This window comes from Saccostrea cucullata, unplaced genomic scaffold (assembly GCF_032062105.1).
Source record: "Saccostrea cucullata isolate Sc308-1 unplaced genomic scaffold, CSIRO_AGI_Scuc_v1 ctg212, whole genome shotgun sequence".
Taxonomy (NCBI): Eukaryota; Metazoa; Mollusca; class Bivalvia; order Ostreida; family Ostreidae; genus Saccostrea; species Saccostrea cuccullata.
In genome coordinates, this window is record NW_026928197.1 from 57,342 (window position 1) to 118,289 (window position 60,948).

General features: G+C 32.0%; 5 protein-coding genes across 10 annotated transcripts in view; 3 read left to right on the forward strand and 2 right to left on the reverse strand.

Moving 5' to 3' along the window:
- The window catches only part of LOC134276738 (uncharacterized), a 5,238-nt gene extending 3,994 nt beyond the window's left edge, over nt 1-1,244 (forward strand). Inside the window, exons 3-4 of the mRNA XM_062759011.1 lie at nt 1-65; nt 982-1,244. The exon at nt 1-65 is cut by the window's left edge and continues 109 nt beyond it. Coding sequence (XP_062614995.1) covers nt 1-65; nt 982-1,244 — 328 coding nt within the window. The remainder of the gene's footprint in view (nt 66-981) is intronic.
- A 1,278-nt stretch (nt 1,245-2,522) lies between these two features.
- LOC134276727 (tetraspanin-18-like) lies at nt 2,523-7,942 on the reverse strand. The gene is made up of 8 exons (XM_062758998.1): nt 7,783-7,942; nt 7,512-7,581; nt 5,376-5,657; nt 4,764-4,838; nt 4,354-4,458; nt 4,033-4,212; nt 3,862-3,945; nt 2,523-3,753 (listed from the first exon to the last, which is right to left on the reverse strand). The coding sequence occupies exons 1-8, from the start codon at nt 7,827-7,829 to the stop codon at nt 3,610-3,612; spliced, it is 987 nt and encodes a 328-aa protein (XP_062614982.1). The 5' UTR covers nt 7,830-7,942; the 3' UTR covers nt 2,523-3,609.
- An 11,045-nt stretch (nt 7,943-18,987) lies between these two features.
- On the forward strand, nt 18,988-27,091 carry LOC134276744 (uncharacterized). 2 transcript variants are annotated; one of them, XM_062759020.1, is made up of 4 exons: nt 18,988-19,041; nt 19,779-20,177; nt 20,814-20,926; nt 24,121-27,091. In XM_062759020.1, exons 2-4 carry the CDS (start codon nt 19,779-19,781, stop codon nt 26,591-26,593), a joined length of 2,985 nt encoding a protein of 994 aa, XP_062615004.1. In that variant the 5' UTR covers nt 18,988-19,041; the 3' UTR covers nt 26,594-27,091. The 2 variants fall into 2 exon arrangements, with proteins under 2 accessions (XP_062615004.1, XP_062615003.1); XM_062759019.1 differs by lacking the exon at nt 18,988-19,041 and having other exon boundaries at nt 19,739-20,177.
- Nucleotides 26,607-46,342, reverse strand: LOC134276746 (tubulin polyglutamylase complex subunit 1-like). Of its 3 annotated transcripts, XM_062759027.1 has the most exons (11): nt 46,267-46,342; nt 41,939-42,029; nt 41,556-41,686; nt 40,324-40,368; nt 38,900-38,963; nt 38,544-38,659; nt 38,176-38,311; nt 37,304-37,339; nt 34,249-34,306; nt 32,326-32,406; nt 26,607-27,139 (listed from the first exon to the last, which is right to left on the reverse strand). In XM_062759027.1, exons 1-11 carry the CDS (start codon nt 46,331-46,333, stop codon nt 27,122-27,124), a joined length of 843 nt encoding a protein of 280 aa, XP_062615011.1. In that variant the 5' UTR covers nt 46,334-46,342; the 3' UTR covers nt 26,607-27,121. The 3 variants fall into 3 exon arrangements, with proteins under 3 accessions (XP_062615011.1, XP_062615009.1, XP_062615010.1); XM_062759025.1 differs by lacking the exon at nt 37,304-37,339; XM_062759026.1 differs by lacking the exons at nt 37,304-37,339; nt 40,324-40,368.
- LOC134276745 (poly [ADP-ribose] polymerase tankyrase-1-like) lies at nt 45,990-60,731 on the forward strand. 3 transcript variants are annotated; one of them, XM_062759022.1, is made up of 23 exons: nt 45,990-46,066; nt 48,463-48,552; nt 48,669-48,767; nt 48,963-49,061; nt 49,984-50,052; nt 50,305-50,391; nt 50,526-50,609; nt 51,018-51,107; nt 51,378-51,500; nt 52,507-52,524; nt 53,512-53,607; nt 53,867-53,977; nt 54,576-54,644; nt 54,798-54,887; nt 55,976-56,056; nt 56,377-56,487; nt 56,596-56,700; nt 57,129-57,233; nt 57,588-57,656; nt 58,533-58,574; nt 58,729-58,833; nt 59,313-59,429; nt 60,188-60,731. In XM_062759022.1, exons 1-23 carry the CDS (start codon nt 46,037-46,039, stop codon nt 60,425-60,427), a joined length of 2,130 nt encoding a protein of 709 aa, XP_062615006.1. In that variant the 5' UTR covers nt 45,990-46,036; the 3' UTR covers nt 60,428-60,731. The 3 variants fall into 3 exon arrangements, with proteins under 3 accessions (XP_062615006.1, XP_062615005.1, XP_062615007.1); XM_062759021.1 differs by lacking the exon at nt 45,990-46,066 and adding an exon at nt 47,008-47,108 and having other exon boundaries at nt 60,188-60,730; XM_062759023.1 differs by lacking the exons at nt 45,990-46,066; nt 52,507-52,524 and adding an exon at nt 47,054-47,108 and having other exon boundaries at nt 60,188-60,730.
- Nucleotides 60,732-60,948: the final 217 nt, after the last annotated feature.

Sequence of the window (60,948 nt, forward strand, 5' to 3'; positions counted from 1 at the left end):
TGGAAATTTACAACGAACTTGCTTCCCGAACAGAACGTGGTCAGGGGACCCCCCTTATTGTAAACGTAAGATTTTAATAATTTAGAGGAAAAATCTGACAAAATGCACGGTGTGTATTCATAAGGAGGACTTGTCATGTAACAAATTTTGATTTTTTTTTCTGGTGGCAGTAAATGTATGCAAACTTTACATAATTGAAAATTTTGTATTTACTGCCACACATAGTTAATTCAAAAGATACTGTATCATGTACTGTTCATTTTGCGTTGTCTACGGAGCAGAATAATATATCTATCTGTGACACATGCATATTGCCACTCGCAATAAATATCACAGGCAAGTGGTGACGTCTCAAAATGAGTGTTAAAGTCTTGAAAGTCCCTTAAACTAACAAACTACCAATCAAAACATTATATGTATACTGTTCTAAAGGTAGTGCAATTTATATGACAATACGTGATCGTCTTTATTTATTATTTTTCTTGCTACTTGAATCGACAGATCAATATATGTTAAAATTATTCTATTGAAAAAAAACTTTGGAGGGATGACAGTGACATAGCAAAAGTATTTTTTAGCTAAAATCAACTGTAGCAATTGCACTGCAGATTTTGAGAAGAATCGTTTCGTGTATTATCAAAAATGTAAGAAATTAACGTTGCGTCCCTAAGAATGTCATGTCCACAAATTTCATCTACGGTCCCTTATGTTATTCAATACTAAAATACACATATTGGAGGAAATGTCACTGTCGTCTGTTCTGATAACTTTCGTCAATCTTCCGGTCAACTGACCAGAAAGTGTTCGCTTGATAGAATGTCGGATGGCGAGGAACCTGTTTGCTTACGTCTTGTAAAACAATGTAGACACACGTCATTTGATCATTTAGAGTGATGTTATGTTCCTAAATTATTAGCGTTTTATTTGATTGATCATTAGTAATCAGATGATGTCGGAATAATTATTTAAACACTTAAACAGGCTGCAAGTGTTTGATTGACCAGAATCTCACCACTCCAAAAGATTTGACCAAAAGAATTGAACAATTAACAAAGGAGCTAAAGGTCCATTATAATTCAACGAATGCTTTTCATAGAAGGAAAACATGTGCTCCCGACAAGAGACATTCCTCCATCTGTCTTGGGTGGCTTTTCGGTTACTTTGTTATTGTCTCTATGACAATAACTTTAGTTATTACAGATTTGAAGCGACTATACAGGCATATTTGCTTTGGGGAAGACTGAAACATTCGAAAGGTATTGAATTACGATTGTGAGCATTGTTGTTATTATTATTTTGCTGCTTTTTGTGATTTTTTGAATTAACATCATTTATTTGGATATTTTAATTTTAGGTTTTAATATATATATCTGTTGTGAATGGAAAAAAAAGTATATATATATATATATATATATATATATATATATATATATATATATATATATATATATATATATATATATATATATATGTACAGGAATAAAACCTAGCATAGTCTTGTATTTAGTCTTTTAATTAGTATTTGTATTTAATATTTAGTTATATAGTGCCGTTATTCCATCTACTATTGTTAAAAAATCAAATGCATATATATATATATATATATATATATATATATATATATATATATATATATATATATATATATATATATATATATATATATATATATATATGAAGTTTAAAACGATGTTCCCTTTGTCATTATTTTAAGACATTCTTTCGCAAGGTTGGTATTTTAACAGTTCTATCTGATCTGGATACTTATAGTATTGTTTAAAGTAAAGTTTAGCAATAAAAGTTTGAACATTAGACTATTGTTTGTCTCTATATCAATTGCCATAATATCATTTTTATATGGTAACATGAGGAGCTCTCGTGTGAGATCACAGTCTACATTTGTAGTTGTCTCGTGCGACTTGACGTTTGAAGTCATATGAGGTGTATTTTTGAAGCTACAACTGCGCTCGCCCCAACGGTCACACCGTAAAACATACCGGTATTACTATTATTTATCCAGGTCCAATCAAGGGAGTACGGGGATTTACCCCGGGTTTTATTCCATACACCCTTCGGCCTCAGAGTGTATGAAATATGAATCGGGGTAAATCCCATGACTCCAGAACCATTACAAAGCATAGGGTAATATTTAAATAGTTCTTGTCAATTACTTAGGGTACCCAACATATATAACTGAAAAAAAAAAACAATTCAAAGCCTTATTTCAGTTGAAGTAAACTTGCAAGTATTTACTGTACTGTAGAAAAGTAAGATTTTAAAAAATATTATTACAGTATTATTTGATGAGCTCTTATTTTTTTGGATTATCAAAGAACTGGTTGTGTCTCAATATGAGTGAAAAATTCTCGAAAAGGCACGAGTCATCTCTCTTAGCCCTTTTTAAAACAATCAAAATGTAACTTCACGAAACTTATACTAAGTTTTAAAAGAATTAATATACTTGACAGTAGCTTATAAGTAAAACTATAGAAACAACAAACTGGATAAAAAATTAAAACACCTTGAATAACTCAGAATTTTATTTCAATAAACATTCAAACTGCAAAGTCTGCCATAGATTTTTTTTATACTTCAGACCAGAATGAAACATATGGAAATAACAAACATTATTCTGTGATTGAATATTTTCCATCTCTCTGATTGGCTGAGATCCAACTATCTGTACTCCTCAGATAGCTAAATCATTGTATTAACCTCAAAAAACAGCAATAACTTTATAATATTCAAGATCAAAAGTCCATAAAAAAATACAAATAGGAGCAGAGCAAATACGGACCTCCAATACATCAGAGGTGGGATCAGGTGCCATGAGCATCTTCTGCCGACCGGTCACAACCACCGTGTGCTCCTTGTCATGATCGGGTAATAAGGGGAAAAACCGTCGTCAATTCAGTGTATAAATAATGGACTATCAATAAGTATGAAAAACATCGAACAAAGAACTTGCAAAATGATGACTTTAAACGAGACTGTTGATATCCTCGTTTCATCGACGTGTTTGTCAAGGCAGCAACTGACATCTATCCCTATGCCAATTTCGACAATGCCCTTTCCTAACGAAGGACAAATTAAAACACACACACACACGCATTACTCCTCTCCAACTCCGTTGCGAGGGGGGATAATAAGTCTACTGACACGTAACTTGATGCCACAAGGATTTTTACAACCCTTGTGAGCCAGTGTCTTGTAAATTTCATGGTCGATATAATAATCTATCACTTTTTTGGCGCATGACGATTTGAGCACTCAGCAGACGAAGCTTACTCCTCTTAGCCACCCGACTCCACCTCAGGTGTTTCAAAAATTCAAGTATGTGTTTTTACCCAGTTCACGATAGGCTTGCAGCTATAGAGCTTAAAGAGAGAACTATCATAGGCCATCCTTCGCTTGTTATTCAATCCATGTTCATTGTATACACTTTCATGTATATCATTATTAAGATACCTTTTTTAAAAATTTAAAGATAAAACTGTTAATCCCACGCCATTTGATGATAATGGATATTTGACAGATTTAAAGTTGTGTTCGTGTTTTAAGTTATTTACAATATAGATGGTAATCTTCGGTTATTTTCACGATTGTCATTTAGGTGCTCTTTTTATCTGGTAAAGGGTCCGGTGATTTATGAGAGAGTATTATTTTCTCTTTTTTTAGTTTCCTTTCAGCAGCCACTCGGTTCTTTTTCTTCGCTTCCATAAATACAACCACGGCCAGAACGACCAGAACAAACTAAAATATTGGACAACATATGTCAGAATAATGCAGACAAAGTGACATTTGCAGACATGTTTGATGGAATCTGAAAATTCGGAACTTATTAAACTATAGATTATTTACCTGAATAGCAAATCCAATACAGTAAGCAAATGCAACGAAATCTTGACTTCCAAATGAAGTGTCCCAAACAATGTCAAAGCAGCCCTGTTTGTAAAAATGCACAGCATTACATGTTTTAAACGCGTTTACAAAAGGACTTCTTAAGAAACTGAAACAATCTTTAGAAATTACCGTTATAGCCGTATTTCCTGCTGAAGTTTGTGTTGCGCATGTCAGATTGTCAGATTTAGGTAAAGGATCACAGCACACAATCGGTGTTGCTAACGTGTATTCTGAAGTTGATGTGCTAACTTTGTTTGTCCAGTTTGAACGCTTGAAATCTTTGTAATCAATCAATCCACAACATTTATACTGCAAATTGAATTGTTTTGCAAAATACCCATTTTCCACTGTGATTATGTGTTAAGGATTTGTATGTAAAAATTAAATATGAATTATGAATAGGAAAAACAGACTTGATTTTCAATCTTCGGACAATAATGGTTAGTTTACCTTAATCATAACAAAATTCCATCCTAAGGTCTGAACATTTTCCCCCGTCAATCCCGTGTAGTCATTCAATGTTAACAAGACTATCTCTTTGATTGAGTCGATCACCTTCAAAAATTGATTCGAGGTTTATCAAATTTTATAAAATAAGCATCTGGTAATACATAAAATAACCGAACACTTAGTATGACTGTACTTTTCTAATATAATAAATCAAAATGATTCACTTTCAATGACACTTCATTCAGTGATAAAATGGAAATTTTGACCTTTTTAGTACTAATTTTAAAGGAAAGTCATATCAAATGAAAATAAGAAGCAATTATTGCACAATTTAAAGAAAATGTCTTTCATTCAAATGAATGTAAAATTAATCGTGTTTATTTTTTAAAACTATTTTTCATCAGCAATACCAATTTTTCATCGCTGTAGACGATTATGACCATTAAAAGTTCAACAACAAGCAGGAAACTGGTCAGGACAATGTACTGAAATGTAAACAATGCTATGCTTAGATTTAATTTACTACCTTTTTACAAAGTTTTGAATTACTTAAATGAGAATGTACATGGTTACAATGTACCCGTATTTCGCAATTTCTACAAACTTGCATCAAAGTATGAATCAATGGTACATTTATCCTTCGATATTTTTTTTTAATCCTGCCTCGCCTTTTCTATATACTAGTACATTTAATTGCGAGACATGTACATATTGTAATTAGTGAGGCTTACTGTAATAAGTAAGACAAGGTATTACTTTTGGGACAAAATCATACCAGTGGGACAAACTGTCATTAGAGAGACATACTCATACTACCTATCTACGATCTATAGTACATTGTAACGTACATTGGGACGTACATTATACTGTGAGCAAAGAGACACATTGTAACTTGAGACCTACTGTGAGTTGTAAGAACACTGTAACTTATGAGACACATAAATCGTAACTTGTAAGATATACTTTGAGTTGTAAGACACATTGTAACTTTTGAGACACACTGTGATTATGATTGGACATACTGTGATTAATGAGCACTTTGCTTTGCAGCACCCTCCACAACATCCAAACATAGCCACGATCAGAATCACTCCACAGGAAACCGTTAACATCAATCCAATGTCGTAAAAGGCGCCGGAAAGCGACAAACCAGAGTACTGGTTCTCCGTCCCAAGGCCTGTTGCCACTAGGGTGTCCTTAAGCTCCTTCATCACAGAACTGCTGTCAATCAGTTGGTCAATCACACCCACATCTGGCAGAATAATCATAACCACGCCCACTCCCATAAACACCAAGCATGTCGTCTGAAACGAAGAAGATTGATTGATTGATTGTATATTGTTTAACGTCCCTCTCGAGAATTTTTCACTCACATGGAGAAGCCACCATTTGCCGATGGAGAGCCGCAAATTTCGTCCAATACTCGGCACTGAGGGCCATTGAGCACGGAGAGATCTTTTTCGTGCCAGCACCTACTGCGACAATTTAAGGGACCTCGATTTATACGGTCTCATCCGAAGGATAGGTCTCCACGTCCCACAGTGGGATTCGAACCCGCGGAAACGAAGAAGAGATCAAATGAGTAAAATTATTGTTCCTATTTGGGAATTTTCTCTATTAATTTACATGAAAAGATGTTCAAATGCCAAACATCTTTCATCTTTCTTGTGTCAATTGTGTCCCAAATAAAGATCCAGTTCAGTTCTAGTGTTCAGAATATGGTAATGGTATTAATGCAAAATTGTTCGATAAATATCCTTGATGCTATTAGAATATTTCTAATGTCTTCTTCTTTCCTTATCCAGTCGATTGCTTTGACTCGTCCTGAGTCAAGAAATATTACATTTACTATTAAAAACCATGTAGACAGCTTATAAAGGCAATGTCGATTGTCCAATGCTTTAATGTTTATTATATGATTTCATATCGTATTTTGTTAAAATTAAAATATTTAAATTAGCTGTGTTTTTCTACTAAGCCAACCGTGAAATTGATTTGAAACCATTTTAGTGTAAACTCACGCGTAGAAATATACACGATGGACCTTCAGAAACGTTAATTAAAATGTGACGGTAAAAATCACCGGGAAATTCAAACATTGAATATATTTATTGGTGCCTTAAAACTTGTAAAATGTAAATATAAGGAATGTTTTTAAGTTTAGAGTGAATTATTCGTGTGTAAATCACACAGTCTTGCATGTAGCCATATACAGTTTTATTTCTTGAAGCGCTAACGCAAATCTGTGTGATTTACACACCAATAACTCACACAAGGATTTCAAAAATCCCTTATTTCTTGCATAGAAATGAGATTTAAAAGCATGTGAAAATGCCTAGCAGGCCCTACTCAGCTTATCTACATTGTAACCCCCTAATCAGAAATGCTGAAATATTCATAGTCTTTTGGTGAAATATATGGTGATAATGAACAGTATTTAACCTAAAAAAATTCTTTAAATAATACAAATCCTTTGGAGCAGAGCAATCACGGACCTCCAAAACATCAGAGGTTGGATCAGGTGCCATGGAGGAGTGAGCATCTCCTGCTGACCGGTCACACCCGCCGTGTGCTCCTTGTCATGATCAGGAAATAACGGAAAAATCCGTCGTCAATTCAGTGTGTAAATAATGCCCTAACAATAAGACTATGAAAAAACGTCAGTCAGCATTTAACTCAATGATAAATTGTATTTGCCGTCATTGCATCGACCATAGAACTTACGAAATGGTGACGTTAAACGAGACTGCTGATGTTCTTGTTTCATTAATTAGTTTTTCAATAACTTAAACTCGCTTTAGGAATTGTTCATACGTTCAGCATGCTCTTGCGTATCGAATCATCTGAGAGATATAAACCCCGTATGCAGGTGTTGAAGGTTTATTGCTGCATATGTAAGGGAGGTTGACGATTGAAACGTTAAGGTCATCGTGTTTATCATAAATCTTGTTTGTTAGATCCATTAATGTCTTTTCCAAGTAAAATATCCAAATATGAAAGAGATATCTGTGATATCTTTTCTTTCAAGCTCACCAGGATACATAGTATCAACATAAGAATTGAAATAATCATTGCATATCAAATAATATATTCATGCATATCAAATCACATATACGTTCTTTTGTATACACATGTATGTATTTAAAAAAACTACTTACGATAACTGTACCGTTTATAAGAGTAAGGAATAAACGTGTAAAACACGATAAATATCCCATCTTCAATGACCTGAAAGCACAAACATATAACTTAGTCGGTATTCTTCGAAATTATTACTTTTACTTGAACATGCTTTTCCATTAAGAAAGTTTCATCAACAAGATACACTTTAAAGGCTTGAGTAAAATCTCAAAAATATACACTTTAAAAAAATATTTTTATGTATTAACCGTAAAAGAAACTACTTATATGTTTATAATAAACACAAACCTGGGTTTTGTGTTCAGTCTGGTATCTTGAGCTTTTTTCAACAGCATATAAAACGATTGGGAAGAGCGCCAAGTTCAGATGGGTCATTCCTAAAGACAAGACAGAGTTTCTTTCAATTTGGACTTTTTAGAATTAAAAATAAATTTCAATTTCGACTACTCTAAAATATTTTAAGTATAAATTTAAAATTTTGGGGGCATAATTAATCAATTTCAGCAAAATACTGATGGCGAATCAATTCGTCTAATCATTACATGCAAAATGTATCGTTAAAATTGTAATATCAGGTATCCTTATTTATGCTCAAACAAATAAAAGAACCTGCTTAAACACAAAGAAATTCTACCTTATGCAAAATGAATTTAAATGGATTGACAATGGTATCTCTGATTTCAATGTTTAGATGGTCAGATGATATGAACTTTAACCAGAAGTCGTCAGTAGAAAACATGTCTTGTCCTTATACCCGTTTGTTTGTTGTTTTTACCAACACTGTATATAATGTGGTAGGATTTTGTTCTAGTAAAAATAACTAACAAAAAATTGAAACTTTACAAGCTTCCTACATTCACAAAATTTAATCAAACTAGTATCAGAACTTTTTTCTGCTTAAAACTGTACAAAAAGGCATCGCTCTTATATTTCCGAAGTGTTCTTTATGTGAAAAGTCTATTCTTTAGGTAACAAAATTTTCCACTCTTTTCTCTTACCCTTGAAGTTTGACCAACTTTTTAAAACCATTAACCTTTGTCATAACTTGTGATAAGCTTTAATATTCCTTGTGACAAAATATTCCTTTCGGGTACTATTATTTTTTTGTCCTCCTGATGTTGCCTTTGGAGTTTTAATGTCATTAGTTAATAATTTTACCTTACTTACTTACTTACTTACTCGTGCTGGTCAGCGTATAAGGCCGTCACCAGAGACTTCCATGTTGGCCTGTCTTATGTCCATACTTAGACCTGTACCCATATCCAGTTGTTGCTTTTTTTATTTCTTTTTCTACAGATCTCCATGTCTCTTTTGGTCCTCCTCTCTTTCGCTTGCCCCTTGGTGTCCATCTCAATGCAACCTTTGGGATATAGGTTGGGAGCATTCTGCATATATGTCCTATCCAGCTCAGATATGCCAAAATGCTTTAAAGTAAACTTTTTTCTAACTGATTCACAAAAATCAAGATAAATCAGATGAGCTTACAAATTGTATAATGATGATGTATGGTTAATGTTGTTAATCAGTTAATGGCAATTGTAACAAAAGGAATAATTTCATCTTGCTATCATACTTACACATACATGTATTTAGATAGACAAATTCATTGTTCAGAATAATATTGAATAAATTCCTTTTGTCCTCCACATATAATAGTAAAATAAAGGGCGTTTGCTAACAGCATGACAATGAATACATTTTTCATCCAATTAAAAAGATATTATTTCATTAAACCACAGCTTCTCGATCAGTACCACAAAAGATATTTCAAACATAGGTAGAGAATAAAAACATGTATGATTATAGTGTTTTTGTGAAGTAAAAAATGGAACATACTAGTAGGTTTCTGTAATGGACAATTCAGAAAAATCTATATTTGTTACCAACCGATGCTCCCGTACCCACGGTATTGTTGAGGCATTTACTTCAACCTGCATATCCAAATCTACATACATTGCAAGAGAAAACACTTTACACTTTCTTTTCTGTTAAGACTTATTTTGAGGTCCTATTATTCATACGAAAATAGAACCTAAAAGCAACCTGGAATATGTCAAATGCTATGCGGATGTCTAGATTTAGAACTGGTATTGCATTCCCTGAGGCTGAGGTCGCAGTAAACACCTATCATTTTACAGATATTAAATCAGTCGCAAGCAAAGCAAAGTTCCGAGAGCATCGAAATGATCGATAACAGCACTAATTCATAAATGCGAAATTTTAATATTTTACATCATTATTTATGGAGGATAGATAATGAAATGGTATTATTTGTGGTTGATACCTTAACTGAAGGTTATCTGTTTTGTTGATTTCTAAAACAAAATTTATTGAGACTGTAGATCGTGGGCTTTACTCATGTATACCAGTTTTATTTCGGATTTATTTATCGTCTGTTTTAAGCGGACATTCATGACTTATTGAAGACATTTACCTCTCCTCCTTGTCAAAAAAGGGAGACTTTATAATAAAATTATGGTTGTTTGATAAAATGTTTACTATGTTTAATTCATGCGTGTTATTATTGCGTCGTGGTTGCTAATTTGTGAGCATAATCTAAACCTGTATAAATTTTACTTAATTAATTAAACTTTAAAAAGTTAAAATGTATATGACAATAAGCAGACGTATATAAAAGCATGTGATCTCTTTATTTAATACATCCAGGCAATGCAAGTAATACTAAAATATGAAATAAAACAAAAATGCATTAGTTTAAAATGAATTTTATAAATGAATTTTATACTTAATCATTAGTGAATATCAAAATGGTTTTTCAAAAAAGATTAAGAAATTTCTCTTGTTGTCTTGGAAAGCACTGCATTTCATTTCAGTATCAATGTTGTGGCGTTTATGGATATGATAATTTAAAAGGAGCAAAGTATTGGAAGTCTAGTATTGTCGCCAAAGGAGATCTATACACCGATTGTGTGTTGTGATCAACTTCCTACTTCCGGAAATTTAACATGCGCAGAATATAGCATAGGAATATAAAAAAAACCCTAATGAGAGATAAAGAAACCAAATTATTCCATATTTGATGTCATTATATCCAATTTATATACAATTAAAAATATTTAACTTTAACAGCCATGCTTGATGACTTGTGGAACGTGTCTTTGGGAAGCCCCTCGATAACTGTTTTGGCCCTTGGAATGGGGTTGTTTTCACAAGTGAAATTTTTACAAATTTTATGCAAATTTGCAGTGATCAATGAAATAGAAGTATTTTTTAAAGTTTTTATCTTTTTTCATTCATATAATAAAACTCAAAAGTAGTATTTGTTTTCTTTTAAGACCAAATTTTGCACCAGAGAATGCAATACAAGCAATTATTTTTCAGCTTTCCCTCATTTTCGCTGCGTTTATTTTATCGAACAAAGACAAGAAAGAAAGAGTTGAACCACAACTTGACAAGTGGAACCAGAAGTGACAAATTGACTGATTACGAGTGATTAATAGAGCATCATATTATAAAAATGAATTTTATTATAATCTTATTTAGTTAGTAGTAATGTTAGTCTCTTGATTAATATCAACATTACTTGTTTAACTCATTATACTTCAAACAATTTTGTTGATAAAATACAACTTTTATTATTTCAATATTACTAAATTGTTGCTTGTATACACAAAAATAGTCTAAAATTTGATGAAATCTGCATGCGTATTCCCCAAAATTCAAATCATTATTTTATAATAGTCAAGACTTATGATATGGTATAATCAAAGGTAGTACATGTACACAGTACACTTCTAGAAATACAATATGTAACTTCCATTGTCACTTAAGCTTTTAAGAATTATCATGAAATTTCTTGACAAACTTTGGTTAAGTAGATTTAATTTATTTTACATCTTCATTTTATTACTCCTAAATGAAGGATATGGAGATATCGAACAGTATTCAATATCAAAGTCAATAACAGTACAAAATAGGAGCAGAGCAAACATGGACCTCTAAAACATCAAAGGTTGGATCAGGTGCCATGGAGGAGTGAGCATTCAGTGCTAACGGTCACACCCGCCGTGTGCTCTTTGACATCATGGGGAAATTACAGAAAAATCCGTCGTCAATTCGGTGTATAAATAATGGACGAACAATTAGAATGAAAAAAGTCAGCATTTGACTGAATGATAAATTGTATTTGCTGACAAGGTCATTGTATCGACCAAAGAGCGTACGAAATGATGACTTTAAACAAGACTGCTGATATTCTTGTTTCATCAACTTGTTTGTCTATATTTTACCTCGTTTTAGAAATTGCTCATACGTAGAGCATGTTCTTGCATATCGAATCAACTGAGATTTATAAACGCCATATGCAGGTGATGAAGGTATATTGCTGCATAAGTAAGGGAAGTTGACGATAGAAAAGTTAAAGTCATCACGTTTTTCACAAAACTTGGTTGTTAGATTACCATTAACGTCTTTTTCAAGTAAAATATCCAAGTATGCTTTTTCCGAGTGCCAGATGTCCCCGCTTTTCTCTGCTCTATTTTTTGCGGAATTAAAATACATTAATTTTGTGTTTCATGTATTTAATCAGTAATCATAATTTGATACAATTAAAAAATATTATTAAAAAAATAAGTTATGATGAAGGATAAAGTTAGAAAATCTATCAAATTTTGTTATACTGACAAATCATGAAATCACGATAAAAACTCCTGTATTCAGTACTTATGAAATAGAAATGCTGCATGAAATCATTAAATAATCTTTTTTGAGTCATGCATAAAAATGATATTTTTAAAGCTCTAATAATGGTTTTGACGTCGACTTGCATACGCCCTTTGTTTCCTAACGGAATATTATTGCAATCGTAAAACGATAATACTGTATACAGGTATGCAGTAAGTATGCTTGTTTTTCAATGCAGTTGTGTAAGGCGTACAGTGAGTTTCTATCTTTTATTATTTACGTTAATAATTTACTGATTTTTCATACTATATTCGAAAAAAGATAACTCCCAAATCAAAATATTTGTTAAATATTCACAGCTTCCCTTCTTCATACTAGTACATGTATTTATCTCCGATGGCCTTTTTACCATTTCATCCAAGAAAAAATAGAATCTAGATTTCTAAAAATATAACCCCAAAAACCAAAACAACAAATGAAAATAAAATCACCTCACAAAATTATTAGTCCCTATACTATAAGACCTGAATCATGCTGCATCTTTGCAGATCAGAATCATTAAAGAAGTGACATAAATCTTTGACTGTTGAGTTCTACAAGATATTGTATATTCATACATACACCTTGAGTTCACAGATAGTATTACACTCCCCTTACTAAATATGCAGCAGTACCCCCTCATCACCTGCAAACATGTACAGGGTTTATATCTCTCATCTCTCAGTTGATTCGATTCGCAAGAACATGCTCTACGTATGAGCAATATCAAAAACGAGGTTAGTTATTGACAAACACGTTGATGCAACAAGGATATCAATAGTCTCGTCTAAAGTGATAATTTCGTAGGACCTATGGTCGATAAAATTACCTTGTCAGCAAATACAATCTATCATTAAGTCAAATGCCGACTTACATTTTTTTTATAATTATTATTGGGCCATTATTTACACACTGTTTTGTTGACGGATTTTCCCGTTATTTTTCCGTCATCGTAAGGAACATGTGGTGGTGTGACCGGTTGGCAAAGGATGCTCACTCCTCCATGACGCCTGATCCCAACTCTGATGTTTAAGAGGTCTGTCTTTGTTCTGCTCCTCATTTGTAATTTTTAATGAATCTTAGAGCTTGAATACTGTTCGTTATTACCACATATTTCACTTAAAGTTCTATTTCAGTGGAAAGTCTTGAGAGTTAAGGAAAGAGGTGATAGAGATAAAAATATTATTGTGGTATTAGACTAGTGTGTTTCTTAAACCTATATTACAGTCCGACATTAATTATTTTGGAGATTTAGATTTCATGAAAATTCAGAATTACTTCCATGTGGCTTAGAAGTATATAGCACGTGACTAAGGTGATATATAAATCTATGTCAAGGTCGTTTACAACGTACAAATCTTGAAGGATATTATTACCATATACATTATTTTAATTTAAAGTTGTAGGAATATGATATGATGCGCATATGAGCCACACTTTTACCAGAAAATAAACCTATACATGTATTATACATTAGTATAATAATAATCATGTATAAATGTCGTTTTTTATATCTAATCGTGCCTCATGAAAAAAAAAATCTTAAATAAAATTAATGTTGTAGCGTGTTTGTACACAGAAAATATATCTCTTTTATGCAGAGGGAAAAATATAGCCACAGAATTATCAATGCAAATTACAAAATGATTTGTGGACAAGATACGTAGGTACATGTACATAAAGAAGCCAAAAGAAAAGGAAGAAAACATAAAAGTCAAACTAAGACAGGTGGTGCATAATTTTTCTATATAGTTATAGCTGCTTGTTTACTATAAAAATCAAATGACAGTTTCAATGTGATATTGCATTTTATTAAGAACTTTTCTTCCATAGGTAGTGTGTAACATTTGATTTTCCTTTAACTTTAGGAAACAAAGAGCGCAAGATTGCCTAATTTAGATTTTCAATAATATTATTTTCATATTATGCAGGAATAAGTGATCGAAACGTGTCAATTAGTAAATAAATTTGAAGTGATTGCAGAGGAAAATTGAAAAGAATCAAAAGTACTCCTCTATAACCACATTTTTGTCTCAAGACAATTAAAGATAAAACCCATCTATAAAATCGTTCATGAAAGAAGGGGTCTGCATCACAGGCACTTGTTTCGGAAATGAATTCTAATCCATAGTCTAATAATAACACAAGGGTGTTGTTATTAGTATTTTGGGTTAGAAGTTATTTCCGGAACAAGTGCCTGTGGTCTGCATGTATAGCATTAATTAAACAATTTTACTATTCATTAATTTATCATCAATGTTAAATAAACACGAAATGAAAAATCAATGCATAGTATTATAAACTAAATTTGTTTATGTTTTTATAGGGGAAAATTATGAGAAATAATAACGGTTTGTGAAAAAAAGGAGAAAAGAAGCCCTTTTTACAAAAAATTAAACAACACTCACTTTTGACAATCAATTCAATATTTAATTTTATCAATCATTATTATCAATTAACAATTAATTATTTCCATTCATATGTCGACAGGATATATCCAAGTGAACTGGAAATAAAAGACACTACAGAGTCTGGCACATCTGTTTTATATTTGAATATTTACAAGACAAAGTCGTTAATGGTAACTAAACAACAAAGTTTTATGATAAATGTGATGATTTCAATCGTCAACTTCCCTTGCAGCAATATTCTTCTTGCAGGGTTTACAATTCTCAGTTGATTCGACACAAAGGAGCGTGTTTTGTGTATATTTCTAAATCAAGGTAAGTTATTGATAAACACATGATGAATCAAGAATATCAGCAGTCTCTTTTTAAAGTCATTTTGTAAGTTCTAAGGTCGACACAATGACCTTTTCTACAAATACAACATATAAAGTCATTGATGTTTTCATACTAATCGTTGGGCCATTATTTACACGCTGAATTGTCTACGAATATTTCCATTATTTCCCGATCATGACTATGAGCATAAGGCTGATGTGACGGTCAGCAGGGGATAATCATTTCTCCATGACACCTGATCCCACCTCTGATGTTTTAGAGGTCCGTGTTTGCTCTGCTCCTTATTTGGTCGTAAATATTGATGTGCTCTTACTTGTTATAATTTATATAAAATGAAATACTTATGTATAAAAGAAATGTAGACTATGAATTACTCGAAAGAACACCCTGAAAATATAATATCTCAAAACTTTTCAATAATCAGAGAACTAAATACGTTTTCATGCTCAATACAACTATTCCTGACGACAAATTCAAGAATGGATATCATTGACAAATTTTACTTTCTCAATAAAATTGCTACGCATAAATTTTCTGTGAACCAGAGACTTGTCTTCAAAGGAGGTTAATTATCAAAGTCTAGATCAGTTGATTTAGATTTAGATCAGAAATAGAGAGAAATATTTCAAAGTCGAAATAAAAATCGTCATTTTCTCAACATGCTTTGTTTAAAGATGGAAAAAAAATAAATCAAAGTTTAAAACAGTTTCTGGAGTAAGGGGGTCTAAATATTCTACTTGAATGTGCACTTTGCAATACTTGTAGAAAAAGTGAAGAAAAAAAAATAAAAGACTGCCAAGGGACTCCGATAGGAGAAAATTTTAGTTTCAGAGAAAATCTCTAATTATATTGATAAGGAAATTAATTTTAAATATACAAGCTTTATTATCAGTCAAATAACAAGTTCCTATACGAAAAAAAGCAAGGAGGAGTTTGTGTCATCATTTAGTGAAATCCCATGACATAAATGCAAAGAAATTCTTGCCAGCTTTCTATATGCATTTCAATCATTCTCAACATTTGAGATATATATCTCAACGAACATAAACACCATTAGGCGATACAAAATCAGAATGACTGAATCATCTGCTTTGCAAGAGTATAAGTACTTTTAAAAGAAATAAAGCACGTTTTTAACTTATAATCTGTCGTGGAATTGGAAATAAAATGACATTTTTTTTTACGTTTTCTCTGTATCCTCGTAACTCCTTGAGAAAGAAAAAAAAACTTTGGTTTAAGTTAAATAATAATTTATGAAATATGATTTCTAGAGTAACAAGAGGCCCAGGGGCCACATCGCTCACCTGAGCAACTGGCTAGGTAAAAAGCAAAAATCAGTTCAGTATTGAAAAATTTAAATATAAAAAATACAAAATTTGGTTCAGGGGGGGGGGGGGTGAATTTGAACAAACTTAAATCTATACTTCCTAAGGATGATTTTGAATTGATATGACACATAAGGGCTTTGCTGTTTATAAGATAAAAATTATTATTGATAAAGCCTTTATATTCCTTTGTTATGATCCACTCTAATGGCTCCTCTTTTCTCCCAATTGTCACAATTTGAACAAGTTTAAATTTACACTACCTTTTGATGCTTTTATGTTGATGAACAATTATGGCTTTGTTGTTTTTGTGAAGAATTTTAACTATTTTTCCATGTATTCCTATATAAAACCTTGTTCACCCATTGTGGCCCCACTCTTCCCCCATGAGATAATGATTTGAACAAACTTGGATGCTTCCATATAATATCACGAATCATGGCTTTGCTGTTCTTGAGAAAAAGAATTGTAAAGATTTTTTTCTATGCAATACTATTTTGATCAGCCATTATGGCCCAACCCTTACCCCAGGGTCATGTTTTAGACAAACTTAAATCTACTTTACCAGAGGATGCTTCCAAATAACTATGACCAACCATGGCTTTGCTGTTCCTGAGAAGATTTTTCAAGTTTTCCTATGTATTCCCTTTTAAAATTTTGACCTCCCAATGTGCCCTAATCCTACCCTTGGGGTCATGATTTGAACAAACATAAATCAATATTAACAGAGGATGCTTCCATTTAATTATGACCAAACATGGCTTTGCTGTTCTTGAGAAAAAGATTTTTTTCATGTATTCCTATACTAAATTGTAATACCCCATTGTGGCTCCACCCTATCCCCGGGGGTCATGATTTGAATAACTTGAATCTTCACTGCGGGAGGATGTTTACACATGAATTTCTTCTTTCCTGGCCTAGTTCTTCCTGAGAAGAAGATTTTTAAAGATTTTTCCTATGCATTCCTGGTTAAACTATGATACCCCATTGTGGCCCCACCCCACCCCTGGGGTCATGCCTTACACAAACTTGAATCTTTACTACATGAGGATGCTGCCACACGATTTTCAGCTTTCCTGGCGCAGTGCTTCTTTAAAAGATTTTTAAAGATTTTTCCTAAGTATTCCTATGTTAAACTTTGATACCCCATTGTGGCCCCACACTACCCCCGGGAGTCATGATTTGAACAAACCTGAATCTACGCTACATGAGGAGTTTCAGCTTTCCTGGCCCAGTGCTTCTTGAGAAGAAGATTTTCAAAAGATGCCATTAATTTTTCATTAATTCACAATTATCTCCCCTTGGAGGAGGGCGTGGCCCTTCATTTGAACAAACTTGAATTCCCTTTATCCAAGAATGCTTTGTGCCAAGTTTGGTTGAAATTGGACCAGTGGTTCTTGAGAAGAAGATGAAAATGTGAAAAGTTTAAAACGACAACGCCAACGACGACAGACAAATTTTGATCAGAAAAGCTCACTTGAGCCTTCGGCTCAGGTGAGCTAAAAAAATAAGATTATGATTCGGGGAACTAAAGCAAAGCAATTTTAATTAAATTATTTTTTTGAGAAGTGTAATCTAAACTGTTTCAACACTCCCCTGAACTATCAATTTCTTCAATGCTTCAATTGAAAGCAGGCGCAGAGGTAGGAGGATCAAAGTTACCATTTGATCTTGGAAACAAAGGCTTAGATTCACACCTCCAGATACGTAGAAACTAAGTTTCAATAGCACAAGTTTGGCCATCTTCCCAAGTCAAGAGTTTCTGATCCGCTCCGCTCAATATTTATGTGGAGCGGATCAGAAACTCTTGACTTGGGAAGACGAAGTTTGGCAAGGTTTTTCTCTTCTTTTCCAAATGTTGATTCCTCTGTATCCCAATATGTTGACCTCTTCAACAGTTTTACCTCATCCACCAATATCAAACAATCATATGGACCTCCAAAAACATCAGAGGTTGGATCAGGTGCCATGGAGAAGTGAGCATTCCCTGCCAACAAATCACACCCGTCGTGTGCTCTTTGTATCGATCGAAAAAAAAATCCATAAACAATCAACTATGTAAATAATGGCCAGAAAAATAATACGAGAAACGTCCGTCAGCATTTGACAATGTATATACGTCGACTCGATATATTCCTTACTTTATATGTCAGGTTTTTTCCTTGAAAATGCTTAAAGTATATAAAGAATGATTAGTTGTTGTGACGTACGACTTTTTTTCATCATGTCTAAAGTTTTATTTCTGTTTTAATGAAACTCGCATTACCAGAAAAAATAAACACTAATTCACATGAGCATTTGATTGGTTGCTTTGACACTATTTTTTTTTTCATTTATAGGCATCTACTAGTTTTCTGTACATTACATTCTTTATATACGCCCCAGTGAAAATTTACACTCGTAAAAAAAGTCAATACTTAGGTTTTCATAAAAATATAAAATTTCCAACATATTTGAAAAAAAAATTCTGATAGAAATTAGAGATGATTTTATTTTCCATTAAAAAAATGAAAATACACTCAATTTGAACGACCTGTTTCATATAAAAATCTGACAAAAACGTTTATCTGGTAATAGCATGTTTATGTTAGACAGATTCTAAAATTAAAATCTAAAAAAAAATCAGAATAGAGAAAACGTGGTTTCAAGAGATGAATAAATTGTTGGCAATTGTGGATACATGCATTATGTTTTTAATGATTTATTCGCCTTAATTATAAATTCATATTCATGTCGTGTAATCTCGTCATGATTTCCACTTTGTATCTATTATACTACAGGGAAGCCATCAGAAGGTAGGAATAATTTTTCACTCCGAATTTTTTCTTTGTTTTGTTTTTATTTGTTTAAAACGATACGAATGTTATTACTAAAGGATAAACTTTAATTGTTCACAAAAAATTTCTAATACAGGAAATAATATTCAATACCTTAGTTTTATAAAGTACTATTATTTTTGACGCCATAATTAATGAAGAAACAATAAATAAGGAATGGATTTGGATACTAAATTTAATTTTTTTTTTAAAAATGTGAAATTGTTTGAAAATAATAATAAAAGTAGTACTTTCGAACACATATATAATTATTTGAACATATTTTTTCATCTTAAAAGAAATTGTATTCCAATTTTTGAAAAAAATAGGTAGAAACACACGACTTGCAATTCATCTAACAGATTCAAAGTACAAATCAAAATAAGTAATGTACATCGGTCATCCCTAAAACGAAGCCCAATGCTAGACAGAGCTGGCACCGGCAGCAGGCCATTAAGTTTGACAAATTAGTGCGTCAAAACTCCAAACAAAAAAATTCAAGAACACGCCGTGGTTTGTGAAATTTACATATAAGGTTACGAGGTATCGTCAAAATGATTGATTCGTTTGACGGCTCGTACTGGCGTTCATTGTCTTATTTTAGAAAGATATGATATAAAAATTGTTCGCGCTCAAAATTATTTTGAATGTTCTCACTTTTTATCGATGTTTAATTTAATTTAGAATTAACAAAATACATGTTTTGGTTACTTCAGATGAGGGCAACAATACCAATATTACTGGCCCTCTGTGCAATGGCACTGGGGAAAATAGAAAGGATGCCCATGCCTGCAAATATGTGCAAGACTTACAGAAACCTAGGTACGGAGTATAAAAAATCAGGAAACACTAAAACGCAGCATGAAATACAAGACCTAGGACTTAAACAATATCTTTGGGAAACCGACCGCACTCGTTCTTCCAAGAAGATTCCTGATGCCACTGTGAAATATATAGAAAGTTTGGATAGAGAGATTTACAATGCAGCCAGCCAGCAGGGCAGAAAAAAGAGACAAACCGGATGGTATCGCGGCGAACGGAAGGAGATCAGAATGCTTAGTGATGAAGAAAGGCGGGCAGTTTTTAATTGTTTTAACACACTTAAACAAACTAAGGCAAGTGTCCTTTAAAAATAGAAAAAAAAATTAATAAATCAAATATTTACCAAACTTCATTTCTTCTGATGATGCTGGCATTAAAAAACTATAGGGAGGACTTGCATAGATCATGCCCGATGTCCAAACCATTTATGTAAATTGACTTTACAATATTTTTTCTCTGTGATAACTCTTTGAAAATTGGGGGAGTTTATTTCTTGATAATTCTGCCGGAATGTAAATTAGGCTGGTCAATAGGTCAGCAGATAAGGATAGTGCAAAAAATCTCTGTGTCTGACGCTAAGGAGGCCAATGCATGTAAAGTTGCCTTTGTGTTTCTATTGAAATTGGCATGGAAGTCATCGTGTAATTTAAATCTATTAGTCTACATTTTTAATGTCTAAGTCTACAATTTTATTTCACAATGAAATAGAAATATAAGGAATCACTGTCTAGTTAGGAGAGTATGCCAGGGACATCAACAATAGTGGGAAACATGGGACAATTTTAGCATAACGGGCAAAGCCCGTTATGCTAAAATTGTCCCGGTGTTTCCACTAACCATTTACCGGATTCCTTAAATCAATGTTTAATCGTTGATGCCTTGCATACTATTTACTTAATTAAATTGAATCAAACAAAACTCTGTTTCAGACATTGGAACCTAATGTATACGATGCCTTAGCTAGTGTTCATCACGGTGCAGCTACCCCAGTGGCTCATTTCGGTTGTGGCTTCCTTGGGTTCCACAGAATTTATCTCCTTAGGTTTGTAAACTTACATTAGTTCCCATCCTATCCCCAGTCAATCTGAACCGTATCACATACATATTACGCTTGTTATATGAAATATAATACACACACTACCATTTTCACGGTATTATAAGGACCAACAAGTACATGTACTCCTGTTGCTGTCAATTGGACCTATGTACTGACTTATTTTTTTCTTCAAAATGTAATCTTATAATTTGAAATGCAACATTTTACAGTACTTGTGCGTAGAAAAGAGCAAATTTTCTTTTAACAAACGGCTTTCTTTTGTACAAATAAATGCATAAAAATTCAGCAATATTCATATTTTTCATATATATTAGGGATGGCAATTCGTAACCGGTTAATCGATTAATCGGTCGAAATGATGCTAATCGGTTAGAAAATCCGTAATCGGTTAGTCGGAAAAAACAAAATATATACCTGTATGTAAATTCGAACGCAGTTTCCGTAAAATTCCTTCTTTTTTAGAAAGGAAACCGCCTCATAGATGTTTACTTGTTTTTTGTTGTTGTTGTTTTTTTTTTTACACATCTTATGATTTAGAATATTTTGGAGTAATTATATCTCTCCAGATTGAGATCGCAGGGGTAATTAGTCAATTCGTAAAGCGATAATTACTGTTTTTAAAACACCTTCACGGCCAGGAACACGTTAAGTTCCAAGACAGTACCGTTGTCAGAAACCTTTAAAGTTAAGCACTAAAAATGGCTCGTTGTCATGAATTTACAGGTGAGGATATGACATCGGTGTCATTACTTACTAGCAATGTTTCATTTTTTAGGTTAAATAATTTTGTTATATAATCCCTTTGGTGTTGTATATATAGATATTAAACCCTGGTGAAATCAAACGTGGATTTCATTCATTTTCCTTCTGGGATGTTTTATTATTTTGTAAATAGAATATTATATGTATACCATTTGATGCAGTCAGTATCAAGACATGTTATTAGCCTTTACAGAAAAAAATAGAACAAATTAAAACTGAAAATTTTGATTTATTATAATTTATGTCCGTTGTCATACCAAGATACGAAAATCCGTCCGTTGTCATCGGTCCGTTGTCGCTACTTTACTGTACGTATACACTGTGAAGGAGGTCGATTATAGATTTTTTTTATGCTTTGATAAATTTCAAGCATGCTTTCAATAAATGGGTGAACTAGTTAGTCATAAGAAACTATAAAAAAAAATATATTAAAGATACTTCGAATATGTTAACATTTGAAATTTAACTTGGCGGTAGGCGGAAAAACCATATATATTCAAATATTATTTTATATTATTCTATTTTCATATGTTATATATGTATATTATATTAATTTTTGAGGAAATACATGTATTCAAAGATTTTATGCAAAAGTTAATTTAAGAGCTATATCTCAAAGTAAAAGATTCCAGTCATTGGTTCATATTTCTCTTCATTTTGAATAAATTTCTTTGTCTTTTCAAAAAATTCTTTTAGGAGTGAACATGCATTGTTTACCGTTTACATTTACTGTGTGCTCCTTTTCTTGAAAAATCCGTCGACAATTCAGTGTGTAAAAAATGGTCTAACAATTACTATGAAAAACGTCAGTCAGCATTTGACTCCATGATAAATTGTATTTGCTGACAAGATCATTGCTTCGACCAAGGAACTTTTGAAAATTTTAAAACAAGATTTCTGAAATTCTTGTTTCAGCAACTTGTTTGTCAATAATTTAATACGTATTAAAAATTTCTTTATTTTAAAGTACGTATATCCAGCGTTTCAGTTTTGTTTTACTGATAATATTTCAGGAATTCTTTATTTTTTTTTTTATACTTATGCACTCTAGAATGAGAATGAATTGACTAAAAAAACATCACAGAGTGGTTAGCACGTTGGCGTATATACATTTCTCGTAAGAATCCAAAAGATTCAAAATTTTCTGCAATATGCTTTCTCTTTCTTAAGAGTACATATACATTTGATCATTTTGGTTATCTTATAATTTCACTTCTAACAAAGTGAACTGGCATTAGTCAGACTGTTTCATTGATAAACTTATATGTTAAGAAAAAGACACCGGACTAGAAAAACTTAACATGTACTGACAACGGACGTTTTGCGTATAAATTGCGATTTCTTAAAGCCTGCTATCATGAATAGGCTGTCAGTTGCCTAACACATGTCAAATTAATTTTTTCTTCATATTTCAAAATAAAAGGAGCATTTTGATAAATTTTACGTAAGAAATATTAAATTTTCAGGCTGACGATTATGACTTCACACACGGGCATGTGATTGCCAACGCAAACTCCTCTTTTATTACTTCATTTTAACGGCTGAAATTCATACAACACCAATAGGGGTGTCAGTCCTGTTCCCTATTGCAATTTCAGACATTGGTTGAAATTATTTACCTTAAAAAATGAAACATTGTTCACGACCAGTCTTCTCAAGTAATGACACCGGACAGTTTTTGTCATAACCTTACCTGTATTTTCATGACAACGAGCCATTTTTAGTGCTTACTTTATATATATATATATATATATATATATATATATATATATATATATATATGATATATATATATATATATATATTTCTGTATTTTGCCGTGATCTATTAAATCATATTATTCGAAAGAACGTTGTAAATTGTAAATAAAGTGAGAGTTCTGAAATCGATTTGGTCATGGTGACAATGCAGAATTAACCCGTTTAATATCTGCATTGGAAAATTATCCCTGTCTAATTTCTCAAGTAAGATTCATGGTTTTCTTTTTTTTTTCTTGGTCTATTGAAATTAAAATAAAGTATATTCTTATGTACATAAAATTCCCCAATCAAAATAATAAACAGAATGTAACTTTTAAGTAACGTCTTTTTAGCCTTCTTGTGTGTATAAAAAGAAAATGTCAAAATGTATATATAAACGATTAACCGGTTAAAACGTTTTGCGGTTAAGATTAGCATATATATATATATATATATATATATATATATATATATATATATATATATATATATATATATATATATATATATATATATATATATATATATATATATATATATATATATATAAGAAATAATTTGAAATCATTTTCTGTAGATTTTATTGGAGTATTTCCATATCAGAAACCAAAGGAGAAGAAATAATTGGAATCGTTTTTCCCCCTTCATAATGAAGGTGCAATGTTGATTTATTTTCAGATTGGAGTTGGCGATGAGGCAATACTGTGGCCGTACGATAACTATCCCTTACTGGGCAACAACCCTCGACAACCCACTTCAAGATCCTGCTCAGTCTGTTTTATGGACTCCCGAGTTCTTTGGAAATGCTTACGGTTTCGTGGAGACAGGACCATTTGCCAACTGGACGGACCGCTCAGGAAGAACAATATCTCGTAATCTTAATAACGTTGGCTCCCTCATCACTGAAAAAGACATTGAACGAGTGATTGAACAAAATAAGCATTATCATGACATTTTTTATCGCCCGGATAGTCCATCCGCAGCTGATTCTGGAAATACAATAGAAGGTGTTCAAAACGATGGATATGGGTTTATGGGAGGAACCATGGATCGAATGAATAATGCACCTTACGATCCAGTTTTCTTTTTCTACCACGCATTCGTCGACTATATATTTGAAAAAGCTCGAGAGAGTTTTAGAACCAGAGGATTTAACCCTGCAAATGATTATCCAGAATGCACCGGCGATCATGCCGCCCAGTCTCCTATGGCTAGCTACACTTTCTTCAGAAACATTGATGGTCTGAACGACATCTGGACTAATCAGTACTTTTATTATGCCGATCCACCAACTTGTTCAGCAATAAATCGAGATTGTGGGTCAAAATATCTTGCCTGTAGAAATATGAGAGGACAATGGAAATGTCTGACTAGAGTAGCTAATTATGCATTCGGTGCTTCTCCAGAGTTACGTATGGCATCTTATGCAATGAATGAGCAACTTGGTGGTCAAAGGATTCAAGTACCTGTTGGTAACGTTAACATAGGATTGCCTAGTAATATCAACACAGGGTTAACCGCTCCAACAGATCCACTTGGAGGAACAGTTCCACAAAATCCCTGGAACTTAGCTGGTCCAAAAGTAGAACTGCCGGTTTCTCCTCCTCAAACAGCTGGCGCTGGTCCATTTACAGAATCACAAATGGGAACAAACGTTAACCAACAATTTGGCCCTGGTGGCAACACGTTATCACAACAGGTACAGCCAGATCCCTATCCTGGACAAGTAGGAATTGGTCAAACGCAAAATAACCCTGGTTTTCAACCATCTGTATTGGGTGAAACAGGTGCATCTCAATTTGGTAATCAAATGGTGCACTCACTTCCAGTTCAACCTTCTCCAGTACAGTCACTGTCAGTACAATTACCAGTACAGTCACAACCTCCACAAGGAAATCTGCACACTGGTGTACACTCTGCTTTTAACCCTTTTGAACAAAAAAGTCAGCCGCCACAAGGAATGAATGGACCTGGCAATATGGAATTACCCGTAATGGGTAATCCAGGTGGTGGAATGGAACTTCCAGTAATGAATCCAGTGAATCCTGTTATGGATCCTGTGAATACATTTGAACCCATCGGAAGTCCAATGGAGCAACAAATAGGTCCTAATCCACAGGTATCAGGTCCAGAAATACAAGTTAGGAATCCACAAACACTTGCACAATCACAACCTGTTGTTGTCAATCCAGCTCCAGCAAAACCACCAGTGGATATTGGTCCACAACCAATACCAGTGACACCACCTCCTAAACCTACGAACCCATCCCAAGCAGTTCAGCCCCTAGAACCTCGACCTCAGCCACCTTCCATCATCTCTAATCTGAATATACCTGGCGGTCAACAAGGAGGAAGTACTAATTTCTTCAGCTGGAGGACACAACCTCAAAATTCGTTCAGTATGAGAAGACAGAAACGCAGTGTGACGCAAAATGTGCCATTGCCACTTAACAATGAAAAGACTTCATGGGTACACAATTTAGCCTATCCACAACAAAATACTTTTGAAATTGATGGAGTTGCAGACTCTTCCAAATGGCTTTACGTTCCAATTAGTGTTACAGTGATAAGGTCACCAAATCGTACATTTGAGATTCTTGGATATGAAAAAGGAATGAATTCTCAATACGATATTTATGATCCGATCAATTCTAGACAATTTCAGAGAAGAATAACAACCCAAGCCCTACCAAAGCGCTCACATTCATCAATAAGTGGTTCTGGTGCTTCTCAGATTTATTTGAAGGCTGATGGCTTGTCTTATGATGGATCCTACATGGACTATGTGATTGCTGATGAACGTTTGCCAATATCAGAGTACACAGGGTTTGTGGCAATAAAAGACCCACAGTATGGAAGATCTCAAACACACGTTTCCGTGTTTGATTCACTAGGACAAATTTGTAAACCAAGATGTGCAACTTCTAGATCAAGGTCCAATCCTAAATATCGCCCCTGTTCAGGAATTGTTGAAGCTGAAACTTCTTCTCCAGATATGGCTTACAAAAGCATTCCAGATGCAATAATGGACATGTGGGCCGTTAGGGATCCCTATCCTCCTCGCATGTACAGACCAACATATCTTGAATTCCTTTGTGACAGTACAAACACTCTTTACTGGGAGGGCTGTCAGAATGACAGATATCAATAACAATATCAATAAAAACATTGTACTCTTTTTATATCAAAATAATTATAAAAACAATTGTCTGTGGTAATTTAAATTATATTACTGTAAATGTACATAAAAAAGCGCAGTCAAAATTCGGCGCATTTTTTTAATCAACCAATCATGAATTAGCACTTTTTGAGCCATGCATTTGTTGAAAACATTACATTAGCCTGTACTTGAATAGACGAAGAAACGGTATAAAAGATGCTAAAACAGGATTATTTTGGAATATGTAAGTTTACAGTAATGGGATAAAATCCTAGGTATTTTAATTACAATAATTTAAGATATCACAATATTTTTGACAATCATTGTCTTGAAATTTTCAGACGATGAATTAGCACTTTTGTGCGTGTTCATTCCTGTGATGCAGTGACTCAGTCTGGGAGATTTTTTTAAAGTATTGACTGCATCGTCTTCTGAAAATGAATGGTTTCTACAGCTCATACATAATGGCAATAAACAGTTGTAAACCAGGCATGGATTTCATTTTGTGACAGCTCTTAGTTATCTTAGTCTCTTCACCTGAAAAAAGAACAACAGACACTTATATAATGAGAAAAAAATACAGCATTTATTAAAAAAAAAAAACAAGTTACCATTTCACATAAAAACCATTTTAACAACACTGCATATACATATTAATGCTGGTAATTAAAGTAAGAGGATTGTCAGGATTCTATTTCAAATTCATATTTATTCAGAAGAGAAATTCTTCGAGAAAAATTTAAGTTCGTTGTAGTTTTAAATTCAACAGATCACATTTTTGGGATTGAGATTTCTATCTACTCTGCAGCAAAGGGTGATATATTTATCCCTTTGTTGAGAAACGATACACATCATAATTAATACATGTATTTTAACTATGATTGAAAGGTAAACTAGCAGTATTGTTCTCCGAATGGTCAAGAGTTTTGAAGAACAGAATGACAAAACTAGACAGTAATTATAAATGGCGTCAGCACAAATATCTTCCATCTCAATAAAATTTTAAGTGTCTGAATTATTCCTGTCTGTTTTGATGCAGAATTTTGTCACTGTGTTGACACTTGCTTAAATCAGTTAAAGTAGGAAAAAAACATCACATACAGAATACTTTTTAACAATTTCGAAATTAACATAATTTGAATTCTGAGATTATGAACAATATCAGCTACTCTATCTGCCAAACTTAAGGTATGATTCTTCTCTGGTTTCTGACTAGATGAAACATTCAAAGTATATTTGCTTATATGTCTTATATATTTAGATGTGAGGGATTTAAATGACCATATTTTACTTTCCTCATCACAATTGTACAACTTTAAATAGAAATGGTAAACTGCGTTTGAAAACTAGCAGGGACTATATTTTTGGCGGAATGGTGGCGTATGAAAATATCTTCTTTTCTGACTCTCAAAATTATAATAGAACAATTAATTTAGTTATAAGTTTTATACAATCAAAGACTTGAACAAATTTTCAAATGTAAGTTAAATTAATAATAAGGGTCTAAACTTTCAAAATATATCAAATAAATATGATTTTTCAAACAAACTACAATTATGTTAGCTTTTAAACGCTTCCAATCAAAGTACAGATTTGAGCCAAAAATCCATAATAAGTATTTTTTCTCTCTTAGTGAACGATCAAAACTTTTTGCTTTTGTATCATTTTGTATATTTATAAGACTACTTTATTATATGTGAAAATAAGAAAAAGTTAAATATAGGAAGTATATGAAAATAATTAATATATCCTAAAAAATTAAGAAAAACAGAGAAAATTCGGATTAGTCAATATCCGGTTTAGTTAAATTATTTATGAAAATTTAGTAATATCATGCTATAGATCCAATATAGTAATATCTTTTTATGCAAAAAGAACAATCTTTAAACTTTTGAAAAAGAAGTAGGCATCATGTGATTTACAACAGTATTTTTTTTATTCTTAATATCAAAGAAAAAGATAATGACCTTGACCTGACCTTGCCCCTTATATAAAACGGTCAAATTTAATCTTACTGATACTATCACTTACTGATATTTTCTTCTTCATTCTGTGAAAATTTCATTAATTTTTAAATATAAGAAATATGAGAAGAATCCTACCTTAAGAGATAAAAGACACTCATTTCATATTTATCAATATACGATGGCTGTTCAATAAATAATGTCCTGAGCTCAATGACATACATCATAGAAATCATATGACATTACGCTTGACTTACTCTCATAATAGAATCTTTAATGAATTGATTACAATTTATGTGACCACTTTTCATCACATAGTTTCATTGTGATAAGCTGGAAAACAAGGGCTATTGGAGACACTGCATTAAAAATGAATGGTAAAGAATAAGTAAATTAGAATGAAATTAAAGGCATCATTAAAGTTGCTGTAAAACTCGTTAAGAACCCCTTAGAAATATTCACTGAAATATGTGAAATTGGAATTCAATGAACAAAAATGATATAAAGGGTATTAAAAATGGGTACCGTCCTTGGTGACAAGGACTTACACCAACCAATGTACTGTTAGCCAAAACTCAACAAATTATTACTGACGATTTTCGATTGACTTGATTGACCCATAGCAAAAATAATTAGCATCATTTTGGGGGTAATTTACACTGTTGTAAAGAAATATTTGACAGTAAAAAAGCTTAGTACTCCATGGTCTCTCTATATTTTGAAAAATGAGTGAAAACAACAGCGTGTAAAAATATCTAAACAATTACTTTAAAAAATCAAAAACTGTAGTCATCAACGTTCGTCTGAAATTCAAACAGATAATGCAACTTGAATCCATCGCTCCAAACTCTCAAATTAAATTTACAATAAGATACACTTGACAAAAACAGCCAAGGTCTGAGAAGAGCAAAGAATTGCAAAAGCATAAAAACAGTTTTATATGCCATTTTATTAAATATTAGTGGTCTTTTTGTTCAAATTCTTATTCAGGGAGGCAGTTCAATTCCTAGAGAAGTCTAGAAAGCAAATTTTTCCAAAAAAATATAGAAGATTACGAGAGGATGGAACCGGAATCAGGAAATCTCTACATTGAATTTCTTCATATGATAGCGTCCAAACCCACAGGCCATGAAGAGTAAAGGATTTTGAGAATAAACAGATAGTTAAAATTTTGTCATAATAACAATATTCGCCAGATATTTCACCCTTTGACTTGTTTCATATCCCAGACTTAAAAAAACATCTTTCAGAAAGAAGACACAAGTCCAGGAAATCAAAGGATCTGCCATATTCCAGTATATAAAGGGCCTTATTAAAAAACGTGTCTAAAAACAATCAAAATTGAATGAAAATGTGATGGACATGTGTTTTAATTAAAAGAGAATATTTAAGTGAAATCATTAAGACTAAATCATCGAAAAACGTTTTCTGCTTCTTTCCAAGCACTGCGAACATTATTTATTGAACAGCTCTCGTATCTCCAAATAGAATGAAGTCAAAATGTTTATGTCTCATATGGGATATTTGAAAAGTCATACATGTTTGATATCCATATTGGCAAAGCTTTGAACCCCTTTTTTATAATAGATCTAAGATGTCAATTAGGTAAGGGTGATCAGACTTTCTCCTCAAGATTACATTTTAAAGCCTTACAACATGTCCAGTGACTCAGATGTTTACAATTATAGATTTTCCAAATAAATTTTGTTACATTTTTAAATTAAATCCTAAATTTTTAACAATTCTCGATCATCCTAAGAGATCTATTTACAACTACATTCCTACTTTACCTTTGAGGGGAAGGAATCACATACTTCTATTGTAAAATATTACCTTTGAAAAGAAGGGATCATATATTTCTATTGTAAATTGTTACCTTTGAGAGGAAGGCATCACATTTCTACTATTAATTGTTACCTTTGAGAGGAAGGCTACACATATTTCTACTGTTAACTGTAACCTTTGAGAGGAAGGCATCTCATAGTTCTACTATTAATTGCTACCTTTGAGAGGAAGGCATCACATAATTCTATTGTCAACTGTTATCTTTGAAAAGAGGGCATCACATATTTCTATTGTAAACTGTAATCTTTGAGAGGTATGCATCACATATTTCTACTGTAAATTGTTACCTTTGAGAGAAAGGCATCACATATTTCTATTGTAAACTGATACCTTTGAGAGGAGGGCAACACATATTTCTATTGTACACTTTTACTTTTGAGAGGAAGGCATCACATACTAGTATTTCTATCGTACACTGTTACCTTTGAGAGGAAGGCATCACATATTTCTTGTACACTGTTACCTTTGAGAGGAAGGCATCATATATTTTTATTGTTACAAGGGCTGTTCAATAGTTAATGTCATCATTGCTCGGAAAGAAATTTTTAAAAAAATGCTTTTCTATGGTTTAGTCTTCATGATTTAACTTAAATAATCTCTTTTAATTAAAGCAAATGTCTGTAAAATTTCTATTCAATATCTAATTGTTTTTAGAACACATTTTTGTATATGACCCTTCGTATACTGGAATATGGCAGATCCTATGATTAAATGTACTTGTTTTTTTTTCTTTCTGAAAGGTGCTTTTTTTAAGTTTGGGAAACGAAACAAGTCAAAGGTTGAAAGATCTGGCGAATATTGTTGGTGTGACAAAACAATAACTTTCTGTTTATCCCTAAAGTTCCTTTACTCTTCAGGACCTTTGGGTTTGGACGTTGTCATGAAGAAATTTAATACACATATGTAATGAATTCCTCATTCCAGTTCCTTCCTCTAATAAATCTTTCAATTCTTTTGCAAAACATTCGTTTGCTAGACTCCTCTAGGAATTGAACTTCCTCCCCAAATAAAGATTTGAACAACAAGACCACTAATATTTAAGAAAATAGCCTATAAAACTGTTTTTGTGCTCTTGCAATTCTTTACTCTTCTCCGGCCTTTGCAGTTTTGTCAAGAGCATCTTACTGAAATTTGTTTTGAGGGCTTAAAGCAAAATGGATTCAAGTTTCATTCTCTGTTTGAATTTCAGACAAATGTGGATAAGTACAATTTTTGATTTTTTAAAATAATTGCTTAGATATTCTTACACGTACACTGTCGTTTTCACTCATTTTTCAAAATATTAGGTGACATTTGAGTATTTAACTTTTTTACTATTAAATGTGTCTTTAAAACAGTTTGAACTACCCCAAAATGATGTCTATCAAATTTGTCAAGTGTCTAAAAGTCAATAAAACATAATCAGTGATAATTTGTTGAATTTTCACAAATATATATTGGTTGTTGTATGTCCTTGTCGCCAAGGACAGTATCCATTTTTGATGCCCATTATATGATTTTTGTTCATTGAAATCCACCTGTTCATGTGTGCATGCATAAAACAGACATTGGTTGCTGTAAATTTCACATATTTCAGTTAATATATTTTGGGATATTAACAAATTTATAGCAGCTTTAATGAAGCGATTAATTTCACTCTAGTTTACTGATTCTTGACCATTCATTTTTAATGCAGTGTCTTGAATAGCCCTTATTTTCCAGCTTCCCACAATGAATCTATGTGATGAAAAGTGGTGACATAAATTGATAACAATTCATTAAAGATTCAATAATGAAGGAAAGTCAAGCTTACATGTAATGTCTTATGATTTCTATGTTGTATGTCATCGATCTAATGACATTATTTATTGGACAGCCCTTGTAACTGTTACTTTTGAAAGGAAGGCATCACTTGTTTCTATTGTTAACTGTTACCTTTGAAAGGAAAGCATCACATATTTCTACAGTAAACTGTTCTAGTGTTTGTCCTCCCTGATGACTCTTACTTCTCATTCCCTGAAGTCAACAAAAATTAAACAATTTTAAGTTTCTTCAAAATAACTACTTAGCTTAGTGTTATAAGGCTTATAACCTGGCATATTTTTAACTGTGGGTAAGGTGTAGCTAGGCAAAAATATATAGAGGCCTTCCTGATCGCAGGCTACACCCAAGGCCTCCTCCTCTATGATTTAGGGGGAGAGGTCAAAAACACAGGAAGATTTGTGTTAGACTTGGTTTCAGAATGTGCTGAATTAATATAACACAAACAAATCAAACTATCTTTGAATAAAGAAGCAATCTTTTTTAAGATAATACTATCATCAATCAATCTTCTATTTATTTATTCATTAGGACTTTTTGACTTCAATACTGAAATGAAAACCCTATTGTTTTCATCTCACACTTAACCTTTTATTGTCACAGATTAAAAGAAAACCTTTGTTATATGTATTTTGTAATACAGCCATTAGATAGCATGAGTAAATTTCTCATGTTTGTTAGGTGTTCTACTTCCAGGAATGTTACTTTTGATATTTTATACATGAAAAAGGAGTTCTTTAGGAGCTCATAGTTTCTTAATTAAAATGCAAGAAAATTGCTCCAATTTTAGGAATAGATTTTACAAAGTATCATCTACCAAAAAAAAAGATCAGCTACAACATTAATTTGTATTATTGATACTTTTTTTGCATTAAAAGAAGAAGGGAATGAAAGTTTTAAAATTTAACATTCAAATGGGAAAAATATATGTCAAAAACTATTACCACGTAATCATTCATGAATAGCAATGACTCTTTTAAAAACTACTCGACTCATGAAAATCTTCAAAAACAATCTCTATTTTGAGATTTCTGCCAACATTTTTGATTATGTTTGTTTGTTCCTAAATAAGTTTATCTACATCAGTAAAATGACACTAAGAAAGATAACTTCTAAATGCTTCAATAACATAATTACTACAAAGTAGTAAAAAATGATTCCCAAAATTTAACTAATGTTAAATGTGACACTAAATTAATGCCTAATGTTTAACTGGTTTGATTGACTCGCTCAATTATTCTCAAAGAAATGACAAAATATATTTTAAAAATTAAATATGACAATATATTTTAAAAATCATATGTTAGTGAATTAATAATTTTTACTTTAAATGTCTTGACGATTGAGAAAGAAAGAAAACAAGATATATTCATTTATCTAATACAAAAATGAAGAATTTTGAAATTACACACCAGGGTCATAGGAAGCAATTTCAGTTTGAAAGGACACATCCATACATTTTTAGGGGTGGGGGAGGGGGTATCAACTACCAAAGGTTCCTCGACAAGGAAAAAAATAGAAGGGGTTGGGTGGGGTGGGTCATTAAACACTTTATTGATGGGGGAATGCATATAGTAGCTATGCAGTTTTCACATAAAGTATGCTATATATATTGCCATGCCCCCTTCTCCAGCCATGCATACAATATATTACCTGCACATCAGGTATATATTAGTCATTTACAGTATCAGTAATCTAGAACTCTGGGACTGTTAACTTTATAGCATGGAATATCTTTCAAGTTTTGTCATGACAGAGATATTTATGTAGCTCGCAGTGAACAAGTAAACTATACCTATTGTTCATATATTCTAAATGTGTATGCAACTGTAATTCAAAAGGAAGAACCATGAATTATGACAAAATTGTGAAAGAAGGTAGGCTTAACATATTTCAAAGAGAGCTGGATGACAGTTTGTAAATGGATGTGGACAATGTCATTCTCAAACGTAAACTACATAAGAGCTGATACTCACCCTCTCTAAAGCATAAAAAAGACCATCCTCAAACGTAAACTATATAAGAGCTGATACTCACCCTCTCTAAAGCATAAAAAAGACCATCAGGGCCCAAGTTATAGCCTGCCTCTACAATTCTACAAAGAGCAAGACAAAATTATAACCTCTAAATGTAGGAGAGTGATGGTCAGAATAAGTAACACTCGTCTTATATGTAGTAACTTAAAGGCAAAAGAACATTGTCTACAAAAGGTCAATAAGTGTTCTGTCAAAAAATGATGATTACATTATTTATTCTTGATAATTTAAATCAATCTTCCTGTGTCAGAAGTACAGTTGGTTAGAAGGGTGAAGAAAGTGATTTCTATCTAAATATTTCAGGAATAAACAAGATAAGATAGAAACGAGAGACCCATAAGCCGCAAACCTCACCCAATCCATTTTTCATGGCTTGGAAAAAAGGATGTAAAAAATAAATAAACAATTCAAGACTCAACCCTTATCCTTGAAAGTTCAGATGTATGGATAAACAGGAAGTTGACATAAGATTAAAGAATGATGAAATTCTTTTCTTTTATATAAAAGTTTTTAAATTCTCAAAATTCAGAAACATTAACTCTTTTCCCCCTGTTGCCACCATTTGACGCACTTGCGAATTCCCTAGAGTGTTTATCTGGCTGCCCCCTGAAGCCATTTTGACTGCCTTGAAATGACTGACCATTACATTTAGAACATGCTAATTAAGTACCTAAACATCATCAAAGTGTCACATATTATATATCAATGTTTGGGGAATGGATTGAACTTTAGCATTGTCATATAATTTTCTAAGAATAATTAATTTACAATTAACAATATATAGGTGAAACCAGGTAAAATGAATTTTTCACAACTAATCTTCACATTATTCTTTATATGAGAGAAAGTTTCTATGAAATAAACCAGTAAACTTAAAATATAATACCAAACCAATTAAAAGGCTCATTATTTTTTGTTTAATATTAATTAAGATAGATTAATAATGATAGGTAATTATCTTAGACTTGAGCCAACTAAACTTCACAATCATGTTCAAGCAGGCATGTTTATAAATAATTTACATATTTAGTTGACCACTTCTTGCAAAAGTCTTGGGGAAAATAAATTAATACATGTTTTTATCAAAATCAATGTCCTGATGAAAAAAAAATGCTGAAAGTAGATTATTTAGTACTCATAAAATGCATAGGAAATCTGTGGCCGCCATTGTTGTTTTTGTTAAAGATTCTATGATGTTCTTCCTCTAATTTTCAATGTAAAATTTTATTTCTATTAAATTCAACTTTAGAACTAATGTAAAAACATTGTGAATGCTAATACAATCCAAGGTATGTTACATAAAATGCAATATCAAGGCTGAATGTTGCTTGTGACAAGGCCCAATTTCTTCTTGTAAACAGACTGGGTGCCATTGTTTTGACACAGGTAAATCTCAAGTGAATTCACACCAAGCTGTGACTTCACTAATTATAGTAACATTACCTAATGTGTAATACACATGATTGGCTATCATTTAGAGCTGAATTTATTTAGAAACAGGGGAAATCACAGAGCTAATTTAGGGTTGTTGTGAATATGCGTCAAATGGTGGCATCAGGGAAATGGGGCATAGCGTCAAATGGTGGCATCAGGGGGTAAAGGATGTAATGCATTAGGGGGAAAAGAGTTAAGCATAAATTATTTATGTGATTCTTATTACAGGTAGTTTTTGAGAACAAGATTTTATGCATACAAGTTTAAACAGTTATGAGCAAGGGACTTTGATATTCTTGAGCTTTATGTTTATTCCTTCAACTTTATAAATTTTGGATAAGAACTTGAGGAGCATATTTTTTGGAATTAAATTCACTTTTACTCATAGGAGCAGTAGCATTTTAGAACCTGCATGTGGCTTGAGATGTTTTCTTTATTTCTTTGAAGAATTTTGTCTCCAAAAAGAGTTTCATAATTATATAGTCCTATAGTCAACTTTGATAATTTAAATCTTCAGTACGTAGGTCAGAAACCTTCCTCATTTTTAGTTTTTAGGTCTAGTGTTGACTAAGATTTTAATTGACCCAACCCCATTTTTACTGTTTATTTATTACCTCCCTTTGAAATAGGATGACGTGGTCTTGCCAGGCCTAATCAATGAATACCGTATATACTCTCCTATAAGTCGGTCCGCTTATAAGTCGGTTGTATTTTTTGAGCTTATTCTGCACGGATTTGCCATTGACCCGCTCATAAGTCGGTACAACTTTTTTTTCCAGAATCAGATGACAATTTTAAATAAATGCCCTGGTGTTTAAACCTGGTTTCAATTAATATTTTTAGAAATGAGGGCCGATTTTTAACTTTAAATGATTGAAAAAAAGAAAATGTCCTCTTAAGATTAAAAAATAAAATTATTAAACACATGCACTATATAATATTTTTAATAAATGTAGGATCTTAGAATACAAACATTATATACAAGTAATAAATCCAGACTTTGTTCACCATTATTTGTTGAAAATATTTATAGAATAATATGTTTCAGCATCCAGAAAAAAAAACAGTATTTAATGACTCGGCTATAAGTCGGACATAGACTTTTGGACTAAAATTTAAGTCTCAAAATATCGACTTATAGGCGAGTATATACGGTAAATGTCACAATTTTCTAAGGATATTTCTGAAACTAACACTGCATGGTTAATGTGAAAAGTTTAAAACATACACATATGCTGGACAAATTCTGATCAGAAAAGCTCAGTTCAAGTCCTATGACTTGGGTAAGCTAAAAAGCAATATTATAGTATGCAAAAATTGAAAACTGTGCAAAAATATTTCATGAAATAAGTATGAGGACTTTAATCAGTGAGGCTAAATGTATAAATGTCTATCACAAGACTATTAATTTTAAATGAAAAACTTTGATATGTACTTAAAAGGCAATAGAACACAAATAATATCTCTACTTGACTATTTTCCTAGTAACACACTGCATTTGTTTACTTAAAGATTTTGAACACAAGTTTGCAAAGTGCTTTATTTACAATATTTGTGTAATTGTTGTGATAAAACTATTTTTTCACACTTTGTGACAAAATAAACCCATGTGCTTTACTTACGAAAAAGAAAATCGATCTGTCAACCCTGTGTTTGGACTAGAAATTGGACAGGTATCATAGACTTTTGTCAAAACAAATTAAGCGATATGCTCTTACACAACAACATTATCATTAAATGTCTTTTTTAAAAAAGTGTTACTGCCCTGATATCTACAGGTAATTTCTGTTTCTTCCAACCTATCTAGGTACTATGAAGTGTCTTCATTTCTCTAGATCCATTTTTTCAAAATCATGATATCTAAAATATATTTGAATTCTATCTCCAGAGACAATTAATCTGTCTTCTTTATTTATGTGGAGATTAAAATAGCCAATAGAAACATAGGTTTGAGTATGACTAAGGTTTTCCCAGAAAAACAACTCGCCAAAATATTACGGACCTTTCTGATTTCCTGATCTTTTTATCTTATGTTTTTAGGAGAGGAAAAAAAAATGGAGAGGGCTTAGTTTTGCAGTTATATCAAAATGCACTATTTGAATGTGTTCAAAAATTGTGCATCTTTTTCTAAAAGATTTTCAAAAATGAAGCATTTAATTGACACTATACACTGAACTTCAGTTTGAGGCACTCCATTGGCATGTGCTTGATTAATTCACTAAAAAAAGACAGAGGTAATTCTTTGAGTAGACATTTTCTCATTCCCAATTCATGATCCCAATTATGAATTTCTTAAATAGTTAAACAACATAGTCTTAATATATGGCATCCACCTCTTTGTTCTGAGACATGCAAACAGAGGCAAAAACATCAATTGTTCAACATGTACATGTAGTTGTACTAACATAACTACACAGCTAGTTATGTTTTGTTTCAAGTATTTTTTTTTTTAAATCTATCATATTTTATCAAACCTAATAATGCAATTACTTACTTGCGAGCATCCATTCGAGTATTAGCTAAGGCTGCCTTTAACTGTTCATTAACAATTTCTGCTAACATTTTGTCTACTTTTCCTGAATTTTGAAAGTCCAAAGATTTAAAAAGCCGCTCACTTAACTTCACATAGTCTGAAATGATAACATTGCTATCATCATTTTATGTTATTGAATACAAAAATCTTTATGTGAATCTGGACATTTATAGTTGAAATGACTATTTTTCAAAGTATGGAGAAGAAAATCAATATATCTTTTCATGTCTTCTTTATGCAGGTCATTGGAGCATTGATGAATTTTTTGGCAGCTTTTTTCTCTTTGTTTTTACTAATACCTATTTTACACAAAACACACAAGAATTTACCTTGTAACACACAGCAAGTAAAGACACCAGACTTAAACACGTCAAATCGGATGGCTTCATAGTCTAGACACTCAATCTTCTTCAGAAGTTTGGTCGTTACAGGCTGGGGAATGTCTCTGTTAACAATGTGTACAAACTAATCAAGACAGTACATTCATATAAAGATACATCTAACTTTAAACGACTAGTAAATATTTGATAAATATTCAAAAATCTTTCTGTTCTCCACTCCAATGTTGTATAAATTTGACTGCTCAGATTCCAAGAAGATATATATAGAGTCTGTAAACAACAGTGATGCAATAAGACCCTGAATATATGGCTATCTGCTTTTCTTTTCACAAATACCATCATACCTACAGAGTGTCTTGATGAGATCTGTATAGGAAGTCCCGTTAAGACCATACAGTCTTTTGCCAACTACAAAACAAAATCAAATGGTTAAAATGATTGGGGAAAAGAAATCTCATATATTACATGTAAATTAAACATACAATGTATCTATACATGTTTTTATATAGAGTGATCTCATAGGACTGTTTTGAAATATTTTACCCATTTTTCATGTCTAGCTTGTAGATTTAACAGAATACATGTAGTTCAGTATGAATCAAAGCAAAAGACAAATAAAAAGACACCTCAAATTCCAGTGGTCTATTTCAGCTAGAGAATTGTTAGAAAGGACAAGTTATACAGGTACAAACAAGATACATGAACACCACATCCTTTGTTAGATAAAACATTAAATGGAAACTTTTCTGTTTATAGTTATACAATGTAAAAGATAATTTAAAAAGTTTTACTTTACAGTACATGTTAATTTTTATTTCAGAGAATAAATTTAAACATGAATGGTACCCAAAAGTATGGGACAGTAGCTCTGCAGGTTTGCGTTTACAGAGTATAAAGTGTATGTGTTTCCCGTAGGAGGAGGGGGGAGGGTGTTTCATGTCCAAATTTTTAAAACTACATTTTGTGAGATTCAAGCATTTTCAATGTTTTCTTAGCTTCAGCTTTACCTTTTTCTTCATTGTAAGAAAAAAAAATAATTAAACCAATTTTTTTTAATTTTAGTGACCCTGAACATTGTTCATTGAAATCAAAAACTCAATCTTAGAATTGTCTACATGTACCTTGAATTATTATATCTGTACATTTATATTAAGTATTAAAAAAAACTGCATCAATTAACCAAGAGAATCAGTAGAGGTTAAAATGAATTTCAAAACAATTTCTCTATATAGTAAACATTGCAATAATATTCATTAGAACTGAAAAGCTCTCTGTGCATTTAAGGATACACATGCACACAGTTTTTTGAACTTTAACCAAACCTGAGGGAGGTGTACCATTTTAAAAATAATCACAAGAAATTATTATACAAAGTTATCATGTCAGCATCATCCACTGAAGTCAAAGAGGATTGCACTATTACTGTAATCTACTTATGTATCAAGTTATTTTGAAATTGGATCACAAATGTAACATTTTTGTTTTAAAATTGTTTATGGAAAGACCAGATGGACAATGGACTCTTTGCCCTGTACAGTGCACTTTGTAGAGCTAAAAATGAATCAGTATTAACGGATGTAACTTCTTCCAAGACTTTGTAAAGAAAGAGTAACAACAGGACATTACTGATAAAACATCACTCAAAATAAATCTAATATTGATGGAAGCTAGTATAGAAGTGGAAGATATAAATATCAAGTTAAAGCTTACAGAGACTTTAATATCAATCTTCAGGAGGAATATCTACATACAGTTATACATTACTCACTCTCCTCCTCCATAAATAATAAATCTGTATGTCTCCTTCTATAATCTGATGTGAGAAGTTAAAAAGGTAACATGTCATTCAAAAGTAGTCTGACATAGGGACGTCTCAAATTAATTTATTTAGAATGCAGTTTTTCATATGATAGCCAAAACATTTTTAACAAATGGGTAGATCAACATGAAACTGAAACTAATGGTCTGTGAATCATCAATATCAAGAAACAAACAAAAACTTGCTAATTATTTACAATCCCAGCATAAAAAAGACCAGAAATCAGTGAATTGCTAAAAATTTACAATTTAAGTCCAATGGCTATAACTTTTGTGAAAATAGATCAATGAACATGAAACTTAAATCTGATTTATAAGTCATAAAAATCAAAAGACATAACAAAAATCAGCTTATCATTTAAAAACAGTCTGGAAAACTATGACTGATTTCAGAAGAAATAGAATAATAATGGTGGAACGAGCAAACAATATATGCTATGGGGGCATAAAAACTAGTGCAACAAATAATGTGTACTTTATAATTTATTGGTCATGTGATCTAGGTATAATTCAAGTGTGGCTTTAAAAAATGGAAATGAAAAAATGTTAACTGCATGTATGCAGATGACACAGATTTTAACATAAACTTGCATTTTAATGAACACAATAACTCCATCTGTTGTCATCAGAGAATGATAAACATGCCTACACCTACTGTGCATATCTCATGAAGTGCTGCAACTCTAACTTTAAAATAAAAAAGCTTTCTCGCATTCTATTTTAGACCATTCATAATGTTGTATGTCATGTTAATGTCATTAGCTCTTCTAGATTTCAAACTGTCATAATAAGAGCTTAAAAAGTAACAAAGTATGGTAATGGCATTTTAAATGTTCATAATAACCACGAAAAATAATTCATTTAATTAATTTTTTGCATCCTGTAAATGAACACACCTGACATGTAAATGAAATATCTTATATACAGAGGTGGATCTAATTGAAAGTTTATGTCATACTGCCATTCATATATTCTGTGTTTTACATTATTTATTAATCTAAATGTTAATATACGCTGCCTTCTTAGAAATACATGTACATTTTTTTCAACGAATTTACAGACAGTTACACCTATCTTTGTTTTTTAACAAGAATTCAATGCTGTACTTACATTGTATTTCTCAAACAGACAGAATATGTGAAAATTAGACCAAAAAGGGAAAGGGAACTTTCTTTGACTTACCTTTTTGTTTGAGCAAAATATCATAAGCTTGTCGTACGTTCATCTCAAACACTGGTCGACTATGGTGTGTCATCTCAATCATGTTGCGAGCCTTTAGCACCAAGTTTGACTGGTCTTCTAATGAGTCAAAACTAAAAATTTGAGATGAAATAATGCTTAAATTTAATGTCATATTAATTTATATGGCTAATGGCACTGGAAGTTTATGACTATTTGTTTGGCCACTAAAACTTATAATGCAATATGAACAGTAATAAAATCATTAAAGGTCAAAAGGTCAACAGCCATTATTAGGTCACAACTTGAGATATCATAATTGATAAAAATTAAAAAAAAAAACAATAACAAACATTTAAAGCACTTGTCTAGGGGAAAAAACTTACTAATCAGCCAGGAAAGAAATAGGGTCTGATGGCCTGTTACTAACAATTTTACCAAGGACATCTTTCATCAGATTTCCTATGTTAGATCTCTCTGTAAAATGGAAATCTTTCATCAGATTAAAACATTTTTGATTCAAATTTGCACTGTTTAGACTTCAATTTGGTAATGCAACACACATATGACCACGGGCCTCAAGTTTGGATCGATACCCCCTTTTTCTTTAATTAAAAAAATTGTAAGAGTGTAAAATATCTCAAAAATATAAAAAATTTCCCCATCAATCACATCTATATGTCATTCTATACACGCACATTGTATTTTTTTTTTCACGTTTAGAGAATGGCCTTATACGGTATAATTAAAATACACATTCAGGTAAGAAACAAAATATGCAAACAAACGGGGGGTTCCCTGCATCAAGACAGATTTCTAAGGTAATAACAGTGTTACCTATCATAATTTTGCAAGCACTCTGTCAGGGAGATGTCCTTCTACTGGTCTCGTTGACCTTAACCCCACCATTAGTGTTTAAGATGTCATAATCGGACGATTTATTAATTAGATACATAAAATTTTCTTCATTGACAGCTTTGGAAGAGGTTTTAGAGTTTGCACTTCTGTTTTACTTTATCTGATTGCATGGTTAAAGATTTACACTGTATCACAGTTAACCAATCAGATAAAGTAAAACAGAAGTGCAACTCTAAGACCTCCTTACCTTGTGTATTTTTATTATACCATATAAGGCCATTCTCTAAACTTGAAAAAAGGTACAATCTGCTTGCATAGGAAGACATATAGATGTGATTGACAGGGAAATTATATATTTTTGAGATATTTTACACTCTTAAAATTTAAAAAAAAAGGGGGGTATTGATCTATACTTCAGGCGCCTGTGATATGACTTCATGTGATGTCAGTGTGCCATTACACAGCTTATATGTACATATGTTCGTAAACTGTTTTGTGTTTTTCATTTTTGTCCTTGTGAAATGTTTCAGTCTACCGTTTATATATGAATACTACTTGTGTTACTATTCAGTGTTTCTCGTGCATTCAAGATCTAAACTGGCGCCTCTGCTGCACCACCATTTTTCCATCATGTTTTAAGACTTTAGAGCCACAATAGAGTAAGTTAATAATGCTAAATCAATTTAATGTACATCTTATTTATATGAATTCAGTTAGGAAATATTTCTTTGTGTAAATTTAACTTTAAACTTGTAAAATTCAGCGTCAATGTCAGTGATGTGTATTCAGTTCATTTTGTTCTTTTCATTTGTAGCCTTTATCGTAATATCATCTTTATGTGATCTGAATAACATCTGAAATGATGATTGAGGCATCATAGTCAGAGTCTTAACGTAGCAAATGTAATGACTAGCACAATCTAAATTAACATTCATTTAGCATCTGCATGTGCTCGCCTTAACAGCTGCACCATCAACATATTAGATTTAACATTCTTTGTTGACAAAATTCCTGTCAGTGAATTTTTGGTTCAATTATTCTAATTTAATACAATAACATTTAAAATGTCATGGGATTTCTTGACTTATTTAGTAGAGTAGACATACCAAATAAGTCATATGTAGGGCTGGGCAATAATATTGATATTTCAATATATTGCAAAACAATGACAAAAAATATCGTATCGCAATATGATTTTGTAATATCGATACATTGGCAATATGCTTAGATCAAGGAATTTTGTTATTAAATATAAAAATGGACTTATGAAAGTTTGTTATTAAGCCAAACAGTAAGTCAGAAGTTGTTTTGTGGGAACATTTCAAGCATAACTTACTTTTTTTTTCCGTGTTAAATATTTCTAAATTTACGATTAAATGTAGTCCTTCATCGTAATTATTTACTGCATAAATATTGGGAGAGGGCTACGATATCGCACAGGACATCATTGAATAGACGTGCAGCATGATAAAAACGCTTCACTCCCGTACGAATGCGGGCTCAAATTGTTAGTAAATGGCTAAAAAATAAACATTTCAAAATTACTTCAAAAATGAGAATTATCCAAACATGAAAAAAAAAATTTAAAAAAATCCAGAAATATATCAATTATTTGACTGAGACCTGTTTAACATGAAATTAAACTGATCATGCGGGTGTGTGAACTGATCCGCTGCACAGATTTTACGTCTATGAAGTCACTAACGTCAGATGCAGGGTAAAGAGAAACAAATGTTTGGATTGGGAATTACAATTTTATGCCTAAATATCTTTAAAAATGTTTATTAAAAAATTACAAATTAAATGTTTAAAAAAGAATTTTAGATGTTTAGAATAAAATTACACAAGAACTGTTGATTTTAACAACGTTTAACATGCATATCATATTATAGTTATTCTTTTTCAAGTGACATGTGTCCTGTCTCCCGTGAACTGTCATGGCTGTTGATATAAACACGTTCAAACTTGGCAATTATTTAACAAACAATGTTTTTCGCGTTTAACGTGTTATGTTGTCGACAGTGAATAAAAATCTCGTCTTATTAGATGTAAGTTGATATTTCAATATATTGCAAAACAGTGACAAAGAATATCGTATTGCAATATGATTTTGTAATATCGATATATTGGCAATATGCTTAGATCAAGGAATTTTGTCATTTAATATACTCAAATATAAAAAACAGAGAGAGGGCTCATTTATTGTAGCTATTATCATCATGAATGTTTATATTCTGCATGAAAAAAAATTTAAAAGTCAATATAAATGATAAGAAACTGCCATTTTTATTACATTGAAAATATTGCAATACATATCGCAATACATTTAAAAAAATCACAATATATTGCAATACGAAAGCTGAATGTAAACAAACAGGCCAGTCATATGTATCCCTTCCTGCTTTATCGTATGTTAAGAACTGTAACACTGATTATCAATCCTTCGCTAATGAACCATTTACATATTAGAATATATGAAGTTTTCAAAGTCATTACTACAAATGTTTATTTTATATAGATAAAACTTGTTTTATTTTTGTTGCTTTATGCCCAAAAAGCGTTTGTATATGATCTCAAAAGCGGAAGAAACTAATGAAACTATATTGATATATAACTTTAAAATGACTATTGGGTTTTTCCTGCGTTAAACAGGTATTTTTGTGGCAATTGCTCTTTGAGCAATAAGCCCAGCTAAAAATGGACTTATGTAAGTTTGTTATTAAGCCAAACAGTAAGTCAGAAGTTTTGTGGGAACATTTCAGAGCATAACTTATTTTTTTTTCCGTGTTGGTTACTTATCATCACTGTGAACATTCTGCATGAAAATTAAAGTAAATAAAGTAAGAAAATGCCATTTTTATTACATTGAAAATATTGCAATACATATCGCAATACATTTAAAAATATCGCAATATATTGCAATACGAAATCTCGGGCCAATACCCAGTCCTAGTCATATGTATAGCTTGAGGAGATATATCTATAAATTAAAACTGAAGTGTGTTTTTATTACAACAAGGTTTCATTTACATATTAGAATATAGAAATAGGAAAAGGTGTGTCAATCAGATTTGAAAAGTAAAAATGTAAAAGGGTAGGCCCATGCCCAAAAAGCAAGACTTGGTGTATATGATCCAGAAATTTTTTTTAAAGCACTTGTTTGACTTGCTCCGGCGTGTAAAAATTACATTAAAAAATCATATACCGGGTGTAATAACACACTACACAATAACTTATACTATATTTACCATTTTTATTTATTGGCCGTACTTTTTTCCTCTTTGTTCTTTGAAAATTATAAATGAAATTATGTTGTTTGTTTGAGCATATTCCAGGAGAAAATGGTCACATCCTAAGAAATGATTATGTTCTAGACAGTGAAATTTGGGGGAAAATCGTTTGATTTTATAAATCCTTCTAAAAATTCAAACTCAATGCAGTTTTGTCATATTGTGTGTAACCCCGTTTTACATTGTTGTTGCCATACATTTACTCGAGTTTGGATTATTTTTAGTCTGAAATGTGTATTAATGTTTGAAATTTCATTAAGGTCATAATCATTTCTTGGAAAGATGTGGCATCAAGTAATCTCATATGCGTCCTGCAAAATATAAAAAACATTCAACATGGCAGGGGCTATGCCCCAGTTGGCATCAGTAAGTGTTTAATTTTTTTTTCTTCAACGATATAAATGTATTTTTTAATAAATAATTTTACACTCGGGAGCAAGATCATTTGAGAAATGAGATGATATATTATGATTGAATGTTTTCGCGTTTTTCTTCGTTAAACCGGTATTTTTGTGGCATAAATTATTAGGAAATGACAGCTAGTACAGCTTAACATAGAATTTTACCCAGAAACTGCCTGTCAGTCTCTTGTGGACGATCATCGGCGGAGTTCGGTTTCTTCTTGTCCGCCATTTGTAAACATGGTGTGTCTGCGTCATTTATGCGCTTCATAAGATAAGTCAGTGCGCGAACACAATTATCCCGGAATCAGAACAAAATTCTTTTAAATATTATAAGAAAAATACTGAGAGAATTTCAATCAATAAAATCGTAAAGTGTGTTTTTATTACAACAAGGTTTTTATTTTGAAAAATTGCATTTTTTCTATGGTTAATAGGGGTCATGTTAGTAAAACGTGTTTATTCGGAATATATAAGCCCGCAGTTCTTCTCTGTCTATTTTTTTCAAAGCACTTGTTTGACTGCGACTCATTCTGTAAAAAGTTGACATTAGAAACGTATGTCAGTATGTCGGGTGTGTCTGAACACAAGAGTTTTTGTCAATAACTTATACTTTATTTACCATTTTTAACAATTTTATTTATTGGCCGTACTTTTTTCCTCTTTGTTCTTTGAAAACTATAAATGAAATTATGTTGTTTGTTTGAGCATATTCCAGGAGAAAATGGTCACATCCTATGAGGCTATGTTCTAACAGTAATGGGGGAAAATCGTTTGATTTTGAATAAATCCTTCTTTCATCAATGCATCTTTGTCATATTGTGTGTTTCCCCTTTTTCTTGTTGTTGACATTTACTCTTGTATTTATCTGAGCCAGTTTAATGTTTGAATATTTCATTTCATAAGGGTTTGGACTCTGGCTAAGTTGATGAGCATCAAGAATCTCATATGCGTCCTGTAGATAAATAACATTCAACATGGCAGGGGCTATGCCCCAGTTGGCATCAGTAAGTGTTTAATTTTTTTTTCTTCAATAATCAATGTATTTTTTCACTTTATAACATTTTTTTCTCACAAGATCATCTGAGAATATGAATCAATTTTATATTGAATAAGATAATTTCCTCATCATTTATATTACATGCAATTAACAGTAGAGGGACGTGCATGAATCTTTCAAATTTCTTTACCAAGCAGAACAGTCCAGCCCAATATGAAAATTCATAATATTACGAAAAAATATAAGATTACGAAAAAGCATAATATTACAAGTTATCGTAATATAAAACTTATATTACAATTTTTATAATGTAGTTAAAAACATTTTAATATAAATTATAAAAGTTAAATTACCATTTAAATATATCAAAGACAAATTCAAGCATTGCAAGAAATTGAGTTGTGGGTAGCAAAGAATGACGTCAGTACATATACACAACATGCCTACGGCTAACCCTATAAAAGGTTTTAACTTAGTTTGGTGAACAGTTACGCCTATCAGAAAGCACGGAAATTCAAGAAGAAAGTACCGCCAGCGATGGGTGAGTGGACAATTTCTTTTATTGTTCTTTTATAGGAATTTTCCCAAGGATAAGACCAATTTTCCAGTAAATTTCAATATTCGCTGAAGCATGTCGCATTGGTCTATATCACCCATATCCTACTTTTCTTGCGAAGTCTACATTAAAAATCACAAACTCGTATGCATAATTCAACTGTTCGTGCAATTCTTATTGAAATACACAGAATTCAAATTTTAGCATTGCACGCGATATCGCCCGTGACATGCATATGCGTAATAAACGTCATACTTTGCTACCCGCCACTCAATTTCTTGCAATGCTTGAATTTTGTCTTGGATTATGAAAACATGTAATATAGTCTCTTACTTCAGCTATATTACGCATATTCGTAATTTAACTACATTACGAAAAATTGTAATATAAGTTTTATATTACGATAACTTGTAATATTACGCTTTCTTGTAATCTTACGTTTTTTCGTAATATTACGAATTTTCGTATTGGACTGGACTGCAGAATACTCAAATAGAAATTCTTTTAGTCATCAGAAGATGAAGATGTGATGAATTATTGTAGAAACCCAAATTTTCTTGGGCATAAAATTTTCTTGATTTGTTATTTATAAGGTTTTGTGGACATAAAATTTCATTGTTTCGATATTAAAACAATACAAAATATAGTCATATAAAAATTTCATGTAGGATTTGTTTTCGTTGATATAATTGTTAACATTAAATAACAACGAAATTAATAAAACTTAATCCCCCACGAATATTTCTGCTTCTACAGTAATGTAGTTTAAAACCTGAATTAATTTATTATCAAATGTGATTTATAGACAAAAATAGGTCAGGCCATTAAAGATGGAGACTTCAGAGAACTAAAACGTCTCATTGAGGCAGGGGAAAATGTTCATCTCAAGGACAGGGTGAGTTGTTATATTTCTTTAAAAGTAAAATGGTATTCATATTTTGAATTTATGGATGACTTTCCTCTAGATACCCAATATTAGTGACTTCATGGTGAAATATTGTAATATTTCAGAAAGGTAACACATACTTGCATTATGTATGCACCATGTATAGACCAGTTGTGTTTCACATAATGGCTGCCCAAGGAATTGATATCAACAGCCAAAATAAGGTAAGATTCAAATATCTAATGTTAAGTATGTTGTATTTAGATAGATGTTTATGTTTCACTCAAGTTAATTTATAATAATTATAGTGAATTGATTTAACCTAATAAAACATGTGTACAGAATAAAATGAGTATGGACATGCATGTGACAATCTAATTAAAATCCGACTTTAATAAGATGCCTTTTTTGCTCTCTAGTTTGGCTATACACCTCTCCATGTAACGGCCCTAGAGATGGATGGCCTACATGTTGCTGATGTCATGTGTTGTGGGGCAGACCCTCAAATCAAATGTTATGTAAGTTTTTTTTAATGTTGCATGCAGCTCAATTAAACCATTTCATATTTGTTATCTTAAAAAAGCAAAACTTCACTGAAATAAGATTCTGATATCTACATGTGAAGAGGATTTTAAAACCTGAATTAATTTATTATCAAATGTGAGTTTATAGACAAAAATAGGTCAGGCCATTAACCTTGGAGACTTCAGAGAACTAAAACGTCCGTCTTGAGGCAGGGGAAAATGTTCATCTCAAGGACTGTGAGTTGTTTAATATTTCTTTAAAAGTAAAATGGTATTCATATTTTGAATTTACTACTCCACACTTAGATTGCTCATGATTAAAGGTGTGTCATGGTGAAAGGTCATTTGGGGAAGTTCAAGGTCACTGGAAAGAAAAAAACATGCATTATGTATCCATATCTTTTTTATGGATAAACTTGGTAGGTTGTGTTTCACACAAAGATTGCTGACCCAAGGGTGTGTCATGACCTTGAGCCAAGGTCATTAAGGTAAGATTCAAGGTACTGGAAAAAAAATATCATAATTGTGTTTAGATAGATGTTTATGTCTTATTCAAGTAAATTTATAATTATTTTACACAAAGATTAACCTAATAAAACAAGTGTGTCATGAATGACCCAAGGTCATTTGGAGAAGTGCAAGGACAATCTAATTAAAATCCGATAATAAGATGCCTTTTTTGCTCTCTGGATAAACTTGGTATTCACCTCTCCACTGTAAAGGCCCTAGAGAAGGGTGTGTCATGACCTTGACCCAAGGTCATGTGTTTGGGGAAGTTGAAGGTCACTGGAAGTAAAATTTCATAATTCGTGTTTGATACATATCTTTATTATGGAAAAACTTACTTCTGAAAAACCCAGCGGGGGGTATTTTGTCCTGTTTGGACAGTTCTAGTTTTATTTATATCTACACCAAGCTTGGAAAGACAGCTGCAGAGCTTGACCCCCACAACAAATACTGGCAAATGGTGTATGAAAAATATAAGGTTAGTATATGGAGATGCAGGTTCCTTTTAGTAAATGCTGATTTATCTTAACCATAACAAAATGTATACTAGAATGAGATTACTGTAGTATTCCATTCTTTGAAGAGAAAATTTTTAAAGAAAAATCTGAGGAGCTGTTTTAGAGTTCATCATTTGTTTATCCTCACACAGCTTGTCAAGACTTGTTTCTTCAAAATGGATCTACAAACAATTTAATTAAGTAGATCAGATTGCTATTTCCCTTCTTTACAGCCAGGAATATTCCATGCTGTTAAAGCACATGATGTGGAGAAAGTCAAAGAACTCTTACATTGCTGGTGTAAAATGGATTCTAAATATGTGAGTCATCTTGCTGTTCATATGTACCTGTAAAGTGATATTTAGACCTTTACAGTACACCTGTGTAATTTATGTAATTTGCTCAGTGTGGAAATGTCTGTAATTTATAACATCTGAAATTTACTGTTGTACAGAATGGACTGACCCTGAGACAGTACTCTGCAGCTCACAAACATCATGACATTGTTAGGATTCTGGATCAACACAAGGCTACTCTGGTGAGTTGAGGGATAATCAGCCCATTTCTTCCAGGGAATCCCCAACTAGAATTACCCATATAGTGTATTGTGGATGTACAAAAATTAATTTCTTATTTTTTTTTTTGGTATTCTTGTTTTACAGTATGTTATTAGAACACCAGGAGGTGTTAATTTTACTTTAATATGATTTACATTTTGTTGTCCAATGAAAGAATTTTTGGTGTGTTTTTGAATGGGATTTTATCCACAACTGTTTTTGACTAAAATGCATTGTTTTTTGACTAGGATGTATGGTATGATTGTTTGTTTTTCTACTTAGGATGTGATTGAAGCTAGGTTTTTTCTTAGGTAATATGTGATCTTTGAGTGTTTGTTATTTGACAAGGTGATCTATATCTGTGTGTTTTTTTTAAAAATGTTTTCCAGGATGTGATATATGGGTGTTTGGAATTGAACTATGACAGGGTCAGAGCAGCTTTGAAGAAGTCATGGTGCAGAATTAACTTCCTTAATAAGGTACAGTGAGTTACTTTGACAGTATCCATGAGTAATGCACAGGTATATTCATTTTAATCACCAATGAAGAATGTTCTTTCTTTTAAATGGACAGGGATTAAATTATTTTTTATACATGTTATACAAAGTTGAAGTACATATATTAACATTCTTTTTAAACAACTTTTTTCAGAAGAACAAAGTTGAAATGCAAACATACAAGTATATTTACCTGTTGATTCTATCAAATAGTAATATTTTGCACATAATACATTCTATCTGTCTGTGCAGGCCTCCAGAAAGCAGCACATTCTACAGTTTGCTATAGAAATGAGAGACAACACCTTGGTCAAAATGCTCTGTGATGCCGGGGCAGATGTTAATATGCTGGTGCTCGTTCATGATTATTTTGTGGTATGGTTATAGATGTTAACTCCTTTGTCAACACTATCGTTTGACTTTAAAAGCTAGAGTTTTCACAATTGAAAATCAGATATTGAGTAGTTATTTATTTGGAAACTACATATTTTTATGTAAAAGCCCCTTGTTATGTTCACATTGAAAAAATATTTTCATAATGATATCCCAGAGGAAGGAGTGTGCTGGACACCAATCCTGCAGTTTTTCATTGTTTATGTTTTTTGTGTGAAGATTTCTTGCCAGCTAAATTCTAATCAGTATTAATGTATCTGCCTATATGAAGTTTGATATAAGAGAGACATTTATTTTAGATCACCCGAGCTTAAGATTTTCTGATCAAACTTGATCTGTTGGCTGTATTGCATATTTTTATTTTTTTCACAAAAACCACTGTGCCAATTTCAACAAAACTTACCACAAAGTACCCGATATCCGTTGTTATAGGGAATCAAGTTTATTTAAAAGAAGGGTCATATCCTCATCCAAGGGGAGATAATTCAGTAAAAGTGAAGATTTGGTGGGGTCATTTAAAAATCTTTTTCTCAAAAACCACTGACCAGAAGGAATGAAACCTTCAAGAAAGCTCTCTGACATGTCATAGATTTAAATTACTCAAATCATGACCCCTGGGGGTTGGTTGGGGCTACTTTGAGCAATCAAAGTTTTACATTGGAATGTAAAAAAAAATCTTCTCAAGAACAGCAAAACTATGATTAGTCATATTTATATGAAAGCATCCTCAGGCACTGTATTTGAAGTTTGTTCAAATTGTTGCACCTTAGGTTATGGTGGTGCCACAATATTATCTCATTTTTACTTGGGAATATGTAGGAAAAGAACAGAAGGGTATTTTTTAACTCATGTGAACAATGTGGGCCATGGGCCTCTCATCATTTATACTTCTAAAGCTTCTCAAGTTCATAATGTTGTGAAGGTTTTTAAGATCTTTGCATTTGTGATCTGTAGAACTCTTGTCATTTAGACTTAATGTTGCTTTTAGGGCTTTCATGAGTTAAAGGTAAAAACATAAATACAGGAATTATTCTTATTTTATTTGTTTTCTTTCATTTTTAGCAATTTATACAAGTAGTTTTTATTTCTCATAATATCTTGACTGCAAACTAATTTTTATGACTTTTATAGAAAATTTTTTGAAGTAAAATCACATTTAAATCCTCAAAAATTCTTTCTGCCACAAAATTGTTGAACATTAAAAGGTAAAGTTTAAAAAAATTAGTTTACAGTACATTTAATCATTTACATTTCAGTTGATGATTTTCTCCATAATATTTAGCACCATGCAGTCTTATAATAATATATACCAGCACTTTTTGTGTTAAACTTTAAACATGTTAAGGGATTTATATTCTGTTATTTATTTTCATATATAAATTATATATATATTGATTACTTTTATTTGCCTTTTATTTATGGTAGTTGGTCTGCACACCTCTAAATTTTCTTACTTCAGTTAATATTGCAGAATGTTAAAAAGAAAAAAAAATTGTTTTTACTATCCTTGTTATAAAATTGTAAATCACTTTTTATTACTTTATTTTTGTAATTACTTGTAAATTTTTACGTATAATAGAATTCCTTAAGATTATATAAAGCAATGACCACTCGCTGATATATTACGAAAATTAAGAATTCTTGATATAAATTACAAAAGAAGTCTTACAAACAGTTTAAATTTAGTTAATGAGAAATATTTATGAAAAACTGCTGAAGTAAATTTTCTGTGCAAAATAATACTATTTATTGGTTTTTATCTTTTATATAAATATATGTTTGTCGAATAAGATTATATAGGGAATTTGAAAAAAGGATCAGATTCAACAACCTAGAAAAATAATTTGTATAAAGCTTACAAATATGAAAAACTAAGTACATTTGTGTTATTTAGCAAGTGTTTCTGTTCTATAAATTTCAATTGCATTAGATTTTTTTAAAATTTTGACAAAATTAAACAGAATTTAAAGCTGTGTGTTGTTTGTGTGACTAGGGTCCCTTGTACTTTGAGGTGATCAACACCACGACACCACCGGACATTATGTGGACCGTACTGAAAGCTAATGTTAACTTCAATGTTAAAGATGAGGTTTGATTGCAATGATTTTGAATACTTTCATAGATATAATAGTTTTTAAAGTGCAAAACATTCTTGGAATAATTCATTTTAAAACAAACTACTGGTAAATATTTATTTTCTGAATTAATATCAAGAAGTTGCTTTCAAAATGTTATTTTAAAACACAAACTACATGTGAATAATGTTATTGAATAATACTTTATGTCCTTTACATTTCAATCTACACTGCACTTTCAAATGCTTATTTTTTTTAAATGTTCTATTATAGAGAGGACGAAATGCTATGGCCTATGCCTTAGACAAGGGGAATGGTTTCTTGCCAACAGAAGTGTTCAAGTTTATGTTGAGGAATGGAGCCTATGTGGGAGACAGAGATGATGTATGTCTAGCTTTATAGATTCCTGGTCTTGATGTTGGGGGAAGGGCGGGGCCACAATGGGGAAAAGTTTTTATATAGGAAAAATCTTTGAAAATGAACCACTGGGCCCCCCCTTTAAAGAAGGGAGGGCATGGGCCAAAAAATTGCTTTGCTGCTGTCAAAATGTCTAAATTATGATCAGTGGGGTAGGGTGGGGATGATGGTAAGTTGGTCTGTCAGGTGAGATGTCCACCAAGTTTAAAGAAGGGAGGGCATATTGCTTTGCTGCTTTTCTCGGTCTGCAGCGGTTGCACATACATGATACTTAAATGAAATTTGGTAAACAAATTAATCATGAGAATATCTAGATCAAGTTTTGTTTTGGGTACACAATCAACAATTTTTGACAGAGTTATGCCCCTTGGACTTAGAACAATTCCAATTATTTGCAGTTTCTGTTCATTTTCTTGGCATGTATTTCGAGGGGGGTATAAGTGTTTCACAACATCTCTTGTTTGCATTAGATTGAATATAAAAAACAGTTATAACAAAGTGCCATTACATTGTATTCACATAAGTGTATATTGTATCATATTGAATGACTTGCTTTACTTTTCAGACAGGTGTAGGGGTGCGGGAGATTGCCAAATTTGCCAGGAGAATAGATGTAGGCACCTTGATAGACAAGGTAAAAGGGGGGACTCTAAAGGAAAAAAAAATACCATCTAGCACAAGATAAGGTAAAGGGGGGACTTTAAAGGAAAATAAATTCTAACACAAATACAGTGTCATGTACTCAATGTTTCCAGCACTTGGACATACATTTTGTTGACCATTGCAGTACTACATCCAAGTGATAAGAAACTCTGACCTTCATATGCTGAAGAGGTTAGCAGTGGATGGCTATGGGGGACTTCTCATAAACTTCAATGTATGGATTTATTTATAGTATTCTCTTCATTAGCTCTACTGGCCAGAGACCAGAAGAGCTTATGCGATAGTAATGCGTCCGTCGTCCGTCCGTCTGTCTGTCTGTCTGTCTGTCTGTCTGTAAACAATTTTTCAAAATGCTACTCCTCCTACAGTTTTGGTCCGATTTCAATATAACTTGGCACACAAGTAGACTACACTAAGATACATAATTTTGTGCATCGGTTTTTGATTTCGTTGAACGGTGTTGCCGTGGTTACTAAAAATAGAAATTTCTGTGAAATTCTTTCAAAATGCTACTCCTCCTACAGTTTTGGTCTGATTTCAGTATAACTTGGCACAAAAGTAGACTACGCTAAGATACATAATTCTGTGCATCGGGTTTTGATTTCGATGAACGGTGTTGCCGTGGTTACTAAAAATAGAAATTTCTTTGAAATTCTTTCAAAATGCTACTCCTCCTACAGTTTTGGTCCAATTTCAATATTACTTGGCACACAAGTAGACTACACAAAAATACATAATTCTGTGCATCGGTTTTTGATTTCGATGAACGGTGTTGCCGTGGTTACTAGAAATAGAAATTTCTTTGAAATTCTTTCAAAATGCTACTCCTCCTACAGATTTGGTCCGATTTCAGTATAACTTGGCACACAAGTAGACTACACTAAGATACATAATTCTGTGCATCGGTTTTTGATTTCAATGAACAATGTTGCCCATGGTTACTAAAAATAGAAATTTCTGTGAAATTCTTTCAAAATGCTACTCCTCCTGCAGTTTTGGTCTGATTTCAGTATAACTTGGCACACAAGTAGACTATACTAAGATACATAATTCTGTGCATTGGTTTTTATTTTGATGAGTTATTTTTCTATTTATTGCTGATTTAAAGTCTCAAGTCCCAACTGCTACTTTTCTCTTCCTTTGTTTTAAGTATAAACCAGTAGAGCTACAGTCTCGACAGAGACTTCTGGTTTATTTACATGTAATTGTTCTAAAACTAATGAAAAAGTATAATTTACTATGTTTTATCAGCATTACACGTGTAGCTACATGTGTTTTATTTAGATCTCTGTCCTTTTTCAGTATAGAGACTCTTACATCTATGCTGCAGGGAATGATACTGATGATGTTTTAAAATTCATAGAATGGCTGCCAACATTTCAGGTGAGCAAGGTTAAATTTGTTTGTTATTTTGTTTGTTTGTCTGTTTGTTTTACAAATTAATGGATATCCATGTATATTGATAGCTTGAGAAAAGAGCCACAAAGATCTTCAAATAATTTTTATACATCTTTTTTTTTAATGTCCACTTTCTTAGTATATTCAGTTTTTATCAAACTTTTCAAAGTACTCCTTATCTATTAAAACCCCCACCCCCTCTACACACACAAACACAGTCCTGACCAAGATGGAAAGGAGTTTAAAAGTGTATGTTATAATGTTAAAAAAAACATTATCTTAATCGTAAAATATTCTCTTACCAGGAACAAGTGAGATTGCTCCACCTGGCCATTAGAGAGGAGCCACTCAGTGAATTCTCGTCTATTCTCCAGAGCTGTAGAGAACCAGAAATGTTAATCAACTCCAAAGACAAGGTCAGACTTCTTAAGATTTGGAGTAATTTAGATTGATTTTGGAAACCTTTTTATTGTTATTCATTATCATATTTTCATATTTGTTGTTTACTTTTATTTTTCTGTCAGGGATTGAGGAGTCCCCTGATTCTTGCTACATTATTCGCTCGAGATGATGTGGTGAATTTTATACTTAACCAGCCTTACAAGATTGATATCAATGCCCAGGACTGTGTAAGCTTAAAGTTTTGCAATTTTACTGGAACATAATATATATACTAATGGGATAGTCAATCTTTTTTTTAGGTGGTATAGTTAAATCCAAAATTCATCTCGTTAACCTAGTATGTTTATTCCAGTAAAAGAATTTGTTTTTGAAAAACTGTTCACTTTGTTAATATGTAATGGGAATGGGTTTTAAATAGTTTTAAAGCACACATTGTAAAGTAAATTTTTACCAAGAAACGACCAACATATTCAGGTAAATCTTGATTTATAAAATTAAAATTGACATAAAATTGGTGCAAGAGGTTTTTATTTTGTATATATAGATTCCCAATTTTTAGGGATAATGATATTAAAATGTACAAACTTTTCATTTAGGACTTTTGAAATTAAAATAGTCTTCCTATTAAAGTTCACATCCTTTCTGTGTATTTCAGTGCAAGAGAACAGCCTACCATTATACATATTTCCTGGATCTGGATGGAGAGAGCATTCGTAAATCTCTGATCAAGGCTGGGATAGACCAGACTATTGTGGATGTGGTAAGTTAAGACTTATAATTGTGGATAAAAAGCAGATTGCTTTGTGTTTAAATAAGTATCATTAGGGGGATAAGTAAACAAATTGGTTTTGGACATGAACAGATTTTTTTCCATTTATGACAATATGTCTTAGATATATACATGTATGTCAATGTGTCTCCATGGGTATGCTTCTAGCCTGGTAATTAATAATTGGCATGTTGTCCTTAAAATCTTTAGAGAGTCTTAGAACAAATGAATCCTCTCTAAATGTTCCAGCATCAGAAGATTTTTGGCTAAAGATACATTGAGTACCAAATCTATGAATCAATTAAGCATTATTATATGGCTAATTTGTAAATTTCTTTCTCACAGAAAGGCAAAAGAGGAGAAGATTATACAGACTTTGTTGATAAAGAGGAATGGATTGATCAAGAAATCACTGTAAGTAGACTGAGAAGTGTAGGTAACTTAATGCGTGTATTTAATTAATAACTTTGGTGTGTTAATCAATGTTATGGCCATTAATTACATGAATACAGTGACTTATAATTTAATTTTACCTTGCTAACTGTGGTTAAAGTGAGCATTTCTGATCAGAAGTCTGTCTCTTGTCTATACTTCAGTAACATTTCACTCTTCCCAATCCTTATCTGTTGTACGTAAGGGGGGTTTAACAAATTTTTATTCACAAACATCTCTGGTTGCAGGGTTTTGAAGTTTATTTAAAAAAAACACAAGATTACAAACTGTTTAAAAAGAGTTACATGTATTAAAAAAAATAGGGTAGGGTCATCTAAAAAACTTCTCCAGAACCATTTGGTCTCCATAGAAGGACAAACATTAAACATTGATATATAGTACAGCATCCCATCGAATCTTGATTTTGTTCAAATTGTGAAACCTAGACTTAGGATGGAGCCACAGTTTTAATCCTCCCCCCCCCCCCCCAAAAAAAAAAGAGAGAGAGAGAGAGAGAGAGAGAGAGAGTCAAAGTCTACAGATTTCAAAGAGTATGGTTAGTGAATTCTCTTGAGGCCATTAAAAAGTGCATTCTTTGTTTAAAATGAATACATGTACATTGTATTCAGTTATGAGAAGGGGGGGGGGTATTAATAAGATGAGCTTTGTGACTAATTTGCATAAAATTATGTTGCTATATTGACATATTAAATATCATGAAATAATTATATTTAAAAGTATGGCAAGGTATAATCCAAGTGAATATGATTAATTGTAAATAACTATGCATGTGCATGAATATTACTTTTACTCTGCTCACTAATGGTTAATTTTTTGCATGACCTTTTACATTCATAGGCTAAATATGGAATGGAGTTAGAACTTATGTGTATTGAAAAGGTTTGTATTTTGTGCTTTAATAATTTCCCTCTCGATTTTGAGTGGTAAAAATACTTTGTTGTTTTATGTTTTAAATACACATGATACAGTACATCACTAAAAAGATTATAATAAACAAAATATTCAGCAAGCATATTTTTTATCCAAAATGTAGTATGAAGAACTGAGGCGAGTAATTCGGTCCAAAAGACAGGGATTGAAGGAATTTCTAGAACTTCTTCGAGATTTCCCTGTCCCTGTGGCTACCTTCCCAAAAATAGTAAGTATTCCCACATCAGATAGTGGAATATTTCATATTTTCATGTTTGGAAAAGTTGTCCCCCTTTCACAGTTTATCTCTGATATAAAATCAAAAGAACATAAAACAAACTTGTGTATTTATTATTGATTGAATGCACATTGACATGTCATATACTATTGCTATTTTGCAATCATTGAGACACTATGTTAATTCTCCTTTCTAACGAATGTCTATTTTGGGGAATTTTAAAAATACCAACAATAGTTAAAAGTAAGGAATATTTCAGAAATAATTTTTATGGAGTTAAAAAAGTTTTCATAACTTTGAACAACCCTCGTCTAGAACTGATAAATTCTTTCAAGTTCAGTTGTATGATTTTATATTCTTTTTTTAATTAAGAAAGCGGAAGTTTGAAAAAGTAGACTACATGTATTATGAAGTTTTGAAAAGAAAATCCGACATGATTTAGTAAAATAATCACCATCTCTTCCTTCTAGTTGGGCCCCCTGATGTCAAATTACAGAGACATCATATTTTTAGCAGTGGATTATGGGAAGGAAGATATTGCAGTTCGATTGGCTCATCTCGGGGCTGACTTGTTTAGGAAAGAAATGGTAAGAATATTACATTTTAATTCTTTGATACTTGAATTATGTTCATCTGATTATCATTAATTTCAATAATTGCTGAACATACCTTTTCAAATTCAGTAAAAAGGATTTTTTTTTCTGATCTTTTTTGTACATGTAAAGTGTAGCATGTCTGGTGTTCATATAGCCTGTACTTCGCGTTGTGTTTATTTTTATTTTGAGACGACATTCTGAATATAAGACATCTACATTAGATTATATATTGGAAATATTTGTAAATTGTAATGAACTATAAAAGAAAATAAGATTAACAAGACTTTACAATTTATTACCAGTCTTACAGTACGTTATAATCGCACACAACATGAAAACCTTATTTCCCAACCCAAATATAGCCTAACTTAACCCAAATATAGTCTAACGTAAAGTAATATAATTTAATTAAGGCAGTCGAACAAGGGACGACTCCAGTATATGAAGAGTTTAGCTAGCGAAGCCTCTGTCTCCCTCTCCGATCTAATAATTAAATAGCTTTATATATGAAAAAAGAACAAAAGAAACTGTCAAAAACCTTATTGGCCAAAAGATAAAAGTGGGCGTTTCCAAAATAAATGTGGACAATTTACATCGGGATCGAAATGAAATAATTATGAAAACGTAAATAAACCTAATCTGCCACAAAAGCAATAAATACATATATGTTTGAACCAAATCATAAAATTACACAAAAGCCTTTATGCAATCAATGCTGATTTGCTTCATTTGGCGGTCTTGTATTTCAGTACATAAGGAAGAGTCGGGATGGAGAAGAAGTGATGGTAGCCATGAATGTTGTGGAAAGGGCCGCAACTCTCAAAAAGGTAGATCTGGTCAACATTCTCGCCAAGAAGCAGGTACGCCAGAGGGAAATCTACACGCCGTTAGTTCCAAGACGTGCGCAAGTCAAATTACAGCTGGAACTGTCCATGAAGTCTGTGGACTTTGAAAAGATATTTGTGTCTCAAACCCCACTGTGTTTTTAACGGAGTTCATCATGATATCAATGCCTTATTTATTTTATCATCTCTGTATTGCATTCTAAGGTAGGAGTAAGAGTTGTAAGTCTAATGTTAGTATTTCAGAGGTGTGAGCTTTTTATTTGGGTTCATGGGAAATATATGCATGTTTAATAATTTGATGTTTTTATAAGCTGCTTATCTGTGATATTTTTGACACTGGTTTTAGGTATTGTTGATGGTTGTTGATGATTTATTTTAGTTAATCATGTTATAATTATTGCAAGCAAATGTTGAGAAAATCAAATTTTACACATTGTATGAAAGAATTAAATATGAAATATTTTCTTTTTTTATGCTTCTGTAATCTAAAATGGAAGTAGGGGCATATAGTTTTTGTCATGTTCATTCATCTGTCTGTCTAGCTACCTGTTTGTCTGTAGAAACTTTAACCTTGCCTTTAACTCTATGGCTATCAATTACTGTATACAAGAAAATTTTTGCCTCCGTTTAATTTTCACCCCTTTCACTCTACCCTCATTTGGGCA

Bases quoted from the DNA above. Each gene is read 5' to 3' on its own strand.
- LOC134276746 (XM_062759027.1), bottom strand. From the start codon at position 46,333: ATGGCGGACAAGAAGAAACCGAACTCCGCCGATGATCGTCCACAAGAG. The intron at 38,312-38,543 runs GTAAATTCTTGT...TTATCATTTCAG, and splicing joins TACTTGCTGTGTGTTACAAG to ACTATGTGAAGTTAAGTGAG. The intron at 34,307-37,303 runs GTAAGTAAAGCA...TGCTCTTTGTAG, and splicing joins ACAGATCGATTTTCTTTTTC to AATTGTAGAGGCAGGCTATA.
- LOC134276744 (XM_062759019.1), top strand. From the start codon at position 19,761: ATGTTTTGGTTACTTCAGATGAGGGCAACAATACCAATATTACTGGCC. The intron at 20,178-20,813 runs GCAAGTGTCCTT...ACTCTGTTTCAG, and splicing joins ACACACTTAAACAAACTAAG to ACATTGGAACCTAATGTATA. The intron at 20,927-24,120 runs GTTTGTAAACTT...ATTTATTTTCAG, and splicing joins CACAGAATTTATCTCCTTAG to ATTGGAGTTGGCGATGAGGC.
- LOC134276745 (XM_062759022.1), top strand. From the start codon at position 46,037: ATGGCAGGGGCTATGCCCCAGTTGGCATCA. The intron at 49,062-49,983 runs GTAAGTTTTTTT...ATCTACACCAAG, and splicing joins ACCCTCAAATCAAATGTTAT to CTTGGAAAGACAGCTGCAGA. The intron at 54,888-55,975 runs GTATGGATTTAT...GTCCTTTTTCAG, and splicing joins GACTTCTCATAAACTTCAAT to TATAGAGACTCTTACATCTA.
- LOC134276727 (XM_062758998.1), bottom strand. From the start codon at position 7,829: ATGCTGTTGAAAAAAGCTCAAGATACCAGACTGAACACAAAACCCAG. The intron at 4,839-5,375 runs GTATGTCCAATC...TTTACATTTCAG, and splicing joins CAAAGTGCTCATTAATCACA to TACATTGTCCTGACCAGTTT. The intron at 3,946-4,032 runs GTAATTTCTAAA...TTTTACAAACAG, and splicing joins CAGGAAATACGGCTATAACG to GGCTGCTTTGACATTGTTTG.